Raw genomic sequence first — 72,089 nt, 5'->3', positions numbered from 1 at the left:
CTGTATTCTTAGCTTTGGAGAGTACATTTTTTACCTGTGTGGCTGTTATTACCAGAATTTGGCAATCTTCCGGTATTGAGATGGGCCATTTAGGGAGTGAGAGGGGGTGGAGTAGGCACTGAATCGATCTGCCAGGATATTGGCAATATCCTTGGGATCAGTATATTTAATTCCATTCTGTTGCAGCTCAGAGCAGATCTGAGCATTACCATTTAGATTCTTGACATAGTTATAGAATGCCTTGTGGTTGTCTTTGGAATTTTTGGCAATTTTATTTTCATAACTTGCTTTGGAGGATTTTATGAGGGATCACAGCTTTTTACTGAGGCTGGTAAGGGAGTTTTTTGCATCCTGGAATTTTCCTCTTTTCTGCAACAGTTTCTTCCTTTTATTGTAAAGTTTGTTTATGGCAGGGGACCACCATATTGGCTTCCTTTTTTTGGAGGAGAGCATCTTGGTTCTATTTGGGATGGCACGATTCATGCATGAGTGGATGTGCTCATACAGTGCCTTAGTGTAGGACTCAGCAGTCGAACATTCAGTTCCCATCTGCATGGGTGTCATGAAGTTTGTAACTTCTGACTTGAGTAGCATGATGTTGGCTTTGGAGAAGTTTTTTATGGAGGTTTCCTTACTGGGGGGTGGGGGTGGCATGTGGATGTTAAGGGTGATTAGCTTATGGTCTGACCTGACCAACGAGGGGGTGACCATAGGTGTGGAGCATCAATTTCCTATATTGGTAATGACCAGGTCTAGGATATTGGAGCCCCTGGTGGGACTATGGATTAGCTGATCCAGGGCATTGGAATTTATGAATTCCACGAACTGTTGGACAAAGGTGTTGGTACACGAGTAGTTTTTCCCAGTTAATGGCAGGGTAGTTAAAATCACCCAGTATTAGGGTGTTTGGTTGTATATTAATATTTTCCAGTATGTTTAGAAAGGTGTAGTGAGAATCTTGGGGCATGGTGGGAGATCTGTAGCAAGCTACAATTTGGATTGCAGTCTTACCTAGTGTTAGTTGAACCTGGAGAATTTCAGACGCATTATGTTGGGCAACTAACCTAGTGGTGTGAATATTTTTGTTGAATATGGGCACTCCTCCTCCTTTAGTGTTTCAATCCTGGTTTGGTGGCCAAAATGTGTGGTAAGAGTTGTAGCCTGGTATTGCAGGAGTGCTCTCTGGAGCCTTGAACCAGGTCTCAGTTACTGCACAGATGTCGATGTTCTCCATTTTTAGGAGTGCCTCGAGAGAGTGCATTTTGAGGTTTAGACTTCTAGCATTGAGTAGCATTACCTTCAGATTTTGCATGCTTGTACCTGTTACGTACCTGTTAGGTACTGCATCTGGGCCTGGTGTATTCCAATTAGAATCTTTTCTTAACTTTGTTTCAATCTCTATGGCTGTTACTTCATCCCATTTAATATTCTGTACCTTTGAACTTATTCTTTCTTTTACTTCTTCTATCCATTTAGCATCTTTATTATGTTCCACAGGATCTTCATAAACACTTCATGATAAGGTCCATGATGACACGCTCCATGGCCTTGCAGATAAGGCTTGTCAGGCTAATAGGTCTATAGTTCCTGGGGTCTATAGAAGTATCACCTTTGCCCATGGGGATAATGGTGGCCTTTTTCCATTCAGCTGGCGTGAAGCCGGTGCTTAGACTGTGACTGAAAAGAGTACCCAATGGTGTTGCTAATTCTTGTTTGAGCTGTGCTTTCTCATGATCTGTACTTTCCCATGTGCTTATATTGTGCTAATTCAGATATTTGGGTGTAATAATTATCCAAATGAGGGCTCAATACAGACATACTTCTAAATTGCTTCATTTTTTGCCTCATCCATCCTGGCTAAACTTAGTACTCATGTCTATGCATGCCTAAGTGCCTGCAGACAGGACTGAACATGTGCTGTTCAGCTCATGCTTTTAAAGGGCTATCTATAATTGCATAGAACACATACTGACATTGGATTTTCTGTAGTGGATCACTCATTGTCCACATATAACAAGAAGCTGGCTTCCATGATTCACACCTCAGACTGCTATACTCAAATACTATCATACATTGCTTATATTGGGCCTTTCTACCAACTGCCATGTACATTACAATGGCCCCTATTGCATGGCATACACAATAGTTGTACTGCAAATTTTCAGTCACTTCTTTCTGCATCTTGTTATAGCTAGCAATTGAGAATCTGTGGAAAGCAACCTTGGTGAATCCAGAGCAAAAGGTGGTGTACTGAGGACATCAAAATATATTCCAGTTACTCCATCAGTCCTAATGGCAAGTCTTCTGGATGAGGAATATTAAGGCTATCAGTATAAAGCAGATACCTGGAGTAGCTTGGCACAAGATCTTACATGTGTCACTGGAATACAATGTAATGGCCAACACTGTCATCACAATACATTGATTTTAAAAGATGTAACCCCAACCTCTTGGATTAATAGGAGACTGAGATGAGGGTACAGCCACCATCTGTGTACTGGAAGTAATCTTGGCTTGCTTTCACATTCACATTGCCAGTGTAAGATATGCAGATGTCTAATACACCCAAATTTCTTTTTCCAGAGAAAGTGTAGCCACATACAAATGGGTACTCTTGTGCTCTGGGGAGTGCTTCAGTAAGTATACCTGTACAGATATATATGTTAACAATCTGGTGAGTTGTTATAGCAGTAGTCAGGTTATGTATAGGTTTTCCACAGGTTTGCCACCTTATCATGTGTCTTGAGTGGTACTTTATTTTTGGACTTTACTTTTGGTTTTGACTAACTAGAATTATTAGCTGTGACAATGACTGTAGTTACTTTTTTACCATAAGAACAAGGTCAGTGGTTAAGGATCTCTCCAGTAACAGTAAGGTGTCTTAGGTGCGTAGGTAATAGTTAAACGTATCTGCAACTGTAACTTTAGGAAATATTTTTTTGCCCTAATAACTCAGGACATTTGCTTTTTAACCTATTATTTTCCAGAATGCAATTACCCATACAGGAAATGTTCTGCATAAAGGGGAGACAAGTATTAACTCTTGCTGTTTACAGTACTGGCACTTACATTACATGTTTATTAATAAATGGGAGTATTATGAATGGGTGATTCTATATATGTCTGCAGGTTCATGCTTCTGTGGACTTCTACATGGAACTCTACATGTTAAGGTACTACTTTCCTAATCTTATGCTGCTAGTGAGTTTATCTTGTACCTTGGTGGACTAGTTTGACATCACTTGTGTCTGGCTTTTGTATGTGTTGTACTTTACAGTACTACTGATAGTCTGATACCACATTTCACAAGAACTTATGTGAGAGCTGCAATCTTCATATCACTGGAATAAATTTCACATATGTATTTTATTTGTCTGGGTGGCCCAAGTAGCTTGACCAATTGTTTTATGCATTGCATGTGCTGCATACCTCCCACCCTCTTAGCCCAAGAAATCTAGAGAAAGCCTGACATAATGGGGATACACCCAAAAACACCCCAAAACAGGGACAGATTTTAAATATTGCTTTTATAAGCTTAGAAAATTACTAGAATGGCAGGGTATTATTAAATGCATTTTCTAAAGGATATGAAATCTAAATCTCAAATGTATGACGTTGTTTACTAATTTCATTCCTCAGGTCATCCCAGTGATTTGCCAGAAAACCAAACATTTTATAAGAAGCAGATATAAATTTTAGGGCACAAATCTGGATATTCTGCGAAAATCTCCACAGTTGAGATGTATTATGCTTGTAGCTGTGGGTTTTTTCACAGCTATTCCTCATTTTTATGGCATTGTACACAATTTCCAGTGGGTTTTAATTGTCCTGCTGTCTACAGGTTCTCCAACTATATGTTGTATTTATTGGTGTAAGCTGCATGTTGTCTTTTTTAGTTCTGCACTTGTGTAATGCGCATCATGTGTCTGTATCTTAAGGGTGGCTTTGCTTATGTTGTAGTCAGTATGTAAATGCACTGCCTTGCAATTTGTATGTGTTTACGGCTCTAGGTTCAAGTCCCCTACATGCTGTACATTGCCAAATCATTTTTACTGTGGGGTGAGTGTTTTTTGCTCTTTGCATTATAGTACATGTAAAATAGTCAGATTAAGGATGTGTATTAGCTTTTTTGTTGTATCTGTACTTCTGTTTCATTCATTCTCTTTCTCACTATCCTTTCCACTAAATACATTTGTTTTTATTTTGACGTTGTTTCTCTCAATATATTTTACACTTATATGCAGCAGCACCCCTTCCACTATCAAGTCTAACACAACCACCACCATTAGCAAGTATACCACCAATAGCATTGTCATCTGTGTCCTCAGCTGCCACTGTCACCTACCCACCTCTATGAGTACCTGCAGTGGACAGTACCACTGGCCCTCCTATAGGAAGTTTTGCTATACAACCAACAGCTGCCTGTGACAGTGGAGGTGACACTAGTGTTACCTGCTGGTAACTGGAGGAAATAGTGGAGGGACTTATAGACAGGCAATTGGATACCCACATTAGCCAGTAAGAGACCATCCTCTATCAAATCATTAAGTAGCCTTCCTGCAAGTCACTGGTTTTACCATCTGAGCTGGGGTCCAATGATGAGGGGAACCAAGGTGACAACTAATTTCCCACTGGGTTGTGGCTTGCAGTGACTGCATCTTTGCACCCCATGCTATTCCCATCCTGGTGCTTCACTGCCTTTTGTATCCATGCTCACATCTATTTCCAATCCTCCATATCAGCCTTTGACTTTACTCTAGATATCCAGTGTCGCCTTCCCAATTGCTTTTCCATTCCCTCATTATGCCAGCACCTCCCCTGCCAATCATTTCTGTCTTCTATATTTGTTTGTGTGTCCCAGCTAGCTACCTTAATCCTGTTATCTTCCTCTTACTTCCCTTACTACCTTCCTGAACTTACCTTCTTATGTCTTTCTTGCCACTGCTGTGCATTTGAGATCCCAGAGGTCTTCATTGTGGTGTGAGTAAGAAAGAGATGCACCGCTATTGAGCTGAGTTTCTACATCCACAACACAGTATGACACATTCTTCTCACAGTACCTGCTGCAGCTGTGAGTGGTCTGTCAAGTGGAAGTTCAAAAGGACTAAACCCCATTGACCCTGGAACATGAAAAAAACTCTGTCTGGTCCCCCTCAATAAACACATCACACCGAAGGACATTTGACGACCTTTATTATAAACTTCCAGAACTTTGATTACCAATTTATTTACAACTGGACATAGTATAGTTGATTCTAAAGACAGCATAAACATCATTAAAATGTTAATCAGGACAGTGTGCCTGCTCATCCTGCCCAGTAAGCAGCATCCATACCTTTGCTTGCTTACTTTACTTATAAACCTCCTTGTAATGTTAATAAGGACAGCATACCTGCTCATCCTACCCAGTAAGCAGCGTCCATAGCTTTGCTCGCTTACTTTCCTTATAAACCTCCTTGTAATGTTAGTCAGGACAGCGTACCTGCTCATTCTGACCAGTAAGCAGCGTCCACACCTTTGCTCACTTAATAAACCATTCATCAGATTACCAAAATACCAACCAAATAAGCAGCATCCTTACCTCCGTTTGCTTACCTATTCAGCAAACTTCCTCCAGCTGCTCATTTCTTTTCCACAAATCCTTGGAATAAACCTCCACACACTGGAGGGGGAACAGAAGAGGGCAAGCCTGTCCCTCTTCTCTGCCTACCCCAACTATATAACCAAAATCCCCACCAAACTGCCAACAAAAAAGGGGGGGTGGGAGGGTAGCAAGTTCACAACAAAATGTGATTACTTACCCAGCTACACTTGTCTAAACCCCTTAAGCCCCTCCCCACCCTTATCTCATCTCCTCACAATCATCCCTCCCTCCATTTAACCCTTTCACCACCACCACCCACTTAACTCCCATTAATATATCAGCCTAACCCCTTCTGAAGATGTTCCAGGACAACTTGGTTTGTTACCAAACCTCATTTGTCCCTGTTCCCTTCAATAAACACATCACACCGAATGACATTTGATGACCTTTATTAAACTTCCATAACTTTGATTACCAATATATTTACAACTGGACATAGTGTAGTTGATTCTAAACACAGCATAAACATCCTTATAATGTTAATCAGGACAGCGTACTTGCTCATCCTGCCCAGTAAGCAGTATCCATACCTTTGCTCGCTTCCTTTACTTATAAACCTCCTTGTAATGTTAATAAGGACAGCGTACCTGCTCATCCTACCCAGTAAGCAGCGTCCACACCCTTGCTCATTTACTTTACTTATAAACCTCCTTGTAATGTTAGTCAGGACAGCGTACCTGCTCATTCTGCCCAGTAAGCAGCGTCCAAACCTTTTCTTGCTTAATAAACCATTCATCAAATTACCAAAATGCCAACCAAATAAGCAGCATCCTTACCTCCATTTGCTTATTATTCATCAAACTTCCTCCAGCTGCTCATTTCTTTTCCACAAATCCTTGGAATAAACCTCCACACACTGGAGGGGGAACAGAAGAGGGCAAGCCTGTCCCTCTTCTCTGCCAACCAGCCTGACCAGGCTGTTCCCCCTCCCTTCTACCCAAAATTGTCCAACCAATGACCTCCCATAAAGGGAAGGGTTAAGCCAAACATCATTCGGTGTACCCATCATCTGTAAAGTCCCTTAGAACCTTGTCATCAACTCCATGCCTTGACCTACTAGCACTGGAATGCGCCTTGATAAAACCAAATAAAGTAGGATTACCCATGACCTCACTGTACCACTGAAACCTCCACTCCAAGAGAATACATTCCCTTAAGTCCGCTTCTGTCAAGTCACTAACCATGCCTCAACTTTTTCGGAATGACAATCTATAGCCATAACAATTGCCACAGAAACTATAACCCCTTGAACACAATTCCACATCCTGGCAAAGAACACTCTTAACAAGTCTCGAACCCAGGATCCTGTCAACTATAGCATCTCATACTAGCCCACCAAACTACACAGCTCTGGATGTACAGTAACCTGATTACTACAGGGAATAGACTAACTCCAAAACCATGCCCTAACACTAAGATCCAGAACCAGAACTCCTTGACATAGTTCCTGAAAACTCACCTAAGCCCAACCATGAAGTAATCTACGTGCCCAACCATAAACACCACCAGTGTACCAAATGGCAATCACCCTACCTACTCAAAGGACAAACTTATCACCCCAACAACCACATGTTAGGAACCCCTCAGGCCTTCCATCAGAGAACAACTCATCTTTGGCCCTTCCCCCCAAGATATGGTTTAAACAACTGGATGAGTAACTAAACCCCCGAGAGTCCAACCACCTGAAAACAGGGTGGTGAAGTCAACTGGCTTGCAAGAGCAATGGGGCTTTAGCTTAATCAGTTCCTGTGCTCCTATGAATGATGTGACTCTACTCCTCCTGTGAGATCCCCACACCCCATTATCAGTCCCCACCAGTTTCACCCTAGCCCCCTACCTACCTCTACCTAACTTACCCCACATTCCAACGCAATAATCAGCTCCCCCACTACTTGATCACAGCACCCTATCTTGCCTTAATGACCCAACAAGGGAAATTACCAGACACCACCTTGTGCACCACTCCATCCACCACTCCTCGCTCACCCTGCTTCCAGCATCTGCAAACTCACTGTGTAGTGCCACCACCAGTGCCATCACACTACCATCTACAAAGAAAAGGGGAAAAGTAAATCCTCTAAAATGTAAAGAAAAAAGGCTGCACCTTATACCCACCTATTCTAAATTACAGCAGCACTCCAAAATCCCCATCTTTCAATTCCATTTTTATGGCACTGATCATTGTTCATTCTGTGACCCAGCCTCTGTGACCTCTGTGCACCACCCAAACAACTGGGACATGCATTGAAACAGTCTCATTCACCTTTCGAACACCCTTCCTTCAGGTCACCAGCTGATGGCTGCTCCATTTCCATATCTCGCAATCTGCAAAAGAAAACAAATTAACAACATGCCTTTCCAAAAGTGAACAAAAATTGGCTTTAACCCTATGCCTTGTGCAAATGCATCAGACTTAACACTATGACCCCTCTTTAACCACAAAGACTATAACTGCAACCTGTACCCAACAAGGCTGTGGATTCTTCAGGTGAGAAACCTCTGTGGTCTCTCTGGCTACTGCATGTGCTTAACAAGGTACATGCCAAAAGGGGTGTTGTACTCAATTAGCTTTATAATGGAAGAATCCAAGGATGTTATGACCTCTCCATCCCTGGATGAGATACCCTTACCTATGGGGTGTGCCATGTGGCAAGCTTTCGAATAAGGGAAAACACATGGCAGTCAAAATCAGGTTTCTCTCAACCTGGGTGCTCAAATCCCTCGCTACTGATTCTGTGCTTCAAACTTCATTTATTCCTAACCTGAAAGATGGTGGAATAAAACAACAACAATAGCCAAAGGGCATCTAACTGAAACTCAAGTCCGCCAAGGCCACAATTGCACATGTGCCACATGGACATTACTTGTGGGTATTTCCCAGCCCAAAACAGCCAGCGCTACCCTTCCAGCCCACCTCCTCTCCTCAGCTGAAGGAGAGAACATAGCTCTCAACCTTCCATCTCTCAAAATGAGTAACACTAGCAAAATGTGAAACACATAGTAACAGCTTACCTAACAACCTCTACTAGGAAGGTCATAGGATGGTTAAAATATACTGGTTTACTTATGAAAAAAGATATTTTAATAAATTAATATAATTATTTTCTGTTTACCATGGCTATCAGTTAAAACATTCCCAACACTGAAATTTTTAGGACCCCAAATGAGGTACCCTTGAGAGGTATGGAGAACAAACCTAGCACAAGTGGCATCCTGAACCAAAGCAGTAATGATAAACATTAAAGCCATGTCGGAATTTAACCACTCATGTCATGTGTTTTCCATCTATATCTTTATTTTATCTGTAGAACTAATATTAGCCCTCAAAATAGTGAATGGAGGTAACACATAGCAAGAAATGCCTGTTCTGTGTGCTGCACTCAAATGTGTATCAATTTGTCTACAGCACTCACCCAGAAATAATCAGCTAATCCACCTTGTAATTATTACCCCAACCCCTTTCTGTGAAATAAGTCTGAACTGTTGGAGAGCACACTACCCAATATAGTGCACATCCGCCGACAAAAGAACTCTCAGCCAGCAAAAAAGGTCCCCGCGACCAGCAAAGTCATTCACATGGTGGAATCCCACCCCAGTTGCACAGCCAACCTGATTCAGCCCATTGTGCTTGGACATACCCGCTCAAGCTACCACCATGCTCCAGTTTTTCTTTTTTCCAACCAATCTGGTTGCATTAAGCATCTCTCAGAGGAAGCGAATGAACAGACCGGCCCCGACCACTCAACCTGTACAAAAGACAAGACAACACCACAATCTGTTTCCCCCTCCACATTAATGGACCCACCAAGGTAAGTACAACCAGAAAATCTGCAATAGTGAGAATAAAAACTGAATATTCCCAAACAAGTAATCAAACTGTAAAATCGCCAACATCACAAAAGCAAACAACAAGAAATACCACCAGACAAATGGCATCAGGAATATATACAACCTCTCTCCTTTTATTTTTCTTCCCTCTTCCTTTTACTTTTTAAAACAAAAACAAAGCAACAAAGAGCCAAGAACATGGAGAACATAACTTTCAGAAGCTCTTACAAAACAGTGACAATGACTGTCACTTAGCATTACTGGGATAAACGCATTCTCCATTGTAAGGTGTTATGCCACCTGATCAGTTATTAATGGATGGTAGGTTAAAAGAAAGAATTTCTCTATCAAATTCACCATTGACTCCTCATTGTCAAGAAAGACTGAGGCAAAACCACTTAAGACAAAGGTTATATTGTGTCAGAGAAACCAGGAATCTTTATGTGGAGGAAGGAGATTTCCACAAGTCACCATCTCTCTCTCTTTTTTATTTATTTTTTTTAATAGAGGTAAAGAGGAACAAGTCTAAAGTTGTTATCACCATTTCAGATGGTTGAGGTATGCCCTGCACTACCCTGCTCCCCACGGCCATTACCGCTACACTGCACATGCGCAATGAGCAGCCAATACGTGGATTACTGCTTAGCCTGCAAAAACATAACCAGAAGGCCAGACAGACTACATGACCAGACTATGAAACCTAATCCTAACACTTCTTACAGTGGAGACACAGCCACGATTCATGCTATACAAAGACCTGCAGCTCCTAATAAATCAACCCAACTGCTGTGAAATGCCAAACTTCCGTAATGCTTTTTTAGCCTGAAATGCTTATCCAAACTGGAAGAAGGGTGTGTGTGTTGTTTTTTTTTTTTTTTGGATGTGCTATACCTCTGCCAGTGGCGCATGTAATATCAGGCCTGTTTTGACCACTGCCAAAAAAGGAACCATCATGCCATCAAACTTTTTTTTTTTTTTGTTTCATACAAGCACATTAATTAGTTATGTATGTATTCCCTACACGTGACAAAACCACTCAACAACAAGAAGTAATGTACTTTATTCATGTACAAATTTTCTGCAGGTGACATCATTACTCAACCACGAGACAGAACTCAGGGCAACATCACCCCACCCCAGCACGGCAAGTGCCCCCAAAACAAGCATGCAAAACCATGCAACCACCATTTTTTTTTCTATTTGGAACTAAACACCTTTCAATATCTGCAAACTATACCAACTCTGTGACAATTCAGAAACTGTACACTACTGAACACATGGACTATAAATGGGACTCCAAACTATAACATGCTCCACAAGACGATATCGTGAGCTCAAGCAGGAAAAAGGCCAATAAAGCATCAACAGGTTTAGTCAAATAACCATCTGCCCATAATTGTAAACACTGAAAACTATGTTTTGTTCCTGACACATAGATTTACCTTGACCATGAGGCAAACCCGCCAGCCAACAGCTGGAATAGGAAGAACGCCCTCTGTACTTTACCATCCAGCAAAGCAGCCACCCAACATTACATGCAACAAGTCAGTTCCTCTAATGGGGAGAAAAAAAAAAAGAAATTTTTACCACAATTATTACCCACCTCCTGTCTGTGTACTACCAATGACCCAATGCCTACCTGTCCATTACCATACTCACAGGTCGTTCTGGACGTAAGCTTGCCATATAGCAAGTTCACGCCAAAATGTGATTACTTACCCAACTACACTTGTCTAAACCCCTTAAGCCCCTCCCCACCCTTATCTCATTTCCTCCCAATCATCCCTCCCTCCATTTAACCATTTCACATCCCCCACCCACTTAACTCTCATTAATATATCAGCCTAACCCCTACTGAAGATGTCCCAGGACAACTTGGTTCGTTACCAAACATCTTTTATCATCACCATTATGCATCTAAAAATGTTCTGCTACTGGATTTTCAGTTTTTCCCAGTCTAATATCACTTAAATGCATAATGGTGTTGTTAATAGTTTTAAATGTTGTATTCCAGAGCAGTTTTTTATGATGAGAGAATTCGACAATTGGACATTGGACTATTCACTTAGGCACAAGGAGGCAATTTGTATTTTAAAATTATGGACTTTAAAATGTAATAGTTAGAATCAAGACCTGGAGTAGAAGTTTTTTATAAATTGATTGCCTTTATTGGTTCATAGGTTCATAGGTTCATACTAGGCTATCTGCCCAAGGGCATTTATAAGCCTAGCCCATAGTTATGTGGCTTTCGCCACCCCTTATATGAAAAAAACTATGCCTATCAGTTTGTTGTGCCTCTGTCCAGCAGTGACACTGAGATGATTCCTGGGGTATATCTACGATCTCCCCTCCATTGGGCAAGGTTTCTTTTGGACAAGGCCAGCGAGGTGCTCTGCCTCACATGTACCGGGATTTTGTTCCACAGCATAGGGAGTCTCTGGGTGATGAATCTGTCCCTCCAGCACGTTCTATTTATAACAAAAAGAACAACCCAGGTGAAAGATAAAACACACGGTAATAGCGTAACCAAAAGTTTAATGCCCGCTTTCGTAAAAACTTCATCAGAAAACAAAACAACCACAATCCAATGCACTTAAATAGCAAAATAATTAACAAACAATTACTCAATTAAAATCAATCAATCCATTAAATGGTTAAAAATTAAAAAAAGCTCTCTTTAAAAAAATCCAATGAATCGAAGCCCTTGTTCACTTGCAATTTCCTGTGTTTTAGAAAACATTTAATATTAATATAGTCATTTAAACCAGGAAACTTATCTGATTGAAGTTTAATCTGCCATGTAGTTTCACGCTGCTCTAAAAAATTTTTAAAATCTCCAGCTCGGAGATCAGCGTGAACAACTTCTAGTATAGAAAACAAAAATTTCTTATATCTGTTGCAAGTTTTGGTGTGTTTATACAGGGCGTTACTCTCATCTTTCGTTTTAATGCTGTAAAGATGTTCTCTGATTCTAATGTTTAAACAACGGGTGGTCATGCCAACATAATATGCAGAACAACCCGAACATAAACTGATATATACCACCCCCTTTGTTTTACAATCAGCATAACAAGGTACCTTAAAGGTATTATCAAAAGTGTCAATTTTGATATAAGGACCTTCTGAAATAAATCGACACATGTTACAGCTATGGCAGGCATGCATGCCCACCTTAGTCGTGCTGATCGTGGGTATAAGTGGAATCCTATTTTCCAAAATTCCCTTCAAATTATAACAGTTCCTGAAAACAAACTCATCAAGTTTTTTTGTCGTTACATTGATGATTTATTTTTTATTATTGAAGGTGATTCTTTGGTAGTTAATGAGTTTTTTACAGATATTAATTTTATTTTTGATTATATCAAGTTCACCTTAGGAAATGTAGGAACTACTGTGAATTTTTTAGATGTACTGATGTATTGGGACACAGACGATGAACGTTTACAAAGTAAAATTCATCGCAAAGAAACGTTTACGAAACATCCCTCGAGGGCAGTTCATACGAGCAAGCCGGATGACATCTAAAAAGAATGATTTAATACAGGAATTTAACACTGTTTTTTCTTTATTCCTAGACAGGGGGTATGATTTTTATCAATTAACATCCACCTCAGATGAAATACTAAGCAAACGTGACAGCATTTTCAAACCTATCATTGATTTTCCTGGTTCAATTAACAATGAACAGAACCAGAGGATACATGGGGATGGTTACAACACTAATACCCTGTGTTCTCTAGACACCAGTTCTGATAATTTTTTGATTAGACAGATCATAATTGACAACTGGAAAATCATTAATGGTAACGAAGAGATAAAAAGGACCCTGGGTGAAGGTCCCAAGTTTGTCTTCAGGAACTGTTATAATTTGAAGGGAATTTTGGAAAATAGGATTCCACTTGTACCAACGATCAGCACGACTAAGGTGGGCATGCATGCCTGCCACAGCTGTAACATGTGTCGATTTATTTCAGAAGGTCCTTATATTAAAATTGACACTTTTGATAATACCTTTAAGGTACCTTGTTATGCTGATTGTAAAACAAAGGGGGTGGTATATATCAGTTTATGTTCGGGTTGTTCTGCATATTATGTTGGCATGACCACCCGTTGTTTAAACATTAGAATCAGAGAACATCTTTACAGCATTAAAACGAAAGATGAGAGTAACGCCCTGTATAAACACACCAAAACTTGCAACAGATATAAGAAATTTTTGTTTTCTATACTAGAAGTTGTTCACGCTGATCTCCGAGCTGGAGATTTTAAAAATTTTTTAGAGCAGCGTGAAACTACATGGCAGATTAAACTTCAATCAGATAAGTTTCCTGGTTTAAATGACTATATTAATATTAAATGTTTTCTAAAACACAGGAAATTGCAAGTGAACAAGGGCTTCGATTCATTGGATTTTTTTAAAGAGAGCTTTTTTTAATTTTTAACCATTTAATGGATTGATTGATTTTAATTGAGTAATTGTTTGTTAATTATTTTGCTATTTAAGTGCATTGGATTGTGGTTGTTTTGTTTTCTGATGAAGTTTTTACGAAAGCGGGCATTAAACTTTTGGTTACGCTATTACCGTGTGTTTTATCTTTCACCTGGGTTGTTCTTTTTGTTCCAGTTATCAGTTTGGCTAATTATTTACTACGTTCTATTTATAACCGTGTCAAGGTTTAAGTCTCCCGCCCTTGTAGTTCTGAGAGATCTAGATTTTTTGAGGTGAAGCATATTCATCAAATCTGGGTTTGACATGGCCTTATATGTCAGGCACAGGTCACCTCTGAGCAAGCGGTATGAGACTGAATAGAGCTGGAGTTCTTTCAGTCGGGCAGCATAAGACATATTTTTGAGACCCTTTATCCTTTTGGTGAGGAACTTTTGGGGCCTTTCAAGCTGCAGCAGGTGTCTGGTCAGATACATTCTGAACGGGGCATTGTACTCAATCATAGGTCTAATGAGTGATGAGTACAGGGGGACGATGACCTCCCTTGATCTAGATGTGAATCCCTTCATGATCAGGTGGGCGATATAGAAGGGTTTCCTAACTACTTTAGCAACATGAGTGTCAAGCGAAAGGCTACTGTCAACTTGGGTCCGCAGATCCCTGATGACTTTTCTGTGCTCAGTGGATTGCCACCTATATGGTAGCTAGGGTAACCTTGTTTTTCCCAAGGGTATGACTATGCATTTTTGGCGTTTAACTTCAGGCCATGGCTCTGGCACCAGTTATCCGTTTCTGTGAGGCCCTTCTGGAGGATATCTGTGTCAGATGTGTTTTCGACTATGGCCCAGTTTGCAGTCATCTGCAAACTTTGTCAGCCATAACCCTCCTGTGTTTGCTTGTACTTCAGAAAAGTAGATGCCGAACAAGAGTGGACCCAGGACTGAGCCCTGTGGGACACCACTTGTGACAGGCTTTGAGTCTGACATGGCTCCAGCAACTCTGACCCTGTGGGTTCTGTCACTTAGCCAGTTTGCAACCCATCTTGTGATGTATGGGTTTACATTCAAGCTGATGAGTTTTTCGATGATACCTGAGTGGGGTATTGTGTCGAAGGCCTTTGCCAGGTTGAGGTAGGCTGTATGGACTGCCTTTCCTCATCAATGGCCTTGGTGACTGTCTCGAAAAGTCAACCAAGTTTAAGAGGCAGGATCTGCCTTTGACAAAGCCAAACTGGGTTGGATCCAAAGTCTGCAAGTTCCTATGTCTTTATTTATGAGTTCCATTATGATCCTCTCCATGGCTTTGCAGATAAGGCTTGTCAAGCTAATGGGGCAGTAATTTCCAGGGTCTGTGGAGGCACCGCCTTATGAAGTGGGACCACAGTTGCCGTGCGCCACTCCTTGGGTACGTATCCTGAGGTGAGGCTAAGATTAAACAGCTTTCCTAACTGTGGGTTTAATTCCTCATTGAGTTCATGAAGCACACAGCCGGGACACCATTCGGTCCCATGGATGCTGTGTTTTTTGCCTTAGTGAGGGCAGTTCTCACCTGGGCATTGGAGATGTTTGGGGGGCTACAATCCTCTGGAATAGATATCTCTCCTTTTGGGGATGTGGGGAGAAGTTTGCACTGAACCTGTCAGCCAGTATGTTAGCAATGTGTGTAGGTTCAGTAATTTTCACATCATTTTGAACTAATTCTGAGCATATCTGGGAGTTTCCTCCTAGGTTTCTAACATAGCTAAAGAAGGCCTTATGATTGTCTTTAGAGTCCTTGGCGATTTTTCTCTCAAAATTTGCCTTGGATGATTTTATGAGAGCTCTTAGTTTTTTACTTATAATGATCAAAGGTGTCTTACCTTTCAAGGATTTTGCTCTATCTTGTAGTAGCTTCCTCCTTTTGTTGTAGAGCTTGTTTATGGCTGGGGTCCACCAGACTGGACGCTTGCCTTTGGTACAGAGAGTCTTCGTTTTGTTTTGGATTGCCTGATCCATGCAGTCCTGTTGGTGCTGGTAGAAGGCATTTGTAAGTGATTCAGCGGTTTGAGTAATGTTTACCACTGGCTCAGTGGCCTTAAAGGAGACCACACTAGTTTTTAGAAGTGTGAAATCAGCTTTTGAGAAGTTTTTCACTGTGGTCTTTTTTGTTTCAGGTGGGGGCGGGATGAGGAAATCCAGTGAGATTAGTTTATGATCTGATCTCACCAGTGAGGGGTATACTTCCAGTGTTGAACATTTTGATCCCATGTTCGTGATGATGAGATCAAGTATGTTTTCTCCTCTTGTGGGGATGGTGACTAGTTGTTCCATGGCATTTGAGTTTATGAACTCCAGGAATCTTTGGGTTAGAGTGTTCGGGCTTGAGTAGTGTTCCCAGTCTATATTAGGGTAGTTGAAGTCACCTAGTATGATGGTGTTTGGAGATACATTTATCCCCTCCAATGTTTTCAGGAAGGCCATGTGAGGTTCCTGAGTTTGAGAGGGTAGCCTGTAACATGCTACAAATTGCAGAGCAGTCTTGCCTATGGTTAATTGCACCTGGATGGTCTCCGATGCATCGTGCATTGCCACCAACCTTAGGTGTGGGTGTCCTTTATGAATATGGACACCCTCCTTTCTTGGTGTTGTCCGGATTTTGGGGCCGAACGCATGATATGAGGTGAAACCTGTTAGTGCTGGGGTGCTCTCAGGAGCCTTGAACCAGGTTTCTGTCACAGCACAGACATCGATGTTCTCCATATTGAGAAGGGCCTCGAGTGCGTGCATCTTGAGATTGAGACTTCTGGCATTGAGCAGCATTACCCTTAGTTTTTTCCTTTTGGTGTTCTAGGGTGGTAGGTTTAGAATTTGAGCCTTGCCTAAAAAGGCACTATGGGGTGGCAAGAGCCTTTGCCAATATCCGAAGCCCAGGGTGACAGGTGCAAGCCATCCCTTGGCAGCGTGGCTTGTCCAGCATGTCATCCCAGGCAGACAGACATTGATCCCCTTTGAATGACACCAGAATTTAAGCCAATTATTAAAGCTGATCATCTTATCACTGTATTGTGGCATCATTCTAGGTGAAGGTAGGATACTGCTCAAGGTCAGGGTCATACCTGCCTGGGATTTATAATCAGAGAGCTCCCCAATGTCCCTTTTCATGTAGTCCAAGGAGGTACGCCTCAGGTCGTTGACACCAGCGTGGACAATGACTGAGTCGTACTTGTACCTGCTGTTGAGAGACCTGAGTGCTTGCGTTATGTGGCGGATTCTAGCGCCCGACAGGCAGCTTACTGTGACCTTCTCCTTACTCAGTCTGGTGAGCGGGACGCCAGTGTGTCTGACTATGGAATCACCAATGACAAGTGTGTCTGGCATTTTGTTTGGCCTTAAGGGCTGTGACTGTTTGACACTCTGACTGTGTGGTCTATGTGTTGCATGTGTTGGGTCATGAGGTGGTAGTTGTTTGGGTGTCTGCTTTGGTGGCCTCTGCTGTTTTGGTAAATTTTTGATCAGAGCCTCGAGTATGTCTTTGTGTGAGTATGTGTATGATTTGAAGTTGTGATGGTACTATGTGTGACTGGGTATGTATTGTGTGTGGTTACCTTCTCCTCCTGTCTGGTCTTGCCAGTCCTATGTTGAGAGAGCTTAGCCTCCAGTTTGGCCGTATAGTTGCATCTCTCGCATGTATTTGTATTTTGTGGGAGAAGGAGAGGATTGTTCAGGTACATGAGGCAATTGTAACATTGCCTCAATATTCCCAGGTTCACCAGTTGAGCTGGAGAGGACACTAGCAACTGATCCTCGACATACTAGAAGTAGTAGATAAAGAGACTTTCAAAGGACTCCGGGAAGTGGGTTTTAGGCTGGTGGGGTACTATCTATAATAAGAGTGCTTTATCAAGGTGCAAGTACTGTAGGAGTAAGTGCTAGGCTTTACAGATAGAGAATAGTCTACTTGGGAATCAAGTAGAGATGAACTTTTCAGTTATAGGATATGCTGGTTAGATCAGCACACAGCTCGAGGAAGGTAGTTCTAAGGGAAAATTTGAAGAGTGGAATTTAGATGGCCCTAATAGTTTAACCTTGTTTCACCACCGCTGCTCTTGTGTGCAACAGTGGTAACTCCTTAAAATCGCTAACGCCAGCTTAGCATGTTTTATAGCAGGGGCTGAAGGAGCTAGGAATTGGCCCAAACGACCAATGGACTACTAATTTCTGGCTGAAACTTCACCAAATCGGACAAAAGGTCGCTCAGTGCTTCCCACTCCCACTGGTAAGCAAAGAAACTTCCTCCTTCCTAATAAGGCAATGGATCAGTAACAGGAACTAAAAACAAAGCCCAGGGATCAGCAACTCTGAAACTGGACTACTCTAGTTCAGTAAGTGGAAAACAAGAGGTTTTTGTTTTATTACAGAGATAAGGAAAAAAACAGACAGTAAATGCTATAAGCTGCTGAATCTAAAAACCCTGAATGTGCTAAAAAGCAAAAAGGGAAAAAAACTTTATTTAAAAAAAAAAACTGTTTACCATGGCTGTCAGTTAAAACATTCCCAACACTGAAATTTTTAGGACCCCAAATGAGGTACCCTTGAGAGGTATGGAGAACAAACCTAGCACAAGTGGCATCCTGAACCAAAGCAGTAATGATAAACATTAAAGCCATGTCGAAATTTAACCACTCATGGCATGTGTTTTCCATCTATATCTTTATTTTAACTGTAGAACTAATATTAGCCCTCAAAATAGTGAATGGAGGTAACACATAGCAAGAAATGCCTGTTCTGTGTGCTGCACTCAAATGTGTATCAATTTGTCTACAGCACTCACCCAGAAATAATCAGCTAATCCACCTTGTAATCATTACCCCAACCCCTTTCTGTGAAAGTCTGAACTGTTGGAGAGCACACTACCCAATGTAGTGCACATCCGCCGACAAAAGAACTCTCAGCCAGCAAAAAAGGTCCCCGCGACCAGCAAAGTCATTCACATGGTGGAATCCCACCCCAATTGCACAGCCAACCTGATTCAGCCCATTGTGCTTGGCCATACCCGCTCAAGCTACCACCATGCTCCAGTTTTTCTTTTTTCCAACCAATCTGGTTGCATTAAGCATCTCTCAGAGGAAGCGAATGAACAGACCGGCCCCGACCACTCAACCTGTACAAAAGACAAGACAACACCACAATCTGTTTCCCCCTCCACATTAATGGACCCACCAAGGTAAGTACAACCAGAAAATCTGCAATAGTGAGAATAAAAACTGAATATTCCCAAACAAGTAATCAAACTGTAAAATCGCCAACATCACAAAAGCAAACAACAAGAAATACCACCAGACAAATGGCATCAGGAATACATACAACCTCTCTCCTTTTATTTTTCTTCCCTCTTCCTTTTACTTTTTAAAACAAAAACAAAGCAACAAAGAGCCAAGAACATGGAGAACATAACTTTCAAAAGCTCTTACAAAACAGTGACAATGACTGTCACTTAGCATTACTGCGATAAACGCATTCTCCATTGTAAGGTGTTATGTCACCTGATCAGTTATTAATGGATGGTAGGTTAAAAGAAAGAATTTCTCTATCAAATTCACCATTGACACCTCATTGTCAAGAAAGACTGAGGCAAAACCACTTAAGACAAGGGTTATATTGTGTCAGAGAAACCAGGAATCTTTATGTGGAGGAAGGAGATTTCCACAAGTCACCATCTCTCTCTCTCTCTTTTTTTTTTTTTTTTAATAGAGGTAAAGAGGAACAAGTCTAAAGTTGTTATCACCATTTCAGATGGTTGAGGTACGCCCTGCACTACCCTGCTCCTCACGGCCATTACCACTACACTGCACATGCGCAATGAGCAGCCAATACGTGGATTATTGCTTAGCCTGCAAAAACATAACCAGAAGGCCAGACAGACTACATGACCAGACTATGAAACCTAATCCCGACCCTTCTTACAGTGGAGACACAGCCACAATTCATGCTATACAAAGACCTGCAGCTCCTAATAAATCAACCCAACTGCTGTGAAATGCCAAACTTCCGTAATGCTTTTTTAGCCTGAAATGCTTATCCAAACTGGAAGAAGGGTGTGTGTGTTGTTTTTTTTTTTTTTTTTTTGGATATGCTATACCTCTGCCAGTGGCGCATGTAATATCAGGCCTGTTTTGACTACTGCCAAAAAAGGAACCATCATGCCATCAAACTTCTTTTTTTTTTTTTTGTTTCATGCAAGCACATTAATTAGTTATGTATGTATTCCCTGCACATGACAAAACCACTCAACAACAAGAAGTAATGTACTTTAGTCATGTACAAATTTTCTGCAGGTGACATCATTACTCAACCACAAGACTGAACTCAGGGCAACATCACCCCACCCCAGCATGGCAAGTGCCCCCAAAGCAAGCATGCAAAACCATGCAACCACCATTTTTTTTTCTATTTGGAATTAAACACCTTTCAATATCTGCAAACTATACCAACTCTGCGACAATTCAGAAACTGTACACTACTGAACACATGGGCTATAAATGGGACTCCAAACTATAACATGCTCCACAAGACAATATCGTGAGCTCAAGCAGGAAAAAGGCCAATAAAGCATCAACAGGTTTAGTCAAATAACCATCTGCCCATGATTGTAAACACTGAAAACTATGTTTTGTTCCTGACACATAGATTTACCTTGACCGTGAGGCAAACCCACCAGCCAACAGCTGGACTAGGAAGAACGCCCTCTGTACTTTACCATCCAGCAAAGCAGCCACCCAACATTACATGCAACTAGTCAGTTCCTCTAATGGGGAGTAAAAAAAAAAGAAATTTTTACCACAATTATTACCCACCTCCTGTCTATGTACTACCAATGACCCAATGCCTACCTGTCCATTACCATACTCACAGGTCGTTCTGGACTTAAGCTTGCCATATAGCAAGTTCACGCCAAAATGTGATTACTTACCCAACTACACTTGTCTAAACCCCTTAAGCCCCTCCCCACCCTTATCTCATTTCCTCCCAATCATCCCTCCCTCCATTTAACCCTTTCACCTCCCCCACCCACTTAACTCTCATTAATATATCAGCCTAACCCCTACTGAAGATGTCCCAGGACAACTTGGTTCGTTACCAAACATCTTTTATCATCACCATTATGCATCTAAAAATGTTCTGCTACTGGATTTTCAGTTTTACCCAGTCTAATATCACTTAAATGCATAATGGTGTTGTTAATAGTTTTAAATGTTGTATTCCAGAGCAGTTTTTTATGATGAGAGAATTGGACAATTGGACATTGGACTATTCACTTAGGCACAAGGAGGCAATTTGTATTTTAAAATTATGGACTTTAAAATGTAATAGTTAGAATCAAGACCTGGAGTAGAAGTTTTTTATAAATTGATTGCCTTTAATTGTCTTTGATTTATGATTGGTTAATTATGTAATTTGCGCTATTATTTATTGTAGTTGCATTTTTTCATTCATTTTATACTCTCTGAAAGACTGTATTTCAGATCATTAGCTGGTGTAATTTCATAATGTTTTTCAAATCTATTTGGTCATTTTTTATTGTATCTTATTTATACAAGTGTTAATTATAGGTTCATAGGTTCATAGGTTTATACTAGGCTATCTGCCCTAAGGCATTTATAAGCCTAGCCTAAATTTTTGTGGCTTACGCCACCCTTTATATGAAAAAATACTGTGCCCATTAGTTTGTTGTGCCTCTGTCCAGCAGTGACACAGAGATGATTCCCGGGGTAAACCTACGATCTCCCATTCATAGGTCAAGATTTCTCTTGAACAGAGCCAGCGAGGTGCTCTGCCTCACATGGACCGGGATTTTATTCCACAGCATAGGGAGTCTCTGAGTGATAAATCTATCCCTCCAGCACGTCCTATTTATATCCGTGCTAAGGTTTAAGTCTCTTGCTCTAGTGGTTTTGGTGGATTTGGATTTTTTGAGGTGGAGCATGTCCATTAATTCTGGGTTGGACATGGCCTTGTATGTCAGGCACATGTCACCTCTGAGCAGACGGTATGCGACTGAATAGAGCTGGAGTTTCTTCAATCTGGCAGCATATGACAGATTTTGGAGTCCCTTTATCCTTTTGGTGAGGAACTTTTGGGGTCTCTCCAATTGCTGCAGATGTCGGGTGAGATACATCCCGAGTGGGGCATTGTACTCGATCATTGGTCTGATAAGTGAAGAGTACAGGGGAACAATGACCTCACTAGATCTGGATGTGAATCCCTTCATGATCAGGTGGGCAATGTAGAAGGTCTTTCTAACCACTTTAGCAACGTGAGTGTCAAAAGAAAGGCCACTGTCAACCTGGGTCCCCAGGTCCCTGATAACCTCTTCTGTGCTTAGTGGATTGCCACCTATATGGTAGCTTGGGGTTACCTTGTTTTTCCCGAAGGGCATGACTATACATTTTTTGGCATTTAACTTCAGGCCATGGCTCTGGCATCAGCTATCTGTTTCCGTGAGTCCCTTCTGAAGGATATCCGTATTATTATATAATAATTATTGCTGCAACACTGAAAGACAAATACATGCAAATGTTACCCAGCTCGTAACCTTCTACAGGCAGATCAATATTCATGTATTCATTATCAAAACATATTCTTTATTACAGACTATTCAAGTCATATTGTTACTAACTTAGGAAAATTCTGTCACTGCATTACACATGAGTAAGGGATTCTGCATACGTGTTTCAGCAAAGTTCAACTGATCACACCTGTTTCACTGAAGTGACTTGATATGATATTACATTTTTTGTTAATTACTCCAAGGCAATTACAATGTCAGAGTAGATTATAATAGATATGAGAGAACAAAGGGCAAACTTGACTGTTTCAGAGTGTGAGATCTTGTCACACCTTCATTCTTGTTGATAGTGTCACTCCTATTCACTCAAATGTGGTTGATTAGTCAGTGCTCACTGAAGCATTCTTGGTTGGGGTTGGCATAATGAATAAGGTATACCTCACAGGGACATGGTATGGGATTCATTTCTCACCTTTGAGGGAAATTGGCTAGGCTGAAAATAGCCCAGAAGGGAAGCTAGCCTAATACTTTTGATATGGACTGATTTTAAGAGAAGTGTTATACCATAAAAGTTAAACTGAGGAATAGAGACACATTGAATTACATGAATCCAAATGTGGTTAAGTGTTTCAGAAATAAAGTATTTCCCCATGATGTTCAATACACCATCTTGTGAGAATATTACTAAAAATTAAATCTAATGCAGTACATGAAATAAAAACTGAGCAATTCAGTTATGATGAAATAATAAAAGTCTTTGACATTCACTCTCATTACTTTTCCCCCTTATTGCAAAATCTAAATAAATGTCTCACAATATATTTGCTTGGCTTTTAGAATCATTGAATAACTAGAGTTGTAACCTCCTCTGTACAAGGTGAAGGAGTCAGATTAATGGAAGGCTGCTTTGTTAGTGAGATCTGTATGCATACATTCTAATCATGCTATTTGTATGTATCATGTACCATCATCTCAAAGACACAGAGCAATTGCTGCTCCAGAATAGGTTTAGAATATTAAGGTTTACCTGATGCTAGTATTAGAGATAAATAAACTAAGTTAAAAATATTAGTGGCAATCAAGATATGGTCATGGTTAACAGTAAAGTGAAAAATCTAAGAAGGTAATCTCTCCTGGATTTGTAAAATGATAAGTGGGAATTAATGAACATCTTACATATGTTTAGGAAATTCTTCCATTGCCTTATATGACACCAGAGTATCAGGCCACAGTTTTAGCATTCATTCAGTGGCTAATGATGTGGCATCATAAAGAGAGATTCAGTGGACTTCAGTCTGGAGATGGATGAACAATCAGCTAGCATACTTTCCACTTGATGGACTTTACTTCTACTTGTTTGGCGTACAAGTACAAAACAAGAAAAATGTTGTCCACATAATGTATTTCTTCCCAAAATATTAAAAATATTGAAAAAGTGAAGGTGGTGGTGTTAAATTCCTAACCCTTGACAATAAAAGTTGTGGTTTAGAAGTATTGCACTGATTAGATGTTAAAATATGTACCATAAGTGAAACCTGGTTTAAAGATCCAAATCCATATAATGAATTCGAAGTTATAACTCCTTTAATTGTTTTCTTTCTTTTTTGTTTCTGTTTTTGGACCCCAATACCTCCCAGCTATCTAGCTGATCTCTGCAACTCTGACCATTCTACTCAATGTATTTTGGAAGTGGGCCATTCCAGAGATAGGCCCCTTTGCTGCATGGAATAATATAATCGACCGTTTATTCTGTTCAGTACAACAGAACAAAGAAAGGGGAGGATGGATGCATTCTTTGTCACACTGACAATAGAATATTATATTCCTTTCTGTCATTCCTGCATATTTTGGACCACATTTTGGACTTTTTTTATGTCATTTTTTCCCAAGCTGTATAATTGGCAATCAGTTCCCCTCTCAGCCATTTGTCCGATTTCATTCAAAGTTGTTGAGGAACAAGAGCCAAGTGAGAGGGACCATGATTTTCACAGACATCAAGGGATTTGATTTTTAGCCCTAACTCCATGACACATGCCCAGTAACAGACTCCAGGGTTCATCATGCAGTGGGTGTCAGCAAAGGCATTTCACTGACTTCTGCAAGGAATGTAACTCCTCAAGATTGCTCTGCAATCTAGGATCCAGTGCTCTTAATGGTCTCCTGTATTCACCTACTATTCTACAAAGGGACCACATGCCACAGACAAGCAGCCCTCTCCCTCCACCTGAGAACAGGTGAGTCAGCAAAGTCCTGCCTGTCATCCCTTCCATTGCTAGCTCCAAAGGTGTTATCATCTAGCATCTAGCTGCATCTCAAAATTCATACAAAATTAAACTCATATCACCTCTTCATGGCTGGGAAGGACATGATTGTAGGTATTTTAGTACCATCCCGTGCAGGAATCTCTCTCACTCCTAGATAAGGATATTCTCCATAGCTGGCATAACACGTGATTTTTCCCTCAGAGTCAGGCTTCAGATGTAAATGTTTGGGCACACCAGAACTATGATCAGCAGTTGTTGCCACTACTGACACCACAAAAGGATTTCCATTTACAAGACCAATACCTCCCAATGGATATGTTTCTCAGTTTAGGTGGGTAGTTGTTCCGTACTGTCACATCAAGTCAGCTTTTATGAAATCCTGACATATCTTAAACATCTGTTCAGTCAAAGTGTTAGCTGTTCCACTATCAAGGCACATATCCCAACTATTTAAGCCCATCATGACCTTAATGAGGGAAATATAATGGCCTTGCACATGCTGGACAAAGACAGCTTAAAAGAATGATACATCTGTGTCCTGGTTTGAAGAACCTCCTATTCTGAATGATAGCATGGATATTCTCAGTCTATACAAGTTTACCATTATAACAGGGTGCTTGTTTTCTTGGCATACAACTGTAGCGCAAGTGTGAGGATCACTGATGTTCAGACTCTTGTATTTTTATTTTAGAATTTTATAAACTATCATAATAAGAAAAAGCATCAGCAATACCTTTGAGTTAATTAAGGTTTAACTCCTCTGTTGATATAATAAGTAGATCTAATAAAATAGTTATACCAAATTAACAGACACAACTATAATCTGAATCCTAAAGTAAAATGTAATTATGTTAATCAATGTGTTTCTTAAGTTGTTGTATACTAGACCATAACAGCTCATGGCTAGCCATTGTATTATGTTACCTTGTGGTATAAGCAATAACATTCAGTTTTTAGACAGCTGATATCATTGCTGACACTGACCTTATCTTATATCATTTTTACAGGAATTGAGAAGAGTAGAAGAGTATTTCCATCTGGGGCAGTCTTCTCTTCCAGAGGTATTAGTATCTAAAAAAAAATACTGTCAGTAGACCAGATACAGGAATCTGTGTGGCAGTATGCATTGATGACAGCAGTGTGTTTATTATTAAAATACAAACCAGGGCTGAATAGTGGATGAGTAAAATGTAACAGCTGCAGAGTTTGTGTAGCAACTGTTCATGTGTGTGGAGGGTTAACCTGAAAGGGTAAGATAGTAAAGGAACTGCCATTTTAAGAGTAGTGGATCCAGATAAATAAACAAAATCAAAGACTTAGTGACAAGTGCAGTAGCATATTTTTTTCAAAAAACTAAGGTATATCTTTCACTCAATATTCTTTCCAAGCCAATTAACTGTAATTTATTTCTTCACTTCCCTCCCAGTTTTCCAACTCTTCCACTGTTACCTGTAGAACTGAAACTTCAAGCTTGTATTTTTAAACTGCTACCTATTATTTCTGAAGCTGAGAAGCTGGTAAATCCACAAGAGTCTCCATATAAAGTACCTTAGCTGAGCAAGCTCCCATTGCCACTTGATGTAATGCAGGCGCCATTTTTATATCTGATATGTCAGACAAGGCTTTCAGTACCAGTTTAGTAGTATATCAGACATAACAATAAGTTCTTTCATTATGAAGCTGTTTTGAGAAGCTTGTTGGTCTAGTTGTATGATTCTTGCTTAAAGTATAAGAGGTCCCGGATTCAGTTCCCTGACAAGTGCATTGTTTTATGTCTGGCAGTTCTAGCTTCTATGGTATTGGGTTTGATTCCCTCAGCCCTCATTTGACTTCTGTGTGACTTTAAGCAAGTCACTTAACCAGGTATTGCTCCCTGGTTACTCCTGAAAGAGTACTGTGGGCCTATCCTTTTAACAAATGGATGGTTGTTATTATTTAGGTCAGCACATTCAACACCATCCAACATCAAACAGTTTCTGCAATCTAGTCAATCAATTTTTTTGTTTCAATGGACTGCACTCAGGTTTAACTTAGTAACTATATCAAGCTGTCAACAGTTTATGTATAAGAAGATGAAAATATAAAAAAAATATCTAGAACTCCAACATCACACTGCTCACCTTTCCATAGTTTGCTCCTCCTCCAGTTTTATTCTAACAATGTTTTTTTTTTATCTTCTACATTTTTCACTCTCATTCCATTAACATCTTCTCAGATATTTGCTGTGTCAGCATTTAACAAGTAAGTCATTGTTGTATGCTTTACATTTTGCCAGGATTCCCTGCCATATTTGCAATTTTCTTTTCAATTTCTATTTAGTTGTAAATTGCCTTCCTACTATCATTCTATTCTGTGAACATTTGACCATTAAACCTGCCTTGTTTTTTTTTTTTTGTTCATTTTTTTCAGTTGTGTAATTTGTACTTTTGGAAGAGACATTGAGTAAGTATATCAGGATTATTTGAAGCTCTTGCTTAGAAAGCCACTCTTACAGAACCTTAAATCCATTCCTCTTACACTGTCATTTTTAGCTGTGGACCTTTATAATAGAAGTGTGTGGTTTATAATGATGTGCTTCTGTATTTAAGGGTATTAGCTGTGTCTGTTTTCAAAGGACAAGTAAAATTTAATTTTCTATGAAACAAGATTAATCGTTGATTTGGAATATTAATCAGTTATAAATGCATTACTGTCTATATGTTATTTACAGTTTTACACTTTGATTGCTGAAAAACTTGCAAAGAACATTACAAATAAAATGTGGCCCATTGAAAAATAATTTTGTGAGTGAGGAAATGGACCGGTAAGAACTTCATGATGTACTTTTCTGCTTCTACAAGCCAATGATTCCTAGTCCTTACAGCAAGGTAGAAGGAAAGACTAAAGTCATCTGGAATTTCTTTGAGCAAAATTTTAAATACCACTACTAACTGCATTGCTGCAACTACAACAGATAAATACTATTATTTGCCTTTTCTGAGCAATGTTATTTTGATGCATTTATAACTGATGACTTTATGATGTCTGATGACAGAAAGTTAAGCTCCCATAATATACTAATAAAGTTCATATATTTTATTTAACTACTTAATTGCGTTGTTCTCTTCATAGTTGAATCTGATCACATACGTTTTATCCACATGACAATGTTTTGTTTTATGGGTGGTAAGATTTACTGGCCTTAATATGTATATACACTTGGCAGTAAGAGTACTAATTACTGACTAAAGCTATAGATCTTAGTTATCATAAATTTTATCTTTTCAGACTTGACATCTTCCAAATATCATGTTTTGGGTTATGAACTATCTTTCTCAGAAATCATAAATGCTTCCTGGATTTTATTAGATATTGTTGTAAATGTTACTGCTGTACCATGGTTGAATATTCAGTGGCCCTTCTGTGGTGACTGTATCACCATTGTTGATACAGTCTGTCTTATATTAACAAAAATGCGGTTTTGCAGGTGTCTTGGGTAAACAAGTGCTAAAGGGTAATATCTAACAAGGATTTGGGCACTGTGTCCTGTTCATTATCAATCAGTTAAGAATAGTACGACACAGCACTTTCCTCTTCTTAATATTTGTTTTTATTTTTTTGTTTTTTTTTTTTGTTAGTTTGTTTTTTTTAAATATCTATACTATATTTAAAAACAAATACTTAATATAAAAAAGAAGAAGGGAAGAAAGTGCGTAACTGTCATTAAAGTTTGTACTCTCCAGTAGCTGTGTCGTACTGTGGTTGTTTGGTTCTCCAGTAAACAGTTGGTTGAGAAGAAATTCATTATCAATCAGTAGCACTTTGACATCTAGATGAATATTTGGATCTCCACAATCTAGGATTATTCCTGGGCAAAGATGTGTAATGCCAAATCAATACTCAGGGATACTTTAGCTGAAGGTGCCAAGATTACCCATAGTGATGAATGATGAGGTCAGAGAGAGAGCAGTCCAGATATACAAATGCAGAAACTGTCTACAGTATAAGCAAGGCTATGAAAAAAGATTTTGTCTCAGCTGTAAAATTTGCACAAGAAATGGGAAGTGCAATTGCTAAATTAGCTCAGTGATGGCAGTGAAACAGTACTGTATAAGACAGAATTAGCAGTTTATGAGAGGATGCATATATCTGTTTCACTTGAATTACTAATGAAATACTGGACTTAGCAAAACAGAAGCCTGTCAGTTTCATAACGTGTGTAACAGTTTGTATATTTTATTCTGGGCTGGTTTCATAAACTGTTGCTGCATTTTTCTATGTGAAGTTGTGCAAAGAGTGGGATGAGCAAGGTATGTGCAATTTAGGAAACAAACTTACATGACAATGCCAGCTGTAAAGCAATACACAGTGGAGATATATGCTAATGACCATACGATGAGCTGTTGTGTATGCTAATAAAGTAAAAAAAGATGGGGGAGTGATTCAGAAAATATAAATGCTACCCAGCAACACAACACATGCATTAACAATGAAGATGGGCATGAGTTTGCATTCAAGCAGAGGAAAAATAAAAAAAATATGTTAGGATTGCATAGCCATTGTAAATCTGTATGTGCAATAGTCTCTTATAGCAGCCACTGCTGTTAAAAGTATGCAATGTCAACCCTGGAGGTGCAGCGTCTTCTGACTATGCTTAACATTTCATATCCTCCATGACACCAACGTAATGGATTGCTACTGTGTGGACATGAATGCAGTGCAACAAATAGTGAACATGAGTCAGAATATGTGCATATTTAAATTTATGAGCTACGAGGACATTTGAGTGACCAACTAGGGAAAAAGTGAGGATATCTCAGGTGTCTGCATTGGGAATGCTTCACCATTTCTTCAATGCCCTCTTCTTATCATGTGGGTGAACATATATGGTTCTCACTTATCCCAGAAGAGAAAGTAAGCACCATGCAAGACTTGTATGTTATAGCCCATTTCCCTGAAATACTGAGGTCCATAGCCTGTACACACATTGAAATAAATGCCTCACCAGGTTAAAAAGGAAAGAGGTGCATGAACCTCAAAATGTGTCACTATATCAACTTCCAAGTGGTCCTTAATGCACAGGTTATCATCTATAATATGTGGGTAAGCCAAACAAGTGGTTTTCACTACTCACACATATGGCACTCCTGTGACCTTTGCCAACAGCTTGTAAGGAGCAACTACCCACAGGGACATCTTGTGAGTTCCAGTGATTATGCCATAGAACTTTGGCTTATGACACCAGCGAAAAATCCATACAACCCCACAGAACAAGGTACAACCATGCCCATGCACAGACAAGAAACATTACAGAGTGTATGTTTAGACTGCTCAAGTCACACTTCCATTACTTGGATACATATGGTGGTGCCTGCAGTAAGACCCTGCCACCTGTGCCAAAATGTATAATGTAAACATAGGAAGCCCAGACTTTATGCATCAGATATATGCAGCTCAAGTCAGACACTCTTCCAGAAGCTGGGATACTCTCATCATCTTTTGAACTGGTAGGTGAGCAAGCTTTCCTACACTACTACTATTACTACTGTTAAACATAAGTAGAGTAAACACACACAAAAAATTATAATGTAAACACAGAGAAACCAGACGTTGACTATCCATGCATTGCCTGGCCACTGTGTGCATCAGTCATAGGCAATGCAAGTCACAGATTATGTACAGAGCAGGAAACAGGTATTCTCATCTACAGAAGTACAGGTATTTCACAGGCAAGTGTGTGAGTATGAGAGCTGAGATGTGTCTAATATGTTGTTGAAGTCCATGGTGAATTGTGTGTGTGTGTGTGTGTGTGTGTGTGTGTGTGTGTGTGTGTGTGTGTGTGTGTGTGTGTGTATGTGTGTGTATGTTGTCAAGGCCACTGTGAGTTTGTGTGTGTCTGCAGGGACACAGCCTCAGCATGTGTGTCAACACTGCACTCGGGTATACTGGACAGATCACCCCATGCATGGAAGAGGATCAAAATTGTCACACATATTTCTGCCAATGAAAACTGTCTCTGCTAGGGTTTGCAGTGATTTTTCCAGTAACCTAACTAGAAGTTGTGATACTACTTAAACAAGAATAGTATATGTTGGATGAGCTGTCATCACCATCACATCCTAAGCCATACCACATGGATGACCTAACCTGGGTGTAGTCACATCTGCAACTGATATAACAGTGGAAGTCCTGCCACTGCAGGAGTGGGATCTGGCATGCCCACAGCTACAATGGCTAATATCTGAGGATGTACCAGATAACCGGCCTCATGGATGTTGCCCTTCCCCCAAAAGATGATCCAGAACAGACATTTCACTGTCCAGTGAGTCATTCATCCTGTTCAAGGAGTCACACACTCAGTTCATGCAGTCTCACATCAGTATGCACAACATGCAGTAGTTCATAACCTCTTCCAAGGCCCTATTGGAACTCACCTGTGCCTCCACAATGGTCCTGCACATATGCTGGGTGGCAGCTGTTGACATACCAACCTAAGGGGGGGCATTAACCATACCTTCTCTGAGCACCTCTACCAAACTTCCCTCCCCAATGTGGCACCTACCACCTATGATGTCTTGGTGGGGATTCAGGCATATCTGCACCTGGGACCACCACACTACCCTGAACAATTGTGCACCCATCAATGTGTTCATTGTCAAATGGTTTGTTGTCAAGAACATGCATAGTCAGAGGGCACATTCCCTTTGTCTGACATAGTCCCTACAGCTCCAGAATTTTCCTGCTCATCCCTGCCATCATCATCAGAGGATAAGGATCCCCCAACATCAGACAGAGGTAGTAGAAGAGTGCTAATGCCAGACAATGCTTCACCTGTGAATACACCAAAAATGATAAAATACCAATTGTAATTATTCCAAAACACCAGAATAATACATTCAAGTGCTGTAACTTTGATTACTAGTAAAAATAATTGATGCATGGAAATATGTCCATACAGTGTGTAGTTCATCACTGCACCCTGAAGCCAGATTTAAGACTCAATAGATACGAGTAGATTTATAAGCATTCATTTGATTGCAAATGGGACACTTAATTAAATTAGACTGACATACCTGAGGCATCACTAATCAAAATCTTTTGAGGCCTCTACTGCTCTGCTCCAACATCCATCACTGCACTATAAAACTCTGAAGAGTTGTCTGCACCTATGGAACTCCTCCATCTAGGTTAGTGGTGGTACAGTAGATAACCCACCACCTGTAGCCCTCCTGTCCTGTGCCATGGTCTGTGCTCTGTTAATGGCCCTGTGTATCATATCAGTGTTCCTGTCTATCTGACCATTTTATAGTTACAGCACGGACATCATTGACCACCTGTTGTCAGATATGGTCACAAAAGGGCTTGTTAGAGGCTTTCCCATTATGGAGCCATCCACCATGGGGATGGAGGTCCTGTACGTTCACCTCAGTCTCAGCACTGAAAACTGAGACTTGTGTGAGAATGTGCCCTAAGCAGTCTTAGGGGCAATGTCCCTGTTGTTATGGAATTAAACTGGAAATCAAAATCCAGGTTATTACATTGTCATTACATAAAATTTAACAATTATTGAATTATATATTAATGCATCCTCAGTAAATGGTTTACCCAAGTCTACCACAAACATAGCTGCACCCTAAAAATTACAACCAACAGTCTAAACTCTAAATGCATTTTCCCTCAATCACTAACATAGCTGTAACCTATAAAAATACAACAAGCAATGTAGAGTCCTGATCTATTCCTCCCTTAAATAAATAACCTCTCACATTTGCATATTTTTGCCATATATCTGTTTCATAGTTTCATAGTTTCATAGTATAGTACTAGGCTATCTTCCCTGGGGCATTTGTAAGCCTAGCCATAGTGATGTGGCATTTGCCACCCCATGAAATGGTACAAAAATGTACAGAATAAATTAAGAATACTGTGTCTAGTAGTGACACAATGAAGGTCCCCTTATATAATAGAATTAGTTTACTGTGCCCCTGTCTAGCAGTGACACAGATATGACCCCTGGGGTAAACTTACGATCTTCCATCCACTCATCAATATTTCTCTTGAAGAGAGTCAGTGAGGGGCTCTGCCTAATATGAACTGGGATCTTGTTCCAAAGCATGGGAAGCCTCTGGGTTATGAATCTATCCCTCCAGCATGTCCTATTCATACTTGTGCCAAATTTTAAGTCTTTAGCTCTCGTGGTCCTGATGGACTTGGATTTTTTGAGGTGGAGCATGTCCATCAGATCCTGATTGGACATGGCCTTGTACGTCAGGCATAGATCACCTCTGAGTAGGCAGTATGATACTGAATAGAGCTGAAGTTTCTTTAGTCTGGCAGAATAAGACATATGTTGGAGACCCTTGATCCTCTTGGTGAGGTACTTTTGTGGTCTCTCCAGCTGTTGCAAATGCCGGGTAAGGTACATACCAAATGGGGCATTGTACTCAATCATGGGTCTGATGAGGGAGGAATATAGGGGTACAATGACATCCTTGGATCTGGATGTGAATCCCTTCATGATGAGGTGTGCAAGGTAGAATGTTTTTCTAACCACTTTGGCAACATGGGTATCAAATGAGAGGTCGCTGTCGACTTGGGTCCCTAGGTCTCTGATTACTTTTTCAGTACTCGGTGGGTTGTTGTCTATGTGATAATTTGTGGGTACTTTGTTTTTCCCAAAGGGGATGACTATGTGCCTCATGAGTCCATTGCAGTATGACTCATTGAGTGGTCAAGCTAGAGATACAGTAGTAGTGCTTTCTGTATTAATGACAGTCTTGGCTACATGGGCCGTGATACATGTCCGTTGTGCTAAAACACTTTCAGCACACACATCACATGCATATTCACCATCAAAACAGTATCCATTAGCAAATGTTACAGAAGTAGGTGACACGTTAACCCAAAGGATTTATGAAAAAAAAAATTATGCAGGTTCATGTTCAGATGCTGTGTAATGGTTGGCATTGAGCATAGTGGCTGGTCATCAATGCCACTCATGAAATGCTAGTTGTCATGTTATGGGAAAAATTAGAAAATTCCTACACATGCACAACGTTTTAGCAGTCATCTGTGCAAATGAGCAGAATATCATTGCTCATCAGTAACACATTGGCTACAGACATAAGTGATGTCTAAAGATTATCTTCTCTGTAATTTCCTTAATGGCTCAACATGTTAATGATGTGTGTAGCTGATTACAATGCCACATGTGCAGTGCATGAATCCATATAAGTGGTGGTATAATTTTTTAATCAATTTTGTGGTTTTATATATGTGACCATTTCATAATATTTTACTATACCCTTATGCAAACCAAATGCCGTCAATGAAAATATGATGTTTTCTTAATCTATAAGACTTTCCATGGCTCATTGTTATCATTTTTGTGTAAGTATCCCCTTTATTGCACTTTTACTTCTTTCATATTTGCTTTCCAGTCTTACACATGTATACTGCTATCAGCTGACATAAGTGTTTAACAACAGCCATGATATAGGTGCATAGGCGGCATTAAAGTTAATACACAAACCAAGATGCTGATTGTGGCTTGCAGGGGTTCAAGTCCAACTTACATTATGTAGTCTTACAACTTTGTCTATAAACAATGCTTACTGTGCGAGCACATCATCATGTATACTTCTGAATGCAGTCACATGTGTATTAATAATAATTAAACAGTCGTGTTCACATAAAGCACAGTTGGCAATGCGGATTTCAAAATGTGACAGGTTTTATTCTCCCATTCACCCATTATGTGATGCTGATATTATAATGCATGATTGTGGACTGTACCCATGATAATGTTATCTATGTGTGTCTCAGACTAATCATACAAGTAGTGTTAAAAACACGTTTGCACATATTGTTGACTATAAATTACATTATCAATGAAAAACCATGACAGAAAAATAAGCACTTATTTACAACAAACCAACAAAACTTTAAAATCATGTAGTCACTTAGCTTGAGTGGCATATCTGGCTAATGCTTGGAAATTGCATAGGTTCACATCCCCTCATGTGCAGTATGTATGTTACTGTCCTCCATATTTTTATTACCTCTAACCTAGCAATGATGTTATTGAAAACACAATCACATCACATATGCACCAAACGGTTCGTGTAAACTACAAATGCCATTTGCATGACTGTTGGCGTAGAGCAGAGTCACTGTTCAGCTATGACCATAGGAAAATGGGAGTTTTCATTTCATGGCAAAAACTAAGAAGATCCTATGCATGCACTAAGATTTTGGCATAGATTGTGCAGCTGAGCATGGTGCCGCCTTGCTTCAGCTAGAATTCTGAATATAAAGACAACTAATGCAAGGAAAATGTTTTCAACATAAACGGCTTTGTGACAGAACTTATCAACAAACTAAAGTAACCCCTTATAGTGTAATCTGGACATCAGTCTGCAAATGTAGCATATTGTAATGTACATCTTGATACACATTTCCTTTCAAAGCTGCAGTGGCATACCAGACTAGCATGCTTTATTTTTCATCTTATTAGTATATGCTTCTGTTGTAATTGCTCTGTGCACCTTAAGTATTGTAATATTATCAAGATATGTTCGACCCTAATATGGCTTATGCTTTTAGGTAAAATGCAACTAGATCATAGACATGTACACAAAAATATGGCGAGATAATTTACATAATGTCATATGTATAATATTAACATTTATGCTGCACTGCTTATGATCCATAGAATCCTGCAGGATTTATTACATACATAGTTCATGGCTGTGTACACATTCCTAGCCCTCACTTCACAAATGTGCAATGTCAGTTCCTCTGTGGCATTATTAGTTCACACCCAAATTTCAATAGACCATGCAACCTGTAATGCTTTTAAAATATGCATAAGGAAAATAGATAGGAACACCAACAGCATTTACAGGAATACATTTGTCTGTGGAAAACTGCTGACTTAATGAATGTCATAACCCATTCTTGTGTGCATTCTCAGAATTGGAAATATGTCAGTCAAAATATTACCAGTAATTAGCATGAGATGGAGTTGCTGTGGAGCACACATATCTATGTCTATCTGCATCTATATCTATATCTACATCTATATCTATATATGGGTATATCTGATAACATCGAAAACCCACATCATCAAAAGTGATTACACTGAGATGAAAATAAAGATGAAAATAGTGAAACTTCATTTCAACGACTCCACATAACACCAAGAATTTACCAAGGCAAAGTTACCGATTGCCCAACAACTACAAGAAACCACACGGAATCACTTCAAACCCACTGCCCCCACCCCCTTAACTAATTATATCAGCTCTGAGAATGCACTATAGTGGGAAAAAGGGCAAACTCCCAAATGTTGGCCGACTGCTTCATTTCCCTGGGTAAGTTTTGCTGTTTTCATCTCAGTGTTATTGTTTTTCATGATGTGGGTTTTCAGTGTTATCAGGTAGACCCACATCTTTATATAACTATATATATATATTAATATATATATATATATATATATATATATATATATATATATATATATATATATATATCTATATATATATATAGATATATGCACATATACATAGACATAACGCACATATATATATATATATATATATATATATATATATATATATATATATATATATATATATATATATATATATATATATATATATATATATATATATATATAGATACACACATACGCACACGCATGCACGCGCACACACACACACACACACACACACACACACACACACACACACATATATATATATATATATATATATATATATATATATATATATATATATATATATATATATACATATAATATATATGATGGCTACAGAATCCTGAAAGCCCAAAATCCTGAAAACTCAAAATCCTGAAAACTCAATATCCCGAAAACACATAGGATACCAACACTTACTATATTCCAGCACATGTACATACAGAAAGAAATAAAACACAAACCATATTGCTCTTTTCCAAGTACAAGTAGGGGGGCAAGACCCCTGCACCCCCCCATACCCTCTGCTACTTAAATATATCAACTCCGAGATTGCACTTAGTGTACTGAAGTGCAGTCTTGGAGTTGTTAGATTTAAGTAGCAGGGAGTGCAGGGGGGCTTGCCCTCCTGTGTATAGTTGAAGGGTAATATGTTTCTGTATGTACTTGTGCTGGAAAATAGTAAGTGTTGGTATCCTGTGTATTTTCAGGATTTTGAGTTTCATGATTTTGGTCTTCAGGAGTTTGGGCTTTCAGGATTCTGTAGTGCTTATACACACACACACACATATATATATATATATATATATATATATATATATATATATATACATATATATACATATATATATATATATAGATATATATATATACATATATATATATATATATATATATATATATATATATATATATATATATATATAAACATATACACTTCAAAATCTCAGAATATTGAAATACAAATGCATTCTCAAAAATGTTGGTCAGGTTTGAATAAACTACTACACCCAGGTAAATCTTCTACCCCCAACCCCTCAACTACCTTAAACCTCCCCCCTGAATCTGTAGCAAATAGCTTCAACACTTTCTTCACCAAAACTGTCAAATCCCTAGCTAATAATCTATCTCCTTCCTCCACTTCTGCAATCACACCTAATCAGGTAACCCCCTCCTTAAAATTCGAGTGTATCCCTACAGACTATATCAAATCCTTACTAAAGAAATTAAAACCTACCCCCCTGGCAGCAGACCTACTTCCTGCAGAGTTTCTACAAAAGGCTGCTAATGTAATAGCTTATCCTATCTCCATCTTAATCAATCGATGTATCCAGGAATCCTACATTCCCCCCATTTGGAAAATCGCTCATATTATTCCACTTCATAAATGTGGAAACTCCACTGAACTTTCTAATTACAGACCTATCACCATACTATCTCCACTAGCCAAAATAATGGAGAAATGCATACAAAAGCAACTTTTAAACCACCTCACCCACAATAATCTCCTAGCCTCATCCCAGCATGGTTTCAGACCAGCCCACAGTACTACCACTGCCCTTCTCTCCTTCTCCCACACAATAAATCACAACCACAATCAAAACCTGCTTTCCTCTGCCCTCTTCTTTGATTTGTCAAAAGCAGTCGATATGGTAAACCACAACCTACTCTTATACTTTCTCAAATCTCTGTCCATAGAAAACCCATAAATCAACTGGTTCCACTCTTACCTGCACAGTAGACAACAAGCAGTCCTGTGGAAAGAGCATCTATCTCCCCTTTTACCTGTCACCCTAGGAGTACCCCAAGGTTCTATTCTGGGTCCCCTCCTTTTCTCTATTTTTATCAATGACTTGACCAAAGTTATCCCTCATGCTACTTTTAATAAATACGCAGATGACCCTATGTTAATCTGCACTGCCGCATCTCCCACAGAATTACAATCCCTATCCAAAACCACCTTCAGCAAAGTAGAGAACTGGCTTAATAATCGTCAGCTCTTATTGAACCCAAACAAAACCAAACTTCTACTTTTCTCCCCTTTCTGTAAGCTAGCACCACCAATATTTTCAGTCTCTTCTCATAATGGCACCATAATTTCTCCAGAACCATGCACTAAACTGCTAGATTTAATCATTGATAACAATCTAAACTACAATGCCCATATAGACAAAACCATTAAAACAGTAAACAAAAAAATAGGCTCCATGTATAGAATTAAGAAATTTCTAACCCCGACTGCAAGAACAGCCATAGCTCACACACATCTTCTGTCATCCCTTCTCTATGCCTCACCCATTCTCACTAATCTATCCAAATCAAATCTCAACAAAATCACTAGCTGCTACAACAATATAGAAAGATTTGCCACAGGCTCAGCATGCAGAACCCACCACTGTCATAATCTTCACAAATTAGGATGGTTAAAACTACCAAATATACTATAACCAACTCATAGTAATTCATAAAATCCTCCACCAACCTACCCACACCCCCAGTCTAGCTAATATTATTACCCCATATTGCAACCTAGCATCCCTCCGCTCATCCAGCAGAATGCTAGTACAAACGACCAAAGCCAACAACTCAGCCGGAGATTCCTTATTCTCCAACTCTGCAGGAAAAAAATGGAATTCCCTTCCTGCTGAACTAACCACCAATTGCTCCTTGCCTCATTTCAAAATATCTCTAAAGACACACATGCACAATGACTGGCTATGTCCATGTCTAAACCCTGACTAACCCACACAATATTCAGACTGAGTTATGACAAAAAGTTTGTCTTACTCTCTAGTCCTTATCAAACCCAACTTTACTCAAAGAATCTATTAATCCATCTTAGCTCTCAAATGTAATTCCCATTTACTCTCTCCTTACCCTCCTTCAATTAAATTATTTTGCCCCTTTATATATCTCTAGCTTCCATTATCAGGACTATAACCTCCTTTTCAGCCTCTGCTGTTTCCTACCTAACCTACCCTTCTCTTATTTAATTCTTCCTTTCTTTCTTAATGATCATCCTTTTCCTATACCCACACTACTCTTATATGTTTATTTTTCCCTTTATATTTCTTTCCATCTCCCTCTTTGTTGTTGTCTTTCTCATAACTAAGTGTTACCTTACTTTGAACTTTTTCTTAAATATGTAACCTATTTTGTTTTTGTCTTTTGATCTTTGTTAAATTGCTAAATATCACTGTAACCTGCATTTTAAATGTTTATCTGTTACTCAGAGCTTTTCTCCCCGGGCCTCCTCTGTAAATGAATATGTATCCAGTCAGACTTTCCCGGTTAACAAATGTAAAATAAATTAAAAAAAATTGAGCAGCAAAACATTGATCTAAAAGGATAGAAACTCAAAATAACAAAAATAAATAATATTTTTTGGCAAGCCTAACAGAGGCATGGGATAAGTACAACTTTGTTTATTACTGAATGCAATATGAGAATACCAGTAATTATACTAATTGTTAAGACAGTTTTTGGAAATCAGGGCACAAGTGGTCATCATACAAATTTTTTATGCCCATTTTAAGTGTGCAAACCCTATGTAGCAGTAAGGCTACCTTGTAGCTATGAAGTAGTTCATTGTCAGCTAAGGAATGATGGCTAAGGGTTCCATTCCACCCAACAGCAAAAGGATTACACATAATTTAAATATATTTAATATTTTTAGATCAGGCTAATTAGATTGTAAAGTAAATTGTAAATACACAACTAATTTAAAATAGGAACAGTACTTGTATAATGTTTTTACACATGAAAGCTAATTATATTAAACCATTAGCATTTTTCTGGAATATATAATGAGTATGACTTTAGCATTAAAAAATTATCTCTAATACATTTGTTGTTATGTCTTGCCCCCACCCTCTTTCTAACTATCCTTTCATTTTTTTTACTGTCCTTTCTCTTTTTTTAATTTTTCTCTGATTTTTTGATTGTAGCATTAATTATTGCTCCATGATAACTGTCCTTCCCCAAGAGACAGTGTCATTATCACCACTGTCAGCAGAGGCACTCACCACTAATGAGTCACAATCTGCACACTTCTTGTAGTACCTGCACCACCTGCATCAGGTAGTTCAGCTCCAGGGGCTGGTGCAGTTATACCCACAAGGAGCAGTGCCAGTTGTGGTGGCAGTAGACTTTGCTGCTCGATGCAAGGCATTATTCAAATACCAAGTGCAGAGATAGAGATTTCTGTTTATAAGACATTTTATGGCATGCCTGTGGTTTGTATATCTATTTATATTTAAAACAAGGCCTCATTGTTATCAACCAACATAACAAAATCATTTAATGACAGAAAAAAAACTCTTTAAGGTTAACAGTAGTGCTAGAACTCCTCAGGATAAATATGGGATATGGTCAGAAAGAAGCTGAAAAGCACCATAAGGACCAGCACAGTAACCCATGAATGAATATTAGCTCCTGAAGTGAAAGCAAAGTACAAGGCCTTCTTCAGCTGTGAGTTTTTCCATAATGGAGCCTCCATCCTGTTCCCAGTGATACTGCAAATATGCAAATATGCAAACATCACCAACTTCACCACTAAAACCCTTATTCAAACACCATTCATCCCAGTATCCTTACATCTTCTATCATCACTAAGGAGCATGTTCCAAAAGTGTTATTACAGACAAAAAACACTTCAAAATCAGTCCAGACAACATACCCGAGTGCTTAATAACCAGCAACAAATATGCTCTCTCTGATCTTCTCCTTAAATTGTTTAACCTAAGTGCAGCCACCGGTTATGCTCAAGATTCATGCCATGCTGATGTGGTGATGATGTCTGTCCTTTAATGTGGCTCTAGTTTAGACATTGGAAATTACAGACAATCAGCCTTATCAGTTTGATCTATAAAGCTATGGAGTATGTCATAACCAGTCTCATTATGACATCAAGAATCTCATTAGTCTTGACCACAACAATTTGGCTCTGTCAAGGGGAAATCATGTCTGTTAAATCATGTTAACTTCTTTGAGAGGATCACGCAAGCTGTTGACAGTGGTCATCCTGAAAATATAGCTTATGTTGATCTGACCAAAACATCTGATGCCATACTTCTTGCCAGAATTGTAAAGAAACTATCTGGCTAAAACACAGATTTTTATTAGGTAAGATGGATAGCCAATTGGCTAAAAGACAGAACTCATATAGTTTATGTGACAGGTACCTCTTCAAATAGTACTAAGAAAATCCTCCTGGAGATCTACTTTCTCTCTCCCTCTCTTTCTCTCCTCAAAACTGATAACCAGGACCTCTGGTTAACCAGATTGAAAGAAGACTGCAAGCTAGATGTAATTGTCAAACTCTTGCAGATATCTATACTCTTTAGCAAGAGCTTACCTATTAAAACTTGGAGTATGGATAATGGGCTTAAACAGAATGCTTAAAGTTGTAGCACCATATCTTGCAGAAGACAGCCATTACCCATAACATACAGTTCAAATAATACTGCCTAAACAAAAAGGTAGTCAGGGACCTGGGCACTTCATTTGATAGTGCCTTCTCCTTTGATCATCATGTGCTAACTGAGGTCAGAAAGTATTTCCATATACTACAACTAATTGCCAAAGGTATTTTGTCAAGATTCAGTGATGTGATTGTACCCCTCTATTCAGCACTAATCAAAACCATTATAGACTGCAGTGCTCTGTTTAGATTATACCCCTCTCAACATATCATCAGACTCAAAAAGCCCATGACGATCCTAACCAAAAGTACTCTGGTGTTAAGAACCTTGGTTACCAGAAGAGGTTGGAAACCCTCTCTCTGTACTCTCTGTCTTATAGATCCTTAAGAGGTAATATGTGCCTTGTGCCTTGCATACCACTCCATTACAGATCTGGTGGTCCTTGACTTTATAGCTTAGAAAATCAAACAGTGCAGCTAACACTAGAACAAGAGACCAGAAGATAAGTGACATCACTTATAATCTCCCCTTTCTCTGGAATAAACTTTCCTTTCTCTGTATGTTAAAGAATTCAATTAAATTTCTTCCTTTAAACTAAACATAGACCACTGGATGGGATCAGAAGAAAAGTATCAAGTATGCTGGTACTGGCAATGTTGCTTTATCTGCTGAAATGTCTCCATTCTGGCTGAAACAGCTCTGGGAGTTGTCTTCTTAACTAAAAGTAATTTTCTTATTTTTGTTTTCACCCTACATTTTCAGCTCTATCAGTGGTCTATGTCAAGCACTGCGCATATGACCAACATTTTAGAAAGGCAAACTAAGTTATTATATTGTTCATGGCAAGTTGCTCACATTACCTAGCAGGATCCAAAAGCCGGTAGCCAGATTTTTAAGGAAATTAACATGTCCTTTATAAATGTGATTAATAAACATATAGAGAATTCAGACTATAAATATAGTCATGTATCTAGCCTGTGACCTCTCCTTATACTTTAATGAATATTATTGATTTCTGAACTATCTTGCAAGTGTAGATAAGTAGGAATAACGTATTTTGTGCCATTTAACACTATGTACTCAGTTTGGTGCAGAAGCTTAAGTGTTCTTAGCCCCAGCAACAGTCCTGGGTTTGTTTCCCACAGCCTTCATTTGTCACTGTTTGACTCTAAGAAAGTGAGTTAAGATATTGCTCCCTGGTCAGTCTTGACACATTTGGCTTACCTGCTTAACAAATGCAATTTGTGTTATTATTATTATTATTATTATTATTATTTGTCAAAGGAAAAAAACAACTTCAAAAAGATCAATACATGGCAGGTTCAGGTTAAGGCACTTTAATCTTGCAGCAAGGAGACAAAAATGTGCTAATACAGAGTTTTCCAACTAGAATCAGGAAGTGAAGCCATTCTTATACATTTCTTATAAGACATTGCCTACCAAGCTGACATAACAAATCACAAGTTCTTACTATATTATTTCATAGCAGCTGTTTGTTCATGATTTTCCGCTGACACTGAAAAAACTTCCTAAGAAAAACAACGTGGCCTTGATGACCACTGGTCAGATACAACTTCTCACTATGCAATGTTACCATTCAAGGTACTATGGCTAATTCGAGCACAAAGCAAGTACATATTATAGTTCATTTCTTCAAGCAGTCTTTGTTCAACTGTATCTATCTTTTCTGCAGCTGTGCATGTTCTCATAACATGAACAGAGCTGATTGTTCAAGTTCAATAACATTATAGAAAACAGTATTGTTCTATTCATTAATTTCCTGACCTAGCAGATAATCACTTGCTTCTCAGTATATTTCCAAAAGGCATAAACATGAATTTTGCCGTGCTAGCAAATACTAGGTCAGAGAGCATCTTGCAATTTCAGAAAGCATATTGCAGTTTGAAAAGCTTCTTGAAGTTTCATACAAAACTAAGCAGTACATAAAATAGAATGAAATGTGTTAACCCTTTTAGCTTCTAATAAGCACTAAACACATACATTAATACATATTTTTCTGACATTTGCCCCCGTTAATACTTTTTATTTTATTTTCAAAAGCATAAACAGTTTGCTTCTTCTCCTAACCTCTTCTGTTTAAAATTTGCAGTTAAGAGAGTCATTCAGTTTAAACTTATGAAAGTGTTTTACTTTTCAACAATTCTTCAATTTCAGTACTTTGATACAAAGTCTCAGAAACTGACATGTCTATAAAATCTTTGATTAATCTTTTCATGCAGGGAATACCACAACAAACACACACTCCTAATAGGAGTAATCCCACACAAATGGCAATCAGGATGTTCATTAGGATGGTACCCCACCCCCCAAACAAATTCTGGAAAAAGTCCATCAGTGGGTTTGGGCCTGGTTTGGTCATGGCCGACACTTGCTGAATCACCTCAAAATGGTTGTTTATCTCATGCTGGTTGTCAGGAATATACAAACAGCACTCCTCTTTTATTAAAGCGCACATACTACTTTTCGCAGCTAGGGTGAAGTCGAGAGCCATGCGGTTTTGAAGCACCACAGTTCTCATAGCGTTCAGTTCATCACTTACTAATTTGAGAGCAGAAAAAGTTGCATTACTCATTACTTCGAGAAGTTTGGACAGTTTTCTCAGCTCCCAAATCAATTTTACTGCGCCATATGCAGGAGCTATGCCTGCCCATGATATAATAGTGTCGCTCAAGTCCATGTGTGTCAGTTTATTTTTGACTTTCATGGAATTATGGTTTCTCCAGCCTGCTTCGATTGTTCCCACTGGATTTTCAGGTCTCTTGATTGGATTTCCGGTTTTCTTAGTGACCTCTCTGACATTTCGAATTCTTCCCTGAGGCAAAACTGCAGTGTGTCGTATGGCCGGAATCAAGTAACCCAATAAACAACTGCCGGACCAATTCTCAGGTAACCATTTGTATGCTTTTTTCCCACAAACAAAATAACAATTCTCTACTTTAGTATTAATATACACTTGCCCTGCATAAAACATTTCCTTATCAATGACAGATAGTTGTTTAAAAAGAACAGGATTATGTTGTATTTCATCAACTGTTTTGTGCATTGATTGAAGATATGAGTCATAGTTTGTATCACAAATATAACCTACATTATTAGCTTTGGTATAACATTTGTAAGGAACAGTCACATTACAATTACTCCAACCTACCTGAACAGTATTATTTTTGTAAAAACACACAATTCCCTTTTGTGTAACAGGCAGGTACAATGCTATTTTGTCTTGTGATTTTACAGTTGTAGTATCAAAAATCAAATTTTCCCAGGTCTCATTGACCCCTAGGGGGACAGCAGTCATTAATAATCCCCCGTATGCTGTTGGTATAGCTGTGCAAATCCAGCAATTCGAGACATTAAAAGTTTCAGCATACTCATATTTAATTGCTTGGTAAGTGTTAAACTTCAGATGCTAGTCTATGAGCAATGCATCACATTTTTTTGGTTCAGCTCGTGTGGCTGGAAAAAGGAAAGGCCACAGCAAAAAGATCATTGTTATCAGTATAGTTAATAGGATGATCATGCAATACTTCTGGGGTTGTTCTGCATTCCTGTTTTCTCTATATCTGGTCATTTTGTTTTTGTTGTGTAACAGTAACAAGGGTTTTGTCCAGTTCAAAGTTCTTAACCAGTTTACAGTGTGTCAAATGAATCCAGGACACTCGCTCTGCGATCTTGACTGCAGTGGGTGTTGACAGTAGCACTTGGTATGGCCCTTCCCACTTCAGTGTTGTCCAATTCTTTTTCTTTACAGTTTTCACCCAGACCCACGTGCCTGGGACTACTGCTGCTTCTGGTGGTCTGGTTTGTTCTTTATCTGAAACAGAATTTAACTGCAAAAGATGTTTATTACTTAAAAGTCGTCTCATGTATTCTACAAGTGAACTGTCAGCCTCCTGGTCTGCAGGCATGAGAGGTTTCCACTGAGGTATATAATATGCCCTCCCAAACAGTATTTCAAAAGGAGTTAACCCTTTTGCATTTGGAACAGTTCTCATGCTCAACAGTGCCAGAGGCAGGCAGTGCACCCAGTTCTTTTGTATTTCACTAATTAATTTCCTAAGTTTACTTTTCAGAATTCCATTATGCCTCTCTACTAGTCCTGCAGATTGTGGGTGGTATGCACAATGGTTTTTCAAGGAAATTCCGAAATATTGACTCAACTGTTGTATAGTTTGATTTACAAAGTGTGTGCCATTGTCACTATAGATCTTTTCTGGTATGCCAAATGTAGGAATCATTTCTTTAACAAGAATTTTCGCAACAGTAGCTGCATCTGGATTTTTAGTTGGAAAAGCTTCCACCCATTTGGAAAATATATCTATAATGACAAGACAATACTTCTTATTTTCGCATTTGTTTAGTTCTATGAAATCCATACAAATAGTATGGAATGGGTATGGTGGTGTAGGGAAACTCCCTTGCTTAGGCTTCAACGCCCCTTGTGCATGATGCTTTTTACAAACATGACATGCCGCACAAAAATTTTTAGTGTAGCTTATAAATCCATATGTTGTAAACACTCGATTCACTAACTGTACCATCCCCCCTGTTGAGACATGGCACTGCCCATGGCTCAACAAAGTTGCATATCTAAACAAGTTAGATGGCAATATTGGTTTTCCTTCTTTGGAGATGTACAGCCCTTTCTCAAGAATTGCTCCTCGTTTTATCCATTTCTGTTTTTCTACTTTCGTAGTAAGTGTCTGCATTGTTTTCAACATTTCTAAATCTAAAATCTCAGAGGGTTGTAATTCCTCACTCAAAAGAAATACTTCTGAAGCTGAAGCTGCCTGCTTTGCAGCTATATCAGCTCTCGCATTACCTTTTGAAATCCTATCCTGTTGCTTGGTATGAGCTACGCATTTACAAATAGCTACTTTCTGAGGTAACTGAATGGATTCTAACAAATCTAAAATAAACTGCGCATGATTAATCAGTTTGCCAGTAGATGTTATCATTCCTCTATTCTTCTACTATTGCGCAAAAACATGTACAGTAGAAAAAGCGTACTGGCTATCAGTAAAAATATTTACACATTTACTCTTTGCTAAGGTACATGCCCGTGTCAAGGCAATCAATTCTGCTGCTTGTGCAGATAAGTTGTGTGGTAAAGATTTTGCTTCTAAAATCTCAGTATCAGAAACTACTGCATATCCTACTAAATTCTGTCCTGTGGGACCCCTTTTGCATGAGCCGTCCATGTAATATGTCACCTCGGCATCATCCAAGGGAACATCCATAAGATCTTTTCTAGGTAGTGTCTTTTGCTCAATCTCCTTCAGGCAGCTGTGTGGTGTACTGTCCGCAGGGGTTGGGAGCAAGGTAGACGGATTCAAAGTTGTACACCGTTCAGTTGTCATATGAGGTTGGCTCAACAGTATAGTCATACAGGAAAGATGTCTAGCAGGAGAAAGATATGCTACTTTTTCTTGCAGTAAAATAATCGTGACTGCATGAGGCACTCTCAATGTGAGAGGGTGGAACAACACTACTGAGGCCGAAGCCTGTACTGTCATTGCAGCTGCGACTACTGCTTGTACACAGTGGGGCAGGGATCGTGCCACTGGGTCCAGCTGTGATGAATAATAAGCTATGGGGCGTTGCTTGTCCCCATGTTGCTGTGATAACACTGATGTTATATAACCTTGCTTACAATCTACGGTTTGGAAAAAATGTTTATGATAGTTTGGTAATCCTAAAACTAATGAGGACGCTATCAATTGCTTTAATTTACAGAAAGCTGATTCTGCTTCTGGTGTCCATTGTAATAAATCTTGTGCTGCCATAGGCTTCTTGTATATCACATCAGTCAGTGGAGCAGATTCCAAAGCATAGTTCGGAATCCAACTCCAACAGAAATTAGTTGTACCCAGGAAGGATATCATTTCCTTCTTGGTAGTTGGTTTGGGTGCTTGTAAAATTGCTATTTTTCTCTCTTCATCTAATATTCTGCCTTCTTTGGATATCACATATCCCAAGTATTTAACCTGCTTTTTCCAAAGCTGCAGTTTGTTTTTGTTTACTTTATGTCCTTGAGTGGCTAGAAATTGTAGTAATGCTATGGTATCTTCTCTGCATTCTTGCTGGGTGGGGGCTGCCAGCAGGATGTCATCTACATAAAGTAAAATCTGGCTGCCTCTCGGTGGGATAAATCCCACCAAGTTACTTGCCATTTCTTGTGTGAATATTGTCAGGCTTTCACAATACCCCTGTGGTAGTCTCGTATATGTGTACCTTTTCCCCTGAAATGTAAATGCAAACCAATGTTGGCTGTCAGGGTGTATCGGTATTGAAAATAACACATTGCTAATATCTACCACAGAAAAATACTTCTGTTGAGGCTTTAAATCATTCAACAGGGTGTGTGGATCTGGCACCATAGGTGCTCTAGGTATTACTGCATCATCTACAGCTTGTAAATCTTGGACCATACGCCATTCTCCATTTGCTTTCCTGACAGGAAATCAGGGTGTGTTACATGGTGAATCAGGAGATTCTATCAGTACTCCTTCCTTAAGTAAAGCTGCTATTATAGGTTTGATTCCTACTTCTGCATCTTTTCTTAAGGGATATTGTCTTTTCTGTGGTCTGAATGCTGATTTTGGCATGATAGTAACTGGTCCTGCTGTACGAATAAGTCCTACATTTGATTTTCCTGTTGACCAGAGAGTTTCTGGTATGCCTCGTAAGGTGTTTTCTTCCTCTTCTAATAAGAGTGCTACACAGCTGTCCTCGCTTGACTGCAAGTGTACAGCTGGGTGTGCCTGTGTTATCCAATTTAATGTCTGCTTTTGTACTCCCTGTTCTGACAGTTCTAACTCTGTCTGTTTTTCCCACTTTGTGACTTTTTCTCCTAAGTCTGCCCATTTCACATTCTTGTCTTTAGTTAAACTAACATGTGGTAATCAATTAGATTTATAAAGTGCAAAGAATTCCTGGGGCAATGAATAGCTAACTACACTGTTCCATTCTGTGTCCCATTACAGATTGTGTAATACTAATCTGTTTGCACGGTTTCTAAACAGTTCTTGCTCATATTCCTTATCAAGTCCTGGTGTGCTACAGTAATACAGAGTACAGTGCAACAAATGCTGTTTTACTGTGTCAAGGGAGGGGGACTTGCTGATGGCTATGTTCATCAGCTCTTCAGTTACTGCCCCTGGACCAGTCATGACCAAGTCCTGGCTGTACCAATAAAATGTTTCACCCTCCGGTCGCACTACAAAAGTATCCATTTGTTGCTGTGCTTCCATACCCTGCATAGTCGGAACTACTGCTATGCCAAATATCTGCATAAGGTCTCTGCCCAAAAGGTTTACTGGGCATTTTGCAGAAACAACAATTTTGCTTTTCTGGGTCATCCCTGAAACAGGGTCAGTTATTGCTATGTTATGGGAGAGTGGCTCCTGATACAGCTGTCCATTAGCTGCTTTCACTAATATGTAATCAAACGATTCTGAATTTTCTGGTAGTTTGGAAGGATGTATCAGGGTTCATGATGCCCCTGAGTCACACAGAAATGTAACTTCCCTCCCCTCTACCAGAAGTGTAACTTCCGGTTTCATGTCTGCTAAGTAGAGCTCTAGGCTCAATAATGCTAAGTCTAAAATTTCACTTTCTTCACTATCTGTGATTTCCTGCATTTCCTCTATTTCTTCTATCACATCCTCTACTCCTTCTATCACATTTGCATTTGTCTTTTCTTGGTTATTCCTTTCTAGTGATTCTTGGCTATCATATAGTCAGTCCTCACCCTCCTTATCTTCCATGGCTACCTTCTTGTTTTGCTTGCAATCCCTTGCTAAATGTCCCTTTTTTCTGCACTTAAAACATTCACCCCTTTTCTTTCTTTCTTCAAACTCCTCTGATCGTTTATCAGATTGTTTGTTTCCCTGGGCATTTTTCTTGCCCTTTTTCCCTGACTGTACTACAAAAACTTCTGCTCCGTCTTCTACAGCAAATACTTGGGTTTTCTTTTTCTTTTTGTTATTAAAATGCCTTTCGGCATGTCTTGCATATTCAAGTAATGACTGTAATCTACTTGTACGGTGATCTACCATGTGCTTTGTAATAAAGCTACTGATGGGTGCGATACTGCCTTTCAAAAATGCATTCTTTAGCTGCTGCTCATATGGGGAGTCTTGTGTTTGGTCTTCAGGTACCTGCATTCCACAATGGTTATTAAAACATTCTAATAATCTAGCATAATATCTATCAACAGTTTCACCGTCCTGTTGGATGCATTGATTAATGCAAGTCCAGTCTGCCCTAGGCTTCCATTTCTCAGAGATTCGGTCTGTCAGACTTTTCACTCTGTTATCCAGCTCTGCGTTGCTATGTGGGAGTGGCTTGTGTTTTGCATCACGGGGATTCCAGTTGCCACTGATCATGTGCCAATCTGGACCTACGATTTGTCTGACTACTTTTTCTACTTCTTCTCCATTTAAATGATAACTTAACCTCATGCCCTGTAAGTCTTCTAAGAATTTTCTAAAATTAACTTTTGGATGGGGAATTCCCTCTGTGGCTTTCCGGATATCTTCCGGTGTCCACGGTATATATACCAGGAGAGTTGGGTCCTGCCCTTCCTGTCCTGCCTGAGGATTTGGTACTTCTATGAGTGGACATATCTCTTCTTCGCTCATAGCTCATGAATTTTTATTTATTTGATATTCAATATCCCCTCTTAAGTTACGTGTTCGAGACCTAGTCTCGATGGGATCTCTGACAAACGGTTTTGGCTTTGCAGGGACAGCCGGGTATAGCGGAGGTGGACCAACTTGTCCACTCGCTTCATATTCTGGTAAGGTGAGCGGAGGGGGCGGAGGGCCTGATGCTATTACCAAGTTATTATCCTCTTTATCTAAAAACATTGCTTTTGAATTATTAATCTTTTGCTCCCTACGGTTTGCTTCCTCAATCCACCTGTGTGCCTGAGGAATGCCTAATTGACGTTGCTTTTTTACCTGAACTTTGCATAAGTTTTAAGCTGTTTCACAAGTTTAATAAGTGAGGATTTTTTCTAATTTGCCATCAAATTCATACTTATTAACCCATTTTGAATAGTACCTAACATTGTCAGCACGTTGTAATTGCATATATTTTGCATCTTCAGTTAATGGTGGACCTTGGGATCTTTTTGTGCACTTATTTCCCATTTTATTTTAACCTTTGAGCTGTTACGTAACCCTTCTTATTTTATGTGGTACCACGATTTTCTCTTTTACACAGTTTATCTAGAATAACTGCCTACCTATTCTGTTTCCCTGATCTATGACAAGACAGCAATCTTTCTGTCCCTGACTTGTACAAAACAAATCTTCTGTCAGACACTGCACATCAAGTAACTGATCTAAAACAGAAAAAAAGGTAAATCTCACCTTACCTGAGCCTCCGTGATTGACTGTCTGGTTCGCATGAATACTGTTTAACTCGTCCTCCAGTCGCAGATCAGAACAGTGGCTGGCCTCTTTTGAACGACAATTTAGTCGGAGGTCTTTCAGTGCAGAAGAACCAATGTGTTTTTTCCCCATACGGTTTCATGCCACCTGGCCCATCTGACCTGAGGCAAAGTGAGAGTTTCCAGTCCGAAGGACCAATCTGTCAAAGGAAAAACAGCTTCAAAAAGATCAATACACGGCAGGTTCAGGTTAAGGCACTTTAATCTTGCAGCAAGGAGACAAAAACGTGCTAATACAGAGTCTGTCTAACTTGAATCAGGAAGTGAAGCCATTCTTATACATTTCTTATAAGACATTGCCTACTAAGCTGACGTAACAAATCACAAGTTCTTACAATATTATTTCATAGCAGCTATTTGTTCATGATTTTCCACTGACACTGAAAAAAACTTCCTAAGAAAAACAACGTGGCCTTGATGACCACTGGTCAGATACAACTTCTCACTGTGCAATGTTACCATTCAAGATACTATGACTAATTCGAGCACAAAGCAAGTACAGATTATAGTTAATTTCTTCAAGCAGTCTTTGTTCAACTGTATCTATCTTTTCTGCAGCTGTGCATGTTCTCATAACACGAACAGAGCTGATTGTTCAAGTTCAATAACATTATAGAAAACAGTATTGTTCTATTCATTAATTTCCTGACCTAGCAGATAATCACCTGCTTCTCAGTATATTTCCAAAAGGCATAAACATGAATTTTGCTGTGCTAGCAAATATTAGGTCAGAGAGCATCTTGTAATTTCAGAAAGCATATTTCAGTTTGAAAAGCATCTTGTAGTTTCATACAAAACTAAGCTGTACATAAAATAGAATGAAATGTGTTAACCCTTTTAGCTTCTAATAAGCACTAAACACATACATTAATACATATTTTTCTGACATTATTATTATTATTATTATCCACAAAAAAATATTTAGCATGAATAATAATGTGATTCACCAAGTTTTTAATCTGGTTCAAATTACTTCATACCCTCTATCTGATATTATGTCCCATTCAATTTGATATCTACTTTTTCAAAATAGAGTAAATAATAAAATGGCGTCTCCCATTTACATACTCAGTGGAATTTTTCTCACTATAAATTACTGATTTCCTAGATCAGTTCTTTGTCATGTTGTATCATTGCTAAATATATCAGAACATAGCTAACCAAGATTTTGCAACCTTGAATGGCAATAAGTGTTTGGAAAATGAGAACAAAATATGAAGAACTGAAACCTACCACATTTAAACTAATGTTGTCTTTTAGTTTATTTACTTAGAAAATTCACTTACATTAAAATAGAAAAAAAGAGAACTTGACACAGAAGTGCAGTGTACTGCAAATTAGAATTAAAGATCAAAATATGTTCACATCTTTCATGTAATGCTATTTTCAAAAGCAGGCATTGTGTCCATTATCTAAGATGCATTTTACTCAAAGTGGAAAATAATCACCAAAGGACTGCAGGCAACAGAGTTCAGAGGCAATGGTAGTATAGAAAAATAAATAAACTGCATGCTTAAAATTAGGAAGATGCCTTGAAGGATGAGGTCAGGTACAACAAATGCAGAGACAACATAATGCCTAGAAAAGAAGCTGCTCACTTAGATTCTCCACATTTTTCATTTTTTAAGGAAATTAATTATAGCTTTTCATATTGCAAGAGACAGAGAAGCATCCTCTGTTAGTATGCTAAGTGCAATTATGTGTAATTACATTTCTGTAAATAACAAGAAAGTAAATAGCTGTTCAAACATTACTGCTACTTGGGCAAGCAAATAATTATAGAATCCTAAGATTTTTTTTCCTTGTGCATATATACATCGTCATTTTTTTCTGTGATGTCATGATCAGGTTACTAAGACGAATGGAGGATCTGTAATTTGGTGAGCATTTTATAACAGTATAACATTGACATTCAGCCTTTTTCTATTTTATTTTCTATTCATTGTTTTTTTCTTTCAGTGCATATTTTGGTTCCTAGTACCTATCTCTTCTGTTACCCAGTTTTCCCACATAACAGATCTATGCCATTGCTATGGACCTTGAAGTGACACATATCACTGTATTTGCCATACTCAGTTTAATAGGACAGACCTGCAGGGTTATCACACATATAGTTATAGCTGTTTGCAGGCTTATAAAAAGAAGGCAGAACAGGATTCAATAAGACAGACACCTTGATGGATATAATTTTGTACAAGGTTTTCAAAAGTGCTACTTTAAAGCATATAGAAATATATTTTCTCAGCATGACATCCTGATAGAATATGTACAAGTCAGAAAAAAAAATGCTGAAGAATATTCAAGGAAATAGTCCCCAAACATACCCCTCAACCTCTTAGCACAAATAAATCTGGACAAAACATAACAGAATGGGGAGACAAAAGGCCAAAAATAGGGACATACTTTAAATACTGCTCTTATAAATGCAGAAGGTTGCTAGAATAACATGATTTTGATGTGAATGCATTTTTTGAAGGATATGAAGTCTGAAACACTAATGTATATCATTATTTAGTGACTTCATTTCTCAGATCATCTCAGTGATTTCCCAGAAAAACACAAATTTTATGAGGAACAGATGAAAAATAAGAGGAAAAAATCTGGACATTCTGTGAAAATCTGTACAGTTGAGAGATGTGTCCCCAATATGCGGGTTTGGTGTGAGATAACAGTTGTGTGAGCCATGTTTCACCATTACTAAAGAGTTCTCTTTTACTCTATATTGTACAAACAGAGAGATGGTTTATACACACACACACACACACACACACACACACATATATATATATATATATATATAGATATATAGATATATATATAGATATATGTATATTTATGGATTTTCTAACATTGGTTATTTTCAGCTTTAATCAACCTCTGTATGTGAACACACTTTGGCGAACAATAAAGATGATTAAAAGATGTGGTGGAATGGACTATCCCAGAGGATGGGTTAATGTTCTTTCCTTAGGGATTGTGCAATCTTGGAGTTAGTATATATAATTATCGGGGAGTGTGGAGGGGCAGCCCCCCCCATAAAACTAGAGTTGTTGTTTATTTTTTTAATTTAGATTTTGCATACACAGAGGTTGTTGCTCGGTGTATGCATATATGTATATTGGGTTTCACATTGTTGACATTTTATGGCCGAAATTTGGAATGTTGACTCACAGCAAGAGGTCCTCCGGTTCGATCCTCAGCTGCGGTGCCTTCTGTGTGGAGTCTGCATGTCCTCCCTTTGGTCGCGTGTGTTTCCTCCGGGTGCACTGGTTTCCTCCCACATCCTAAAGACATGCTGTAGGTGGATTGGACACTCTAAATTGGCCCTTGGTGTGAGTGTGAGTGTGTGCATGTGTGTGCCTTCTGTGGAAAGTTGGGCACCAGGTTGGCAAACCGATACTGTAAAACTCCACTGCCAATCATGAGCAGACAGGTGATCTGTTGTGGCGACCCCTAACCAGGAAAAAGCCAAAAGAAGAAGAAGAAGAAGATATTTGAGTGTTTCAATAAAAGTGAGTACATCTATACATATATCTATCTAGCTAGCTATATATATCTATTCAGCTAGCTATATCTATCTATCTATCTATCTATCTATCTATCTATCTATCTATCTATCTATCTATCTATCTATCTATGTGTGTGTGTGTGTGTGTGTGTGTGTGTGTGTGTGTGTGTGTGTGTGTGTGTGTGTGTCTGTGTAACGGTCAAGGGGAGACGTCCAGCACATAGTCGATACAGGAAGGCTTGCATTTGCAAAAAAACAAATCTTGATATTGATTTGATAATTTTGGTGAGTGTGTGAGTTTTGGATATTTCCAGCTGTGGGTTTAGTTTTGGCAGCTCATAGTAGATCCTATCTTGATATAAACTCCCAGTAGCAGTTTTAACAACCTTACACTTCAAGCAGGAGTCTGATTTCTCATAGAAAACAACAGAATGACTTACAGTCCTGTAGGGAGCAAGCACTTCATTTTGTTCATACATAATTCATGAACATTTTCTTTTGGGCTGTTATTTAAAACTAGTCCTTTAGATGAAACATTAAACCACGGTCCTATCTCCTTGAGTTGATGATACCACAAGTGGATGTAAAAGATCCCACAGCACATATCAAAAAGAGAAAGAGTCCTTTATTTATATACAAAAATAACTATTTACAAAATATGTACATATTTACAAATATTTACAAATATAAAAATAAATAGATATAGAAATGTGGTTGAAGAATCATATTGCGCAGTGGTGCAGTGGTAGCATTGTCGCCTCATAGCAAGAGGTTTTCCAGTTCAATTCTTGGCAGGGGTGCCTTCTGTGTGGAGTCTGCATGTCCTCCCTGTGCTCGTGTGGGTTTGCTCTGGTTTCCTCCCACATTACAAATACATTTGTCTGGAGCGTTTCTCCTGGGCCTCCACTGAAATTTGGCTTTGTTCCAAGTCGGACTTTCCCAGTTAACAAATGTTAAAAAAATAAATTTTCATCCCTATTAAACAACTACTCCTTTTTTCCATAACCACCATCTAATTTTACTTAATATTTTTGTTAAAATCCATTTAGCATTAAACGTAATTTAATTTATTCATTCATTCCATTTAACCTATATATCATAAATAGCCTGTGTACCTGGAAAGGAAACAGGAAGTGCTCCAACAAAATGGGTCCCACTCACAAAAATGACGAGAAGGGGACGTTCCCTGATGTTTCTGGTCAAACTTCCCCCTGAAGGATAAATACCACCTTGGGTCACTCTTGAAAAAAGAAGCCACTAGCCTAGTAGAACTAACCCAATGACTAAAGGCTAAATAAATAAATAAATACTTAAAATTAAAAAAAAATAGTTCATGTCCAATAGCCATCTTACACTAATGCTATAGGCCAGTCAGAAATTATCAATGTTTTTGAAGTGGAAAACAGATTACCAGTGTTATAGTATATCTTGCATTACTTTGCAAATGCAAACTGTTGTTTGAACTTTGATTTTTTGTCTAAGAAAAGTTTCAGTCCTGAGTACAGGTGGTTATTTGGCTTTGCAATGATTAGTGACACCAGGTACTTTAAGAAAAATGTGTGGTCATTCATGAGGCAACTGACATAGTATTTTGATACTAGACCTATGGGAATTAGGTAAGCTTGCCATCCATAATGCAAAATATACAGCCAGTGAAGTAATATAACTGGTGGCAAGAAAAAAGTGAGAAGATTGTTTTCCAGGGATCACCTTCACCATTAGAAACAAGCAGGTATTTCCCAGAGGGGAAAGGGTTCTACTATGAATCACTGACTTGCAAAAAGCTCCAAAATATTGAGAAATAATGTCCAAAACACAAAATGGTGAAAAAGATTAATTTTGTGATTTTTTGTAGTGGGGCAAGCATCCCACACCACTAAACTTATATATTCCAACATCATGGTCATGCCAACTCAAAGAATGGATGACTCTTTCAAAAGAAATGAATCACTGTTGGCACACACTTTGAAATCACACTAGTAATGATCTCCTGTGGAAAGCAATGATCAAGGTTCTGATTCTTGACCTTTTTTTGTTGTGGGCAAATGAAGCTTAAGGAATTTCACCTCGATCAACAGAAGGACAGTGCCATGGTGTAATAATAACATATTAGTGTTCACTGGTACAATTGGCTTTTTTCTGTATAATTGCATTACACCTTCTGACTTATTTTGGGATAGGTCTAACAAATCAATATTGATGATTCTCTCCAACCCAATGAAACAAGGACACCCATAAAAGGCTCAGGCTTATATACACATCCAGCTGCCTTTGTGGTATCACTTTTTTATTGAACCTAAGCTGTTTGCACCACAGATGCAACTCTATCCATGATATTTCTTTAACACAGATGCCCTCTTCATAAACACAGGATTTTATACATGGAGACATCTTTATAGAAGAGTATATTTTACTTTCCATGCCCATGATTATGAATAATTGGAAAACATTTTTACACATAGTAAAAGAAAAACAAAGCCATGCTGTTTGACACTGTCTAGAAAATAACTCATTGTCTTACTAATATAATTATTTCAGACCTACAAAACTTATTAATTGTGGCTATAGCATCATTAAAGTACTAGCTCAATTTTTCACATAACTTTGAAACACAAAGAGAAAAAAGAGCTAAAACAACTCAATCCTTTTCTGGGCAAAAAAAAAAAAAAAAAAATATATATATATACACACACACACACACACGTGCAAACACATACATGTACATACAGATAATTAGATATCTATTTATCTTTCCTTTCTTTACCTGTAAGATCTGCCATAGGACAGAAAAGGGAGTCCTTTTCTCCTTTCCTGAATACACTCTCTCCATTACTGCTTCTACCTCCAGAATGAACGCTGCTACTTTGTAAATCATCTGTAATGTCATCTGCCACTTTATCACTAAATTCCCATGCCTAGAACACCATTTCTAACCCTTAGCTAGGCAGAATGGATTCCCATTAATTATAGAGCTGACCTTTACTAGATTCTTAACTTTTTAAGCTACTAAATCTTGAAACTTCTTTGCCTCTGTCAGCTGGACTCCATGAAAAAAAACTCCTTTTATAAGCTAAGATATTGTTCATAACTAACCTCCACTCTAGAAACATGCCTTCTCTTCTGTCGTTCTCTCTCTCTCTCTCCCTCTCTCGCTCTCTCTCTTTAGTAATCTCTCCCAACACATGTAAAAAAATACTGACTATTCCATACTCAGAAGGGAATTTAAAGCTTGTCCAATGACCATGTTACCTAACATGCAAAACATTCCTTCTTCCTATCTCTGAACTTGCTGTACTTCTCTTTGCTGACTTCTTTCTGACTTGAGAATTTTAATCTACATAATATAAACACTGTACATTCTTGACTGCATGGTGTAATGCTTACCCTCTGTTATATTAACTTCAAACCTTTTTTCTAGTCACTTCAAACCTTTTTTATAGTCTCAGTCTCTAACTTGTAATAACATTCTCATTGGGATTCAGTAAACGCTGTGCAGGCTTCGCACAAAGCCTACATGGAGTTTACATTTGTGCATGGTGATGCACGGTGAGTAGCAGCAGCGCTAATTGCATATTCATTCTGTGCACCATGTTTAAATGTAAATAAGCATGGCTCCATGGCTGGCATTAGTGTTGCTGGTGAGGAAACCATGTAACACAACATGGACAGCAAACCTTTTATCTTCAGAGCATAATAGGTTTGTGGGTTTGCATGGAATATCACAATGACAATCAGGGCTTAACATATAATAGTTTTCATACCTCTCAATCTCTTAATGCAAGAAATCTGGGCAAATCACAACATAATGGGGGACAATGGCCAAGAAATAGGGAGTTATTTTATATATTTGCCATTTTAAACTTAGAAATGTGCTAGGATAACAAGGGTATGTGTGAAGATAATTTTCTGAAGGATTTGAATGTATGTAATTACTGCATGACATCAGTCCTTAGATCATCCCAGTGATATGGTAAAAAAACACAAATTTTATAAGGAACACACCAAAAGATATATAAGGGAAAATCTGGACATTATGCAAAAATGTAGACTGAGTGGTATGATAGTCATGTATATGATCCAAACACAGTACAGGACAGTGTATACAGTGCAGAGTATTGTGAAATCCCATTCCGTGCATTCTGTACCAATGCTGTGTAAATATGTAAGGGTACATGGACTGCCATGTAAAATAAACTCTCAGGGGAAGTGTGTGTATTGAATCGGGACACACAGATGAATTGTAAGAATGAACATAGGAAAAGAGGATAGGTGAAACAACCTAATGTACAGAAGATGAGTGCATGTCAATAGAGTTGTAGCAGCAACACCAATCACATAGCAATTTTGTACAGTAGGGACTGCAAGTGAAAGTGTGTATTATGTGACTATCACACAAGGTGACATAGCAATGGGGAAAATGCCTGTGTGAGATAAGCATCCTTACATGAACAATGCAGAGGACGTCTATCAGAGGTGTGATATACAACTGTGGTAGGGTACATATGGTGAAGCTGTGGAAACTGATTTGCCTGAATATGAGTATAATCTCAGCAGAGGTCTCCAGCAAGTGGGATACAGGTGAAGGGTCATGAACAACATTAAAAGAAACAAGCACAATCATGGACAATATCAGACTAATACCACCAATAATCCCATGTCTCTGACATAACATATATGATTTAGAGTGATCAGACATGACTCTGCACATACACACTTGTACAACTATTATGACATGTCAGTACTCTATGAGGGTAATAACACACACTGTAGCATCTGCTGGAGGTGTTAGGAGGGACACTGCTATACCTATATGCAACATTAATATCAATACAGGCTAGTTGACCGGTGTGCTTGGCAGATATATATGACACAATACACACTGTCACGAATGTTACCCGTGCCATTAATGTTGTCAAACAGCTATGTAGGTACTATGTGCATCACTGTAAGAGGTAGCGCACATACATCTGGTGTACCATACTCAGTAGTTGTTTTACATACAAGGAATTGGTCAGCATTGTGACCACATGCTGGTGGATGTTTCGCTTACAATGTAGCACAGGACACAGGTCACACACCTATTCATCTGATTACAGAGTGTGATGTCTACATTATACTTGGGTTGTGTGTTTGTTTTTCTGATGTAACAAATTGCCCCATGCTTTTGTGTCATTGCAGGTGTTGTCATGGCTCTGGCAGCAATCTTTGATGTGTGTTGATACTGTCTATATTATACCAAGGCTCTGCCAGCAGTCTTTGGTGTGTGTTGATACTGCCTATATTATACCAATATCACAGCTGGAGTCAATGTTTGCCCACAATCTGTAGTCCTTCAGACAGCTGTTTGGACACAAGATGTGCATGTCATCTGTGACTTCTATCACTTAAATAGTGGACAGGAAAGGGTCTATTAGACAGCCCTAATGTACAGACTTGATCACTGGACCTGAGATATAGGTCACTTCACACATTTCATCATATTTAGATGCCAGGTATGTGATACAGTGGTCTATCCACTTGGTGATATAGGTGTTTATGGCCACATCTGACAGTGCTGAGTGAATACCTCAGTGTGAACTTGTGTCAAATGCCTTGGCCTTGTCAAGTTCCACAGGATGATAGAGTTATCATCATGCATGTCCTCAATGACCTGTTTGAGGGCATTTAACAGATGTAACAGTAGTATTAACAACTCTCACAGGTCTTTTCTACACAGCCGGGATATTACTAGTGTTCATTAAGAAAATGTCCATGGTGACATGCTGGTCTGCCTCACAGATGAGAAGAGTCAGGATGTCCGTATACATGCATGCATTAGGTGCTGTCCCCCAAACTCAGATGGATGCATGTTGATGTACACTCCTCTATAGGATCATAGTCTTTGTGGAGAGTGTGTTGAAGTGCACATTCAACCTTATCAGGAAAGTGTAAATGATACGTCACATGATAGGCAGCCTATGATGTTGTCACAGACCATTGATTCTGTGTGATAGGCCAGATGAAGGTAAGACAGTGTGTACTGGCTATCCTGACCTGGCCTATGGTTTGAGCACAATCCTCCATGCTGGTATCATTGAAAAACTCTCCCAGCTGGGGATTAACCCTTACATCACTAGATGGGTAATCAGTATTCTCACTGTAGAACACATACTGTGAAAGTTGATGAATCAACCTGCATCAGTAGAGGTGTAACCACTGGCATACCCCAGGGATCCCTGCTTGATCCTTTACTGTTTGGAATTTATTTCTCAACAGTTACGCTAAAGTAGACTGCCTTTGGCTTACCGCATATGCTGATACTTGCATACTGGGTGCAGTCATTGAATCCACCTATGATGATATCATACTACAGTAGGGGGGTAACAGACAAATGATTGGTGACAAAGAAACATGGGCTACAAATAAATGCAAACATGTGTCTTTATTTTGTCCTTCTGCAAACTGGAATTCCCTGATAATTACAGCATTGGCAACAGTCCCACTATGCTGAAACCCAGTGATGCAAGCACAGGGAATTCCTGTACATAGCAATCTGAACTTCCATCTCCAAGTGTCCATACTGGTATTGAAAGCCTATGTTGTGCACATCATAAGTCATACCATCATATTCAGATCTGATGATTATATTTCAGCACTGTACGCGAACCTCATCACAACACTAATAATAGAGTATAATGCTCTCTTTTGCATGTACCTTACCAGATACATGCAGCAGCTGGAGAGACTACAGGGGTTTCTCACCAAGAAAACACAGGGCCTACAAACCACGCCATGGTGTATGTGGATAGACTGAAAACCATGTCATTGTAATCTGTATCTTACGGGATGTCTGGCCTCCGGGCAAGTCTCTGACCCTGCCCTGGGCTGAGTAGTGTACATCCACAAATCAGATGCAGCTGATGACATCAGCAGTGTCTGTTGAGGAGAATATGGCAATAATAGTGTCCCACATGCTTTTGTAAAAGGCTCTCTGTAATATCAAGCAAGTGCACGCGCGCACGCACACACACACACACACACACACACACACACACACACACACACACACACACACACGCACACGCGCACACGCACACACACACACACACACACACACACACACACACACACACACACACACATACTCACCCAGTTTATCTAAATACACAGACTGCAGAACTCTGTATTTAAGGCAAGTGCCACAGCTGAAGTCTGTCTTTCAGTGTCTCAGTCAACACTTTATAGCTTATGACATCAGTAGTGTCTGGTGAAGAGAATATGACAATAACAGTGTCACATATGCTAGTGTAAAAGTCTCTCTGTAATGTCAAACAAGTGCATACACAGACACACACCAGTTGACTGTAGTGAGAACAGAACCTCTACCAGTCCAAGTACAAAGACTATAGAGCTCAGTAATTTATACAAGTGCCACAGCATAAGTCTGACTTTCACAGCCCTGCAGAACAACTTATACTGGATGACATCAGCAGTGCATATTGGAGAGAAGATGTTGAGAGACCTGCATGAAATGAATGTTTAGGCGTGTGCAAGTATCAAAATACTGTAAATTCATGGGATTGGAGCAGTAACTATAGGGATCACACTTCTGTTCTTCTGGTCAGACACACACACATGCAATTGACTGCAGTGAGAACAGAATGCATACCTATTTAAGTACACAGGCTACAGGACTCAGTAATTTACACAAGCACCACTGTACAAAACTGACTTTTACAAGGCTGCAGGACAACTTATAGTAGATGACATCAGTAGTTCATGTTGGAGAGAAGATATTGGGAGGCCTGCATGAAATGGATGTGGAATAGTGTCAATCCATGGGACTGGAGTGGTAACAGTTGTATTGCCTATCTTTGTTTAAACTTATCATAACCATTGGAGCTTTTCTCCCTGGGCCTCTACTGAAAATGGACATATAAAAGACATGAAGATAATCCGCAATATAAATAAAACGGAATTAAGCAAACATAATAAAAACTGCATTTATTTCTTATACTGAGCGCTTTCACCCACAAGCATTGTGGGTTTCTTCAGAGTTAAATAAAGAACAACTGCTAACTGTTTTATACATCAAATAACCTATCATGTTGTTCAGTCAATCAAACGTTAATTGACTTCATTTAGTACTATAAGTTTTCTTAAAGAAGTATTTGTAAGTTGTTCAATCAATTATATAAAAAAAATTTCATATAATTATATAAATAAAAATAAAAAACACAGTCAGATATGCAAAACGTATGTGTGTGTATACATCATTCTTATTATAAAATTTACTATTATACTCATTAATAAATTGATAATAAAAAGCATAATTAGATAAACTTTATACATTATAAAACAAAAACAACCCTAAATAGTCAGTGAAAAAGACTTTACATATTTTCAAAATGTCCTATAAATACTTGTATATTGAAATTGTGTTTGGTTTTGATTTTTAACACACCAAAAAATATAATAATCAAAAACTCAAAAATAATTTAAAAATAAATTAATAAGTATATAAATGTTTAAATGTTGTTTGATTTCATTTTTAAATAACTAACAATAGATATATGTTCGTTTATACCAGGTTTCACAGAGGAATGTAATCTTAACTGCCATAGACTCTCCTTAGCTTCAAGTAGTGTATTAACATCACCTTCATTGCTTTTAATATCTGGTATTCTATCTATTACAAAGAAAAGAAACTTCTTGAAGTCTTTACATGTTTTACTGTGTGTATATAAAGAATTGGTCGTCTTTTTGTTTTTAATGTCTCTATTATGTTCAGCAATTCTCTCTTTTAACTTTCTTTTAGTTTTACCTATGTAGAATACTGAACATTATAGACATGTGGCAAGATACACAACCAACCTTGTGTTGCAGTTGACATGCCCTGGACATCTAATTGTACAATTATACCCTTTTACTGTTACAAAAGGGCCATCATTTATATATCTGCAACACTTACAGAAACCACACTTTCTCATTTTAGAGTTTTTAAATGTTGTCTCACTTTCAAAGTAGTCCTTTAAATTCCTACCTCTACAAAACACAATTGTGGGTACGTTTCCTATGTGTTGTAGAACATCTGTTTGGTTGTTAAAAACTTTTTCATATATTTCTTTAATACTTTCAGTAATATGATGTATATTATCCGTATAAGGAATAATAAAGGCACCTGCTTTCTTAGAATTCGAGACTTCGTCTTGAGTTGTTTTTGACATACTATGTAGTAATATAGGTCTAAATACACTCACTCTCTTCATGTTTATTTCTTCAGTGATATTATGTATTAATTTCCTAGGATAACCCCTATCCAAAAACATGTTTGATAAGTTTTTAATTTCCAAACTAAATTCTTCTTCATCACTAATTATTCTGGAAAGTCTCACCATTTGGCCCTTCACCAAATTCCGCTTCTGAAAATAGGGATGGCAGCTTTTGAAATGCAAGTATGAATTCGAAAAAGTTTTTTTACAGTAAATACTTGATTCAATTCTTTTTTCAACTTTGTATAGTTTAATGTCTAAATATAAACAGGAGTCGTAATTCATAGAATATGTGAATCTCAAAAATGTTGTGTTTTCCAAATACTCTATGAATTTTTGCAAATCATCCCTATTTCCCTTCCAAAAAATTAGTATATTGTCCAGAAATCTTAGATATAGGTCTACATGGGAACAAAAAGAGCTTGTAAAAACATGTTGTTTCTCCCACATAGCTAAAACAAGGTTAGCATATGTGGGAGCACATCTTGCTCCCATAGCAACTCCCGAACTTTGTTGGTAATATTCCCCTTCATGATGAAAAAAATTGTTTTTTAATACCATTTCCATCATGTCCACTATTAGTTTCCTTTTGACCGTATGAAAGGTACCAAAGGTTTCCAAACTTTTCTCAAATAGGAGTAAACCTTCACCCAAAGGAATAACAGAAAATAAATTAACTATGTCTATGGTGACCATATGTACCTTGTTCAAATTTTCCTTGTTATATTCTTTTAACAACTCTAAACAGTGCCATGAATCCCTCAATATGTGTTTGATGTTACCCAAGATGCCCTTGCAACTCACATCCACATAATGTGCTATAGCTTCCATCTTTGAATGTTTAGCTGAGACTATAGGTCTCATGGGGGGGGTTTGAAATGCTTTTGTGTATTTTGGGTATCCCAAAAATTGATGGTGTGACTGGGTAATTAACGGAAAGATATTCATATTCGTTTTTTGTAATAATATTTTCGAACAAAAAATCATATAATATCCAGTCAACCTTTGTGTAAGCTTTTGTTATGTCATATTTGGATACCCTTTTATATGTTTTTTCATCACTAAGCATGTCCATCATCCTGTGGGTGTAATCCATCCTATTCATAATTACCACACCTCCCCCCTTGTCTGGTTTCATAATCCTTAACTCGTTTGAGTTACTAAGTTCTTTTAAGCACAATCTTTCTGTGACTGTTAGATTGTCAACTGACTTGTTACTTTCCTTCCATACCTTTCTAAGCTGTACCTCACAAAACATTTCAAAAAGATGTATTATGGGATTGCTTGGTGGAATAAAGGTACTTGATCTCTTTAAAGTAATACATTTAGAATCTGTACCTGTTTCAGTATCAGTGTTGTTTTTAAAAAACATCTTTAAATTTAAAATCCTGGTGTACATTTTCAGGTTTACAAGAATTTTACCTATATCTAGATTGTATTTTGGAATAAACTTGAACCCTTTCTTGAAAAGTGAAAAATAATCCTGTCCAAACAATTTGTCTGTAAAATTATATAAAGTATAACCACCTTCAGAAATGATATCACAGTAAAGGTTAGTACTGTCGCAGTTCTCTTTAGAACAATTTTCATTCATTACACCTGTTACATCCTTCGTCAAAGAACAATCTAGAATAACAGTAACATTTTCAACAAACGTGTTACAATCAATAGAATCAACATAATCATCCATAGCTTCTTCAAAATTTCTAAAATTGTTATCTGAAACAAATAAATTTTCTGTGTGTTGCACTAATGAACATTCCTTTAAATTCAAAACATTATATATCTGGCATTCACTCTGCCTCTGTATTGTTGGCCTTGATGTTGAAACTGCCCCTGGTGACGCTCCCTTAAGCGCTCTGATCTCCGAGGGGCTAGTTCTTCTAAAAAAGGTTCTTCATTAAAATTAGGGTTGTCATGTGCTCTATAATAACCTGTTACCTCAGTGTTAGACCTTAATACAGCATTATTAGCACTACCAGAGTCAGCAACAAATAGCTTGTTGTCTAACGATTTGAAACTACGCTTGTAGTCTCTAAAATGTGTGTATGCCTTATTTGTAACATAATCATTAGTTTTCTTAAAGAAGTATTTGTAAGTTGTTCAATCAATTATATAAATTTTGAAAATATATAAAGTCTTTTTCACTGACCATTTAGGGTTGTTTTTGTTTTATAATGTATAAAGTTTATCTAATTATGCTTTTTATTATCAATTTATTAATGAGTATAATAGTAAATTTTATAATAAGAATGATGTATACACACACATACGTTTTGCATATCTGACTGTGTTTTTTATTTTTATTTATATAATTATATGAAATTTTTTTTATATAATTGATTGAACAACTTACAAATACTTCTTTAAGAAAACTTATAGTACTAAATGAAGTCAATTAACGTTTGATTGATTGAACAACATGATAGGTTATTTGATGTATAAAACAGTTAGCAGTTGTTCTTTATTTAACTCTGAAGAAACCCACGATGCTTGTGGGTGAAAGCGCTCAGTATAAGAAATAAATGCAGTTTTTATTATGTTTGCTTAATTCCGTTTTATTTATATTGCAGATTATCTTCATGTCTTTTACAAGTTTTTAAGTCTGGTTTTGGTTATGTCGGTTTGGTTTCGTTAATACGCAACTTTAAATAATTCGGAAGCAACACTTATTTTTTGGCAAAACAGTACGCTAACTGTTTCAACACTACAGCATCAAATAATTCAAAAACTGATTGGCTTGTCGGCTGGGACAGATACAGCATTTCCTAGTAAACTATGGAGCCAACTATAGAGCAATTATTGCAGCAACAACTGCTTCTTACACAGCGTTTATTGGTGATTTTCAAGGAGCAGAACGCTGTGAAGGTAGTGAAAGCCCATAATGGTATTAACGACAATGACAATGAAACAACTTTGTGTAATTCATTTTCGGAGACTGACGAGCATATTTTTACTTTGCATTCTACCCCGGGCACTTCTCGTGGTAACCCTGTCGCTAGCAATCGTTTGGGGGAAGTTACTGGCAGTCGGACAGTACTAGCAAAAACGGGAGACGAAGGTCACGTGGTTCCGCTACCGAACCCAGTTCCAAACGCTAGGAGAGGGTCGACTGAACATGTAAGACCAGAATTTGCCTGGTCGGATTTAAAAACAGTACTTTTGGCTCCGAATTTTGGCAACAACACAGGAGAAGTTAACAAAGGGTCATTTTCCAAACAAATCGAAGATTTTGAAAAAACATTGAGGAGATTTAAAACTCTCCAAATGGATAATGTGTTCCTTGAACGTTCACTTGAATTAAATCAAATCCCTAAGGGACTTAGGGTTTTCAAAGTGCCATTTGGATTTGAAAATGACAGAGAACTTTTGGCTGAACTAACTGATATTTTTGATAACACAGGTAAACAACTTATGAAATTAATTATCAAAAATAATAATGTAAGGATAGCTAAATTAAGTGACATTTTAACTGAGCTAGACAACAACATAAAAAAAGATTTATTGTTTGAATATAACAAAGAAAAATTTGATAAAATATTTCTGGAAATGAAAAGATATGTTAACAATGGCCTTGAAATTAAAAACAAAAAACTACAAAGTGACACTAATGATTATGTTACAAATAAGGCATACACACATTTTAGAGACTACAAGCATAGTTTCAAATCATTAGACAACAAGCTATTTGTTGCTGACTCTGGTAGTGCTAATAATGCTGTATTAAGGTCTAACACTGAGGTAACAGGTTATTATAGAGCACATGACAACCCTAATTTTAATGAAGAACCTTTTTTAGAAGAACTAGCCCCTCGGAGATCAGAGCACTTAAGGGAGCGTCGCCAGGGGCAGTTTCAACATCAAGGCCAACAATACAGAGGCAGAGTGAATGCCAGATAGATAATGTTTTGAATTTAAAGGAATGTTCATTAGTGCAACACACAGAAAATTCATTTGTTTCAGATAACAATTTTAGAAATTTTGAAGATGCTATGGATGCTTATGTTGATTCTATTGATTGTAACACGTTTGTTGAAAATGTTACTGTTATTCTAGATTGTTCTTTGACGAAGGATGTAACAGGTGTAATGAATGAAAATTGTTCTAAAGAGAACTGCGACAGTACTAACCTTTACTGTGATATAATTTCTGAAGGTGGTTATACTTTATATAATTTTACAGACAAATTGTTTGGACAGGATTATTTTTCACTTTTCAAGAAAGGGTTCAAGTTTATTCCAAAATACAATCTAGATATAGGTAAAATTCTTGTAAACCTGAAAATGTACACCAGAATTTTAAATTTAAAGATGTTTTTTAAAAACAACACTGATACTGAAACAGGTACAGATTCTAAATGTATTACTTTAAAGAGATCAAGTACCTTTATTCCACCAAGCAATCCCATAATACATCTTTTTGAAATGTTTTGTGAGGTACAGCTTAGAAAGGTATGGAAGGAAAATAACAAGTCAGTTGACAATCTAACAGTCGCTGAAAGATTGTGCTTAAAACAACTTAGTAACTCAAACGAGTTAAGGATTATGAAACCAGACAAGGGGGGAGGTGTGGTAATTATGAATAGGATGGATTACACCCACAGGATGATGGACATGCTTAGTGATGAAAAAACATATAAAAGGGTATCCAAATATGACATAACAAAAGCTTACACAAAGGTTGACTGGATATTATATGATTTTTTGTTCGAAAATATTATTACAAAAAACGAATATGAATATCTTTCCGTTAATTACCCAGTCACACCATCAATTTTTGGGATACCCAAAATGCACAAAAGCGTTTCAAACCCCCCCGAGACCTATAGTCTCAGCTAAACATTCAAAGATGGAAGCTATAGCACATTATGTGGATGTGAGTTGCAAGGGCATCTTGGGTAACATCAAACACATATTGAGGGATTCATGGCACTGTTTAGAGTTGTTAAAAGAATATAACAAGGAAAATTTGAACAAGGTACATATGGTCACCATAGACATAGTTAATTTATTTTCTGTTATTCCTTTGGGTGAAGGTTTACTCCTATTTGAGAAAAGTTTGGAAACCTTTGGTAACTTTCATATGGTCAAAAGGAAACTAATAGTGGACATGATGGAAATGGTATTAAAAAACAATTTTTTTCATCATGAAGGGGAATATTACCAACAAAGTTCGGGAGTTGCTATGGGAGCAAGATGTGCTCCCACATATGCTAACCTTGTTTTAGCTATGTGGGAGAAACAACATGTTTTTACAAGCTCTTTTTGGTCCCATGTAGACCTATATCTAAGATTTCTGGAGGATATACTAATTTTTTGGAAGGGAAATAGGGATGATTTGCAAAAATTCATAGAATATTTGGAAAACACAACAACATTTTTGAGATTCACATATTCTATGAATTACGACTCCTGTTTATATTTAGACATTAAACTATACAAAGTTGAAAAAAGAATTGAATCAAGTATTTACCGTAAAAAAACTTTTTTGAATTCATACTTGCATTTCAAAAGCTGCCATCCCTATTTTCAGAAGCGGAATTTGGTGAAGGGCCAAATGGTGAGACTTTCCAGAATAATTAGTGATGAAGAAGACTTTAGTTTGGAAATCAAAAACTTATCAAACATGTTTTTGGATAGGGGTTATCCTAGGAAATTAATACATAATATCACTGAAGAAATAAACATGAAGAGAGTGAGTGTATTTAGACCTATATTACTACATGGTATGTCAAAAACAACTCAAGATGAAGTCTCAAATTCTAAGAAAGCAGGTGCCTTTATTATTCCTTATATGGATAATATACATCATATTACTGAAAGTATTAAAGAAATATATGAAAAAGTTTTTAACAACCAAACAGATGTTCTACAACACATAGGAAACGTACCCACAATTGTGTTTTGTAGAGGTAGGAATTTAAAGGACTACTTTGAAAGTGAGACAACATTTAAAAACTCTAAAATGAGAAAGTGTGGTTTCTGTAAGTGTTGCAGATATATAAATGATGGCCCTCATGTAACAGTAAAAGGGTATAATTGTACAATTAGATGTCCAGGGCATGTCAACTGCAACACAAGGTTGGTTGTGTATCTTGCCACATGTCTATCATGTTCAGCATTTTAAATAGGTAAAACTAAAAGAAAGTTAAAAGAGAGAATTGCTGAACATAATAGAGACATTAAAAACAAAAAGACGACCAATTCTTTATATACACACAGTAAAACATGTAAAGACTTCAAGAAGTTTCTTTTCTTTGTAATAGATAGAATACCAGATATTAAAAGCAATGAAGGTGATGTTAATACACTACTTGAAGCTAAGGAGAGTCTATGGCAGTTAAGATTAAATTCCTCTGTGAAACCTGGTATAAACGAACATATATCTATTGTTAGTTATTTAAAAATGAAATCAAACAACATTTAAACATTTATATACTTATTAATTTATTTTTAAATTATTTTTGAGTTTTTGATTATTATATTTTTTGGTGTGTTAAAAATCAAAACCAAACACAATTTCAATATACAAGTATTTATTGGACATTTTGAAAATATGTAAAGTTTTTTTCACTGACTATTTAGGGTTGTTTTTGTTTTATAATGTATAAAGTTTATCTAATTATGCTTTTTATTATCAATTTATTAATGAGTATAATAGTAAATTTTATAATAAGAATGATGTATACACACATACGTTTTGCATATCTGACTGTTTTTTATTTTTATTTATATAATTATATGAAATTTTTTTTATATAATTGATTGAACAACTTACAAATACTTCTTTAAGAAAACTTATAGTACTAAATGAAGTCAATTAACGTTTGATTGATTGAACAACATGATAGGTTATTTGATGTATAAAACAGTTAGCAGTTGTTCTTTATTTAACTCTGAAGAAACCCACGATGCTTGTGGGTGAAAGCGCTCAGTATAAGAAATAAATGCAGTTTTTATTATGTTTGCTTAATTCCGTTTTATTTATATTGCGGATTATCTTCATGTCTTTTACAAGTTTTTAAGTCTGGCTTTGAAAATGGACATATATCCAGCTAGACTAGCCCAGTCAACAAATGTAAAATAAAATAAATAAAAAAAAAAAATGGTAAAATACACTTCTGGATAGACACAAACACACACACACACACACACACACACACACACACACACACACACACACACACACACACACATGCAAACACACACACACACACACACACACACACACACACACACACACACACACACACACACACGCATGCACATGCAAACACACACACACCTGCAGGACAACGTATAATGTATGACATCAGCACTGGATGTAGGAGACAAGATGAAGGGAGGCCTACATAGGTTCATAGCTGCATGGGTTCCTAGGAGGTTACTAGGCCTTTACAAGCCTAGCCATGTAAAAACCCAAGTACCCTTATTGAGCATAGTTAGATGTTCGTTGTTAGTTTGTGACTTTGTGATCAGCACCGACTGTCCCTGTCCATGAGGAACATAGGTGCCAGCCCTGGGGTGAATTTATAATCACAATTCAGCTCCTTATGCTTTGATTAGCATGGCACTGTGTTTACCTTGCATGGCTATACACATCATGTAAAGTTACTTATTGAATCCAAAACAGTGCACTACTGTGTGCACGGCTGTGGGCTTTATTGAATTTGGCTTCTTTTTTTTTTTTTTTGTATAACCAGTGAAAATAATTTTACTTGTGCCTAAACTTGGACTGTTCTGCTCAGCACAATTCACTTAAACAAATATAAACAAACAATAAATAAAAGATATGCCACAATGAAAACTTTGTATTTGCATCTTATTTTGCTTTTACTAACTAACTAAAATATTAAGAAATGCCAATCCAGTAAATATGTGTGTCTGTTTGTTGCATATTTCAGTAGTCCCAACTGGCAATGTTGACAATGTAGAATGAACTGGCACTGCTGTTAGCATAAAACAGAATTTCTTCTATAATATATTAGAACAGATTGGTTAAAATCTTTTCTGACAGCTGGAGAAATGGATCATTAACACATGCAAATTACAGTATATATTCTGACAGTCATTCTAGTCCATTGTTCTTAGAGTATTTCTCACCCAGGTGGATGGATTTCTAGTAACTGGCTGCTTTAAATATTGTGGTTGTCACTCATCTAGTCAGAATAAAACAGACGAACATCTGTGGATGCTGTTCAAGCAGCTTTATTATGTACAAACA

The sequence above is a fragment of the Protopterus annectens genome, chromosome 7.part0 (genome assembly GCF_019279795.1).
Source record: "Protopterus annectens isolate FY-2018-M chromosome 7.part0, PAN1.0, whole genome shotgun sequence".
Classification (NCBI taxonomy): Eukaryota; Metazoa; Chordata; order Ceratodontiformes; family Protopteridae; genus Protopterus; species Protopterus annectens.
The sequence above is the reverse complement of the archived record's forward strand: the minus strand, read 5'-3'. Positions refer to the sequence as shown.